Below are 72,089 nucleotides of genomic sequence, written 5' to 3' on the forward strand. Positions count from 1 at the left end.
ACTATAAAGAAAGCTGAGTGCCGAAGAATTGATGGTTTTGAACTGTGGTACTGGAGAAGACTCTTGAGAGTCCCTTGGACAGCAAGGAGTTCCAACCAGTCCATACTAAAGGAAATCAGTCCTGAATATTCACTGGAAGGACTGATGCTGAAGCTGAAACTCCAATACTTTGACCACCTGATGCGAAAAACTGACTCATTGTACAAGACCCCAATGCTGGGAAAGATTGAAGGTGGGAGAAGAAGGGGACAACAGAGGATGAGATGGTTGGATGGCATCACCGACTCCATGGACATGAGTTTGAGCAAGCTCTGGGAGTTGGTGATGGACAGGGAAGCCTGGCATGCTGCAGTCCATGGGGTTGCAAAGAGTCGGACACGACTGAGCAACTGAACTGAACTGAACTGAAGAGATGGATTATATAGCAAATATTACACCTGACTTATAGAAAAGGTTTAATGAAATAAGTCAAGGTTTGTTTTTTTCCAAATTCTCTAATGGCAGGGGTGGATTTTGTCTTTTGAAAATTTGCCCTCTCTTTAGTCAGCATTCTGGACCCTCTTGAGTGCTATATAACATTCGTAAGAGAGAAGATGGCTTTTCAATCTTTTTAATTTTTTTTTTTTTTTTGGTGGCTTATTTGGTATTTTTTCTCTAGAATAGGGCCCATGTTCAAAGAGATTCTCTTTGGTTACTTATTTAAGAAATATTGCTATGGAACAGCTGTCTGATGTATCAGGAACTGTGCTAGACTATGAGGACTGAACACTGAATAAGACTGACGGGATCCCTGCCGTTGAGGACTTTGGATGTTGGAGAGGAGCTATAGGGAAAACCAGGGGTGGACAGTAAAGTGTCATGCAGTTAGGGATGGGGCAAGAATGAGAGTAGACAGCCCGGGATCAGGTTTGGCCAGAAGAGCCGGAAGGACTTTGTTGAGGAGCTCAGAACAATGATAGGAGTTAATCAAGTAAAAGGGAGTGAAATGAGCATTCCAGGAAGAAGGAAAAAAAACATATGCAAATACTTGGTGGGAAGGCTGAACACAGAAGGTTTGAGGAATTGGGAGAAGTTCAGTGTCATTTGAGTGGAGGACGTAGGAGGTGGGAGGTGAGTATAAAAGTGTGGTGCTGAAGAGAAAGGCAGGCTCTAGAGAGAGACAGGGAGAAGGCAGTGGCACCCCCACTCCAGCACTCTTGCCTGGAAAATCCCGTGGATGGAGGAGCCTCGTGGGCTGCAGTTCATGGGGTCGCTAGGAGTTGGACACGACTGAGCGACTTCACTTTCACTTTTCACTTTGATGCATTGGAGAAGGAAATGGCCACCCACTCCAGCGTTCTTGCCTGGAGAATCCCAGGGACGGGGGAGCCTGGTGGGCTGCTGTCTCTAGGGTCACACAGAGTCAGACACGACTGAAGCAAATTAGCAGCAGCAGCAGCAGCAGAGAAAGACAGAGCTGGTTTGGAAAGCTTGGGTTTTAGGTAGGCTGGGCTCATAGCAGCTGGTGCATGGATGTTGCAAAGTGAGTGTTCACAAGCTAGGGCTTGGATCCCAACTCTGCCACCCTGGCCTGTGTGATGTTGACCACACCGCTGTGTCTCGGAGTCTCAGTGTCACTGTTGCCTGCAGTGTGGGGGTAATAATGCCTCCCTCCTAGGGCCGATTTGAGGATTGAATGAGTGAGTGCATGACAAGTGTATAACATATAAGAGCTTGATAAGTGATCATTATTGCTGTCAGTTCCAAGAACAATGGAAAGCTGTTCTGTCTGGAGGTGTAATTTGTGAAGAGTGAGACAAGGAGGTGAGTTAGGAGGGGAAGGGAATAGTGCACATGAGCTGGAACCAGAGGACCCACAGATATTGGACAGATATTGATTGGATGGGAGGTAGGAAACAAGGGTCATGGGAGTCTTGGGTAGTCCTTGGAACTTGGACATGGGGATGGTGACAAGTGTGGGATGTGTATCATGAGGTCGGTGGTATACATGTTGAGTTTGTATCCATCAGGGATCAGTTGCAGGGAGCAGACTTCAGTCCAGCTTGTCTAGCAGGAAGGCATTTATCTCAGTGTATTAAATTGCTTGGGCTTCCCAGGTGGTGCTAGGGGTAAAGAACCTGCCTGTCAGTGCAGGAGACTTAAGAGATGTGGGTTCAATCCCTGGATCGGGAAGATCCCCTGGAGGAGGTCATGGCAACCCACTCCAGTATTCTTGCCTGGTGAATCCCATGGACAGAGGAGCCTGGTGGGCTACAGTCCATTTGGTCGCAAAGAGTTGGACATGACTGAAGCAACTTAGCGTTCATGCATTAAATGGCTTATGGATTGTCAAGGGCTGAGGAAGCAGAATCCAGGTTGAGCTCTCAGGAGCAACCTCTAAGGCTGCTCCTAGGAACTGAGCCTCTGTGGTCCCTGCTGTCTCTTCAACAGTCTTGCAGTCATGAAGTTGCCCCCTCTACAGCCACAACATCACCATTTCAAACAGGAAACCACCCCCAGTAAGGAAGCTGCCGGTACTGCCAGCTCTAGAACCACGCGAATCTGCAACAGACCATGTCAGCAGAATGCATGCTCCTCTCCTTACAGCCAGGCTCGCCACACCTGCAAAGCTGGACACTGGAACCCCGGCAGACCCCTGCAGCTACAAGATAACCACAGCCCTCCACAGCTGTGCGTGCTGAGTGAGTGGATGAACATTCCAAAACCTAAGACCAAACCATTCTAAAGCCTGAGCTGCAAGGGAATAAGGAAAGTCTGTTTTTAACTTTCCCACCTGTGGGGCAGGGAAAAGCAAGCTTGAAGAGTTGTGGAATGTGACTCACGAGAACATTATAAAATCAATTCAGGTGATCACAACAAGATTATTTCCTTAGTCACAAATAAGGGTAAGTTTACTTAATGAAATGTTTGTCTTTGGGTGTGTGTGTGTGTGTTGTTTATATGTACACACACACATGCAGTTGTTTGCAAAGGAAGGTTTTTTTTTTTTTTTTCCCCCCTGGGTCATGGTAAAAAAGTGAAACAAAGCTTGAGAGCCACTGCGCTAGTCATTGAGTTCAGCCTTCCACTGCAAGGTCTCAGAGAGAACTAGAGCGCAATAGCTACTGTACAGGACTGGATTTTCAGAAAAGAACCAAACTGAATGTAGAGATGATGCAGTCATTGGCAAGAAAATGTCATTTGAAGGCAAGGGGGTTGGTTCAGTCACCCAGAGAGACAGTGTGGAGTGTGAAGAGAAAAGGGACTTGAGCCCAAGGAACATGGACGTTTGGTCTCGGGAGAAATTTCCTTCTGGTGTTGTGCTTACCCTTCTTGCAGACTGGATTTTTCATTCATTCTCCAGAAAGAAAACCAGGTCCAGGGGAGCCCTGGAGTGCTTTGGCAAGACGTTCCAAGCACACGCTAACTAGAGCTGATTTTGCAGTATCCTGGCAGAGCTGTGGCACACAGGCTGGCACCTGGCCTGGGGCCTGACACCACACTGGCACTCTGGACTTTGTGTGGGATGGTAGTACAAAGCAGAGAGGTTCTTAGGAAATGCAGAAATGGCTCTTTAGATATCAAGGCTCCAGCTTGTGAGTTGTGACCACAGAGGAGTCTAAACCCTCACTGGTGAAGGCGAACTTAGTAGCTTCAGGGTACTGTTTCTAATTTTTAAAGAGAACTCTTTTGCTATATTGAAAAATGGCAACAAGGGATGGGAACTAGGCAGGAAGATCCTTACTGCAGCAAGATCAGAAGGCAAGCTACATCCTTATCCATAGGAGAATGAGCATACTCTGATGTATTCAAACAATGAAATAGTATAATAGCACTTAGATGAATGAGCTATTAATAGAGCTCTGTGTGTTAGCTTAGATAAATCTCAGAACCTTAATGTTATATGAAAATTTCAAGTCACAAAATGCCATATAAAGTAGGATATCATTTATTGAAAATTTAAAAAACACACAGACTTGTACTATATATTTCTATGGGAAAACAAATATAAAACTATATAAGTGAAAGTATTAGTCACTCATTTCAGTCACGTCCAACTCTTTGTGACCCCATGGACTATAGCCCCCCCAAGCTCCTCTGTCCATGGAATTCTGCAGGCAAGAATACTGGAGTGGGTAGCCATTCCCTTCTCCAGGGAATCTTCCTGACCCAGGAATCGAACCCAGGTCTCCTGCAGAATAGCAGGTGGATTCTTTACCATCTGAGCCACCAAGTGAAGGGGACATGACTCCCAGGCTGTAGGGGAGGGCACAGGGTTGTGAACAGAGCGGGGAGGCTTCAGCTCTAACTATATTTTTTATTGTTTAAAAGAAGCAGAAGCAAATATAGTAAAATATTAATAGTTATTAAATATTGGTGAGTCATGGGAGAAATACTACTCTGTTCTTTTCATAATTAAAAATAAATACAAGAATATATAAATTTTGCAGTGCCCAGAGCAATAATCAGGCTTCTTCCCCTGACCCCAGGTTAAGCAGGTGTCCTGTAAAACAATTATTAGGGGAAAGTGTATACACACACACATACACATATGCATATATAGAGTATACATATATGTACATGCATACAAACATACCTACTCACACACACATATATATACACTCATCTATCTATGTAACCTCAAATAAAACAAAAAACTTTAAATTTTTTTACTGCAAAATATTATTCGTATCATATATTTCTTCATTTTCTGAGAGATTAAACATTTACATCATGGGACCCTAAACTTTTTCCATGATTTGACCATGTACAAAAGTCTACAGACCACCCGTCTCACAGTAGAATGATGACCCTGGATTGTTTTGAGAGAGTCAGGGAGAAACACAGGAATCCCTGAGGACTGAAGCCTGCTGCAGGGCAGAGCTCCTTTGTGCTCTCAACGGCCTTGTCCCCCAGTGCCAGGAGAGTCAGCGGTGTTCCAGGGATTCCGGAAGCCTCCTCCGTTCAGTGAATCCTGCCCAGTTTTTCCTGCACTCCTTTCTTTAGTGCCTGATCCTATCAGCAGCCCCCTGGACGTGCAGGGCCCTTCTCCCAGCCAAGAATTGTGTGATGCGGGGATTCTGAGAAGGAATTGGATGAGGAAGTCACAGAGGCATCCATGTGTGATGGAGAAATGGGGCGAGGAAGAAGTCACCAAATGTGGAGAAAGACAGTCCTGTGAATTCTCCCAAGGGCAGGAATACATTTACACTCACTTGTTATTATTCATCAACTTGTCCGTCACCCTCCTCTGCAAGTTCTACAAGTATAGTTTGTGTGTGTGTGTGTGTGTGTGTGTGTGTGTGTGTGTGTTGGGGATGGGAGAGGGCAGAATGAGGGAGCACCAGAGGAGTTTTTACCAAAGAGGCATATGTTTAGGCAGCCTGGACTCCCAGTTTGAAAAATGACTTATTTTACTTGCGTAGATGGTGTCATTTGCACACAACATTTCCAGGGGGTTGGTAACCCTCAAGGAGCCGCAGAATTCCATTTTAAACTTTCTAGGCCATCTACTCCCTACGGGTAGCCGTTCCCTTCTCCGGGGGGTCTTCCCAACCCAAGGACTGAATCCAGGTCTCCTGCATTGCAGGCAGATTCTGTACCATCTGAGCCACCAGGGATTCTGTATTATCCTTACGTTGGGTTATTAATGATTATTCTCTTATAATTGTTTGTCTTGCTACTGGATTCCTTTAAATCCTGTGTCTTCAGATGCTGGCTTTCAGGCCATTGCTCGACAGAGACTGAGATTAGGAACCCCTCAGGAGGTAAATATCAGGTACCACTGCTCTGGAGTGTTGGTTAAAAATGAAAATGGAAACTTTCTCAAGTTAATTTATGAGACAGTAGAAAATTTACGTAGCTTCCACGCCCTTAGGTTGCAGATACTTTTTCCAGAACACATGAGCTGGTTTAAGCAGGATACGTTTGTCCTACAGAGTTAGGGTGTAAATGCCACGTGCCCCCTTATTCTGTGGCTTCAGGTCCTCAAAACCTATGTTTTTTTTATCACAGACCACTTGACTTGCTGAATTCAACATCTCTTCCAATGCCCACTCCTCCCAAAGAATCTACTCCAGAAAGTGTTGAAGAGAAATGTAGACTTTACTGAACATTTCTCAGTGGAGACCTAGAAAGCAGTCAATGTAACACCTGGCTCAGCACATTACTTTAATCTTTCCCTTAGCCATTTTTATTCTCCAAAATCCCTCTCTGCTGTTCTTTTATTTCCCTTCTTTTAAATCATTTCTAGCCCTTCTCTGACAAACTTTCCCGAGTTCCTACTCCTTTCTCTTCTTTCCTCCTAATTGAGAAAAATGCAAATTTTACTCCCTTCCTTTACATAGCAGTTAAGGCATTCCTTTTCCCCCTGAGGCATAACTTCATGAGGGTATATTTCAAGTCAGTGGTCCTTCTCTCAAACAAACAAGGTGCTCCCTCGCAGACAGACAAATGTAAACGTAGGTTGAAATGTCCTGACCGTCCAGATCAGGAGAGGAGGCGGCCATTCGTCAGAAGTCCTCACCATTTTCAGAGTCATCATCGTCTGTCAACAACACAGTGAGGCCTTAAAAACCCTCCACAGAATGGTTTCCTGTGAGCTGTTTGAAGTGGGGAAAGAGTTCATGTGGGAGACAGCAGCCGCTCTTACCAAACGGCTGATCACCTTGACGGCTGCGCGCTGAGTGCTTGCCGAACTCGCGGCACTTTCCTGACGGGAAACAAAAGCTGTCTGTTGCCTTATTGTCAGTCTCAGTTCTGGCAGAGTCAAGCCTGGCCGGGTGGTTTTCCAAATACCCACAAGGTATTAGATTCAGGATGGTCAGTTTTGCACACTTTAGATCCTACTGTTCACTCCATTTGCCAAGCAAGGTGCCCTGAACCTCGTCCCCAAATCCTGACTCTGCTGAGGTGACACGGCAGCCAGTAAGTACCATCAGTTTTATGCCAATGTGGGGGCCTTTCCTCTGGCTGGGGGCTTCGGGAACAGCGCCTGGAACCTTAGTTCTCAGGTATGTGATGAGAGAGGCTTGGCTTTTCTGACATGAAATCCAAGTTCCAGGGAAGGGAGAGGACTAGTTCCAGGTCACACAGTGAGTTAGTGATTGGGCTGGGCCTAAATCCATCCCTTCTGGTTCCCGTGTGTGGCTCTGTCCGCCAGGCCACATTGAGTCCCCATCTTCTATCTGGAAGATACTTCACTCAGAAGTCTCTTTTTAACCCTGAGTTGGATCTTCCCAGGGGATGGAAGAGTACTATTTAATTCCCTTTGTGTTTTTCAGTCTTAGCCTAAAGTTTTCTTTTTTTTCCCCAAGTGTCTGGAAGGATAAGTGCTATGTGGTAGGGAGTTGCTTTCTTCCCAAAGGCCAGGAGGGGTGGTTCAGTCTGAACTACTATATAAGAAGATGGACAACACATTCTCAAGGGGAAAGGTGTTTGTATCCACATACTGGAATTTATCCACCTTCACTGATATGGTGGTGTTGACCTGGAGGTGTTCCAACAAGAACTGGGAGAGGTTCTGGTATATGTTTTTGGCTTGTGCTCCAGACTCACACACTGTCACCAGGGTCTGCTTTTTAACGTCTTTGTTGATGAGGAGCTCCAGCTTCAGGTCGACAGAATGCTCTGGGCATTTCACAAGAAACTGCAGTTGGCAGATGATGAAGTACCAACCTGGGAACTGGATCACCAGGTTCTCATCCTGATATCTGACTCCATGGATGATGCCATCTTTGTTCCAAGACAACTTAGTTTTGTTTATATGCTTTGACACTGGAAGGAGAAAGACAAAAGGACCTCAGAGTCATTAGGCAAATTTCGGATGCAGATTGGAAAATTTGAAATCTTTATTCAAGGTTCCCCATTCAAGCCCCGTGTTTTCTGTAATATTTTCTGCTGGTTCAGCCATCTGGAATATCTTCCAGATATTATGTCACTGCTAGGCACTGCTGAGTGTTTAAGGTACAGGTACAAAACCATCCCTCTGCTTTTGTAAAGCATAAAGCTGGAGGGTCAGAAAACACAGTCCTAGACCTTTACCCCCTGCAGAGGTAACTGTTTTCCACTTAATCATTTTATCATTCTGTTATTATTATTATAAGTTCTACTTTTCCCTTTTCAGACTATAAGTTCCTGGGCTGTATTCCTTATAAGTTTTGGGCTATCATGGACATATATTCAACCAATCAATGAACATTTGATCAACAGGGGACTGCTACTGGGTAAGCACTGCACAAAGTATCAGAGAAAAAGCACTCAGTTTGGTTCAGTTAGTAACCAATTCAGGCATCAAGAAGTCTAGGAGAACCTCAGTCTGTTCTTTCACATTCAGATGTGCCCCTTAACTATTCATTTTCTGAAGTTTTAAATGTCTTCCTCTCTTTAAAAGGGCAGCCAGACATCATTGTGTAGAATAAGTTCACATTAAGGGATTCCTCCCAGCTGGGATTTATAGAGGAGCAGAGAATTAGCAGGCCCTCTAAGCGGATATGTTGGTGTCAGAAGCCAAGTCTCTGAGTCTTTTCACTGACAAGTTAAAATCAGCCCTGATGGGTCCAGGTGTCTTTCAGAATTGGGAAGCTGGTGTGTTCATTTTAATTGCTTCCCTTTAAACCTTGTTGCAATTCAACTGAAGAATGAGAACTAATCTAACTGCAAAATTGAATTTTGAAAATGAGCAGGATGGCTATTGCAGAGAATCTTGGCCATCTCCTCTGTACCTCGTCTATCCTAGCATAAATGCCTCTTATTATTTCATCTCTAAGGGACCTCTTACCTGAAGCATGCTGCAATATGCAAGTGGGGCCTGTGCCAACATGGTCATTAAGCTATCAATCTGGACACCAGGAAGTTTTGTGACTCTCTTGTGAATGACTTGATAGAGGCAGAGATTAAGAGCCTGCTTCCCACGTACGAGGGAAAGGACAGTACCCTTGGCCTGCAGCCAGTAGGTGAATGAAGAGGGGTGGGGGTGGAGCACCGATTCCCCCACAGGCCAGGAAGGCAAACTTAAAGGAGTGGATAAGGCTTAGGAAGCAGGAATCTGGCCGCTTTTGAGAGTAATGCTCTCCCCTCTCCCCCAAGCCATTTAAATTCAAATTATAAAAATTATCACACAGGTTAAACAAAATACACATGCAGGTCACATTTGCCTGTGAGCCTCTACTTGTGACCTCTGGCCACAGGAGTGACCCTCATATGGTTGGGGTTCCTGGTGTTGGTTACTGACCTTGGAGGTAGGCCCATGATTTCTTGAATGGAGCTCTTTTCAGGATACATGAGATGTCCTCTGAGCAATTCCCTAAAAGTAAGACCACATGTTAAATGCCTCTCTCTGCTCTGGTAACTGGAGACACCAGATCTTTTCCCATGACCCTTTGATGGAGACAGTTACTATTCTGTTTCCATTTGGGGGATAAAAGGAAAACCTGTTTATTTCTCATTTTGCCATCAAGTACCTTAGGAGTTTTTTTTCTTTAAACTTGATTGCTTCCACATGGACTTTTACAAAAGATTGTGGAAGTTGGAGGAAGGAAACCAACAGGGCCTGAGTTCCTGTTTGTACCTGGTGCCATTCTTGTCGCTTCATATACTCCACCTCACTGGATCTCTGCAACAGCTCTGTGAGAGAGGGCTGACTAAGTCCCTTTGAGAGATGGAAAGAAGCATGGGCACTAGACAAATTCAGTGCGTTGTCCTATGTCACTCAGCCAGGCAGTGGTGGATAGAACGCTGAGGCTGCTAGGAATTATTGCCATCCTTCCTTTAAGGGTGCACTTCTGTGTATTCCAGCTGACTGAATGCTCAGAATAGCTCTTCAAGGCTCACCCTGATGTCCAGACATGATCAGCAATACAAGGTCATTGCAAGTTGGAGGAAACTCTGATATCCACTCCCATGTCTGTCTGATTTCAGAGACCAGGCTTCCTCCTCAAGGCCATTTTGCCAGACAGGAGGTAAACACATCCTAGTGTTCAATTTTAAAAGGATATAAGATCACAGAGACCTAAGCAGGGAGCCTGCCATATGGAGCTTCCTTGGTCGGGAGAAAAAAGGTTTATGTCATTGTGGAATTTAAGAAATCAGAATATTTTAAATGCATTCACTGGTTATGGCAGCTTCATTTCTTAGTATAGTCATTATTTTGTATGCACAGAACCAAACCATACATTTCCTGCAACGACTCATGAATTCAGCTTATTCTGGGCATTTTTTTTCTTCTCATTGAGTCTTGGTTTCCCTAATCTACAGAACTGGCAGATCTAGGATCTGACATTGACATCTTTTTGATGGTGTCACCAGAGATGACAAAGACGACCGATGATTCCATCTGTCAGAGACTAGGCAGCCATTCAGTCGAGGTGACCACATCCTAGCCGGCTTGCTCACGGGGATTTTAGAGTAGCATCTGTTGGACTCACAGTCTTCCCCATCGCCCTCTGTCCTGGCCTGGGAAAATCCCTCCTGGCATTCCTTACAGTGGGGGCTTGCAGTGGTAGAAAGTTAAGTGAAGAGTTCCCCCTGCTGTCTGAACATGCTCACTGCTAGAGGCACCCCCCGCAGAAGCAGGGCTCTCTCTTCATTCTTATCTCCCCTGGAGGCATGAAGAGGCTCTGGTCCACAGGTCTCTCGGGTGAGGAGGGCTGGAGGGCCAGCTGCCCTTGTTCTTCCGTTCTTTTGATTTCATCTCTCACTCATCCTCCAGCTAGGGAATCTTGTCCTGCCTGCAGACCACACTCTTGGGGTGTGTACAGTCATAGCAAGGAGGCAATGAGGACTGCTCTTTTTTTTTTTTTTTTTTTTGAGCCATACCCCACAGGGCTTGTGGAATTTCAGTTTCCTGACAAGGGATTGAACCTGGGCCAAGGCAGTGAAAGCCCAAATTCTAACCACTAGACCACCAGGGAACAGAGGGGTTCATTCTTAAATGTGCTGTGGCTATGAGTAGAAGGCCCAGCCTTCTCTCTTTGGGGCGTGGAACATCAGGTCCAGAGAATCGCAGAGAGACATGTCTGGCTGTGTCTCTTTGCTCGGAACCGCTTTCTGACCCACTGTGACTTCGGGATCGGGGCCAAGCTCCTCCCCATGGCATTTGTGTTCCGTTGTGTTCTAACCCCTAATGAACTCTGCAGTCTCCCCGCTCGCCTTCCCTCTTCCCGCTGTTGCCTCTTGTACTTGTTCCAGCAGTAGCAGTGGTGGTGCTGGGAATAATAATGCTAGCTAGTACGTAGTGACTAATGGCTATTTTCTTTTTACTCGGCTAAGCCTGTTACATGCATTATTTTATTTCAGTCTCACCATCATCCCACAAGAAAGGTGCTCTAGAAACTTCCCTCTTGTATATAAGGAAATTGAGTCTTTAAAAAGTTACGTGGCTTGTCACATTTTCAAAGCTAGTCAGTGGTAGAGGGGCAATTCAAGCTGAGGCTGTCTGACTCTAATGCCTGAGTGGATTTTTGACCATTCTACTGGAGGTTGGGCCCTTGGGATGCCCCTAGTTACACCATGCTGGTTTTCCATTTCATCTGGAATCCCCCTCTTCACTGGCAAGTTGTGCCTTGTTTAAAGCACTGCCTGGCAGCTATCTCCTCTGGGAACCCTTCTCTGACCTCTCTTTCCATTTATTTGCCTTCTCCATTGGACCATGAATCCTCAGGGTAATGACTGGGCAGATATGTTTCCATATCCCCACTGCCAGCCCAGAAGATACTCTGTAAATGTTTGTCGAGCTGAATCATGTAGTCTGTCTCTGCCCCTTCCCTCTGTGGATGTCAGCTCAGCTCTCAGGGCTTGAGGAAGGGAATGCGGATGCTTGGCCTGGTCTCCCCTTCCGGGCTGGATGACACCTGGCCTCATTCTGTCCTTGGTTCTGCAGGTCAGGTTAGATTCCATGGGAGGTTAAGGTTCAAGCCCTTGGCTCAGGCCAGCACATCACACCATGAACAGCTCTCCTCCTCGGCCAAGGACCCCTTCACACCTGTCACTCGTGGCAACTGTCAGATGAGCTTTTCTTAACAGGGGGATGTAGAAGTACAAGCCTGGACTCGCCTCTCACACATGTAGGTTCTTTTTTTTTTTTTCTTTCCCCTTTGGTCTTTGTATGTTTGTTAGGTTGACCTCAGCTGTAATTCTGAGAAACCCAAGGATGGAAAAAAAAAAAAAACTTATTTTGAAGCTTTTGCATTTCCTGAAGTCAAATGCCATGCTGTATTTCAGTTTTTCTTAAAGAATCTGTTAGATGTTTCGAAAAGAAATGAAAACAGAGGCAACTCTCTTGAAGAATGACATCACTGAGTTGGCTGAGGGAAGGGACTGGGGAAGCAGGGCTCCAGAGGAGCTCTCGGTGGAATGAAACTGCTGAACGTGGAGAGGAGCCTGGAGAAGGCATGCTGCTGGTGCCTAGCGACTTTCAAGGCTGTTAGGAGGGCCAGGGCTGATGGGGGCTGGCTCTGTGGGCACAAACAGCATAGCTCCTGGAAGTTTAAGGAGATGATGCGCTCAGCTGACGGCGAATACCGCTCTTGTCCCCATTTCCCGGATGACGCAGTGGGAAGACTTTCATTAAGGACATACAACACACATTGCAAGTCCTAGTTCTGGCAGCTCAAATATTGGACCAGTTAGTGCTGTTCAGAGATGTGTTGGGCTGGTGTGAGAGTCATGTGGCTCTTGTCAAGACCTAGATGAATATTCCATGGGTCATCAGCCATGTGGCTTTGAGTCTCCTTATCACCCTGTGAGCCCATGATGTAATCATTTTTGGTTATGAGACAGGAATCCTATAGTATTCCTGGAAGTTTGAATTTGGGGAGCATTGGGAGCAAAACACACCTCTGTTTCATTTATTTCCCAACCAAATTAGCTACACCGAGGGGTTTAATTTGAAGAACTAAAGACTAGGGAGGGGAGGGGAGGGGAGAACAGTCCACACATCATGGCAAGTAGATCGCCTGGAGTTAAAATCTAGGACTTTTTTTCGGGTGGTTGTGTCTCAAGCTAGAGGAAGAGCAGGGTGGACCAGATGATCCAGAAGGGCCCTTCTAGCTGATTTTAGATGGCTGGGTAGACTCAGCTGTACACTGCCAGGCCTGCTGCAGGGACACGACGAAGTCAGTCCCAGCTCCAACTATCTATCTTTTGAGCATGTTGCTCTACCCCAGCTAGGAGTCTGTCTACACGCATTAAAATTTCCGGACACCTGCAGCAGAACAGAGTGTTTTAGGCCTGGGACTAACCTAAGTTATGAACAACCTGGTTCTGTAAGGGTTTTCATGGTTCATAGAACTGGAAGTTCTCTGAGAAATCATTTGGCCCAGCCTTGGTAACTACATAACACATGTGCTCCCCAATGTTACCCCCACAGCAGGCTTGTCTGAGCTCACCCCACGAATCAGTGGTGGGGCCAGGCCACAGTCTGGGACCCCTTGCTTCTGTCAGGCATTCCATCTTTCAGACAACTCAGGTTCTCTGTGAGTACTCCTGAGAACCAAGGCCTTCAGCTGGGCAAGATTTGTAAGCCATCCTCTCAAGCTTTGGTCTCCTCTAGAAGGATCATTAAATTTTCTTGGGCTTTGTTAGGAAGCCTGGAGAGAAATATTTGCCAACAAAACCCTCCTGGTCAGGTGCATAGAAGACAGAGATAGGGAGAGAGATGTTGCTTTAGGTGGTTGGAAGGGTCATGTTCTAGATAGAAGTCAGAATAATGCAACATGAAGATGGGAACCCTCCTTGAGATCTCAAAATATTAGACCCCAAAGGACCACTGGATGCCAAGTTAACTGTGACCCTAGATTTAGGAGTGGAGAGGCTGAATCCAGAGGGACTAAGGGTCTGGCTCAAGACCCGATAGTAGGTTAAGTGGCAGAGCTGGGTTCAGAAAACAGAGTTCCTGACTCCTAGTCCTGGGCTCTGCCCTGGTTTTTAGTCTTCCCATGGAGCAGAGAAGCTTTAAATGTAGGAATAAGTGGATTTGCAGCCACCATACACACTGGCCTGAAAACTGACTAGACAGCTATGGGTGCCTGGAAAACAAGCACTGATGAACCATCTGGACTTCCTCTTCCCAGGGGAATGCCAGCAGGTGACTTCAGGTTCATGGGCTGAACCTTGCCAAGTAATAAGTCAGGGGCTCTCAGGCTTCCATTAAGATGCAACAATGCCCAATGGGGCAAAACAAGCCACACCTACCGTTCCAGCCAGAAAGTATGTGGTCTGAGTGCCAGGTACCTTCCAGGTTAATATCGGAGCAAAACAGACACAGTGCATCTCAAAGAAAGCACCTGGGTTTTGGTCAAGGCTTCTAACGTCAGACTTGTCACTCCCCGTTACTGACCCTCAATTACTGCATCTGTTAAGTGGGGATAGTAACAGGCAACCCCAGCGTGTGCATGTTGCGAAGATGCAGTGAGGTTATGGATGTCAAATGACCTGTACAGCACACGGCTTGGAGGAGATAACCTGGCACGCGGTAGCCCCCTCTTCCCCGACTCTTTCCTTGGTTCTTAAGTAGCACAGATTAGCAGCACTCTTAGCAGACTCATCTGGCCAATGAGATGCTCATTAAGCCAGAGCTTGGTGGACTGAAGTTTCTTAATTATGTATCTAAGTGTTTGAGGCCATTGGATGCTCTCAGGAAAGTGTGAATAGCCCTCGTCATCTGTCGAAAATATTTTAATCCTTCCAACAAGGAGAGGAATTATCCTCATGACTCTGCGTCTACCATGTCCTGGCTTCTGAGTTCCACCCTTTTGGCACGATATCCAGGAGAGTCGCAATAGCGACATCTAGGGAAGAGCCTCGCCATTGTCAGTGGAATTCGGAATCACAGTGAATCCCTAATTTAAGGGTCATTTCAGCTGACTTCAGTGTAACGGTTTCCTTGGCTAACTCGCCATGGAGAAACTCCAGACTAGGCCCTTCGTTAAACAAAGGACTAGGTAGCCTTGGGTTTACAGATGGCATTTGAGGAATAGCTATTCTGGCATGCTCAGTGTTAAACACATCGAAAGTCATCAGTAAATACAAGTTGAGATCAAGTGAAAATTCATTTGAATCCCTTGAAGGTTCCTTGGGATTTTGAGGGTGTGTTTTTTTTTTTTTTGGCCACATGGCACAACTTGTGGGATCTTAGTTCCTGACCAGGTATTGAACAGGGCCCACAGCTGTGACGGCACAGAGGCCTATTCACTGGACCGCCAGGGAATTCCCTTGGGGTCTCTTCAATCCTGACCTGTTGCAGTATGTAAGATAAAGCTATCTGACTTGATGTGTAATTCCTTGAAATTCACTTATACTAAGTGCAGATTGAATTGATATTATTGGAGGGTATTTAAGAAGCACCTTTAAAGTCTAACTGAAAAGGCAAAGAGAGATCTGCTCATGTCTAGCTCCCATTTCCTGGTCCGGGGCTTGTAGAAATTTAAGACAACACGTGTGGCATCCAGAGAGCTTGGGTGAAACATGTAGTGAAGCCAGTTTGAGAAACAAACTTGCTTTCCTTCCCTCCTTCCCTTCTTCCTTCTGTCCTTCCCTCCTTTCCCCGCCTCTGTTTCTTTTTTTCTCCTCTTCCCCAAAGTGAAAGACGGGGATTTTTCTCCTGGATTTGAAGACTTGTGACATGTGTATGTGCAAAATTCAAGTATAAATGTTAATATGCGCCTCGATGATGGAATTCTTTTCCTTTTTCTTCCCCTTCTCCTGTCCCCCACCCCCCACATCGCCCCCTCCCTCTCCTCTCCTCTGGGTGACAAGGGGCAGGGATTAGACACAGATGGCTTTAGCACTCTGATGGCCTCTCCAGGACTCTGTCTCACCTTATTCTGTGTGGCCCATTTTCTAGTTTATTTCTGTTAGAGAGAGTCCTGATCCTGGTTAGCTCTGCCTTAAGAAAAAGACACTTTCAGAGTGAGCTTTGAGTGAATAGGTTTAAAGTAAACATAGAGGCAAATAAGTTCTTTGAGGCCTGTGACTATGTGAAAAGCAGTGACCGCTGAGCAGTTATATCTCCACTTAGTGTGGGGGGGGGAAAAAAAAACTACGACAACCAGCGGACCGGGCAGTAGATCCAGCTCTGTCCACCTGACAGATGTGAGGTCTCTGCTGTTTTCAGCCCTTCTAGAGGAGGATGCTGCTGCACCTCCACCTGCCTCTGTGCAGCCTGCATCCCAGCTACACGACACCAGGCACAGCGGGCGATCGGTGAGCAACCAGCTCCTTCGTTTAGTTTCACTGCCTTCCATGGGCAGCTTGTATTGTTTCTTTGGGGGTGGGCTCACTAGCTGCAATTAGCCAAGCTTATTTGATCTCTTTTAAATGCCCACGTTTTCTTTTTAGCAGAGGGAGTGGGGAAAGAGGGTAGCTTGCAAGCCAGGCAAACATGGGACATTGTTGGAATGGTATTAATAAAGTGGTGAGAGAATCCTAAGATTTTTGTTTGCGAGATGGGGAACACACAAGAGGGGTTCAGGACTCCTCCAGGTGGTCTATCCTCTATTTCCACCTCCTCAGGGCCCCCAGGAACCTCTGGATATTAGGGGGCCCGTGACACTCACAGGAAAGGCAGACTATCTTAACTGGCCCGCAGTGAGGGTGGGGTGAGGATCCTCCCGGTTCTCAGGATCCTCCACTGCGAAGCTGGGGCCTGAATTTGGCCTCCAGATCCCCTGCCGTGGGCTGTTCACGCTCCCCACAGCCCTGCCTCTTGTGCAGAGCCATGTGCGGAGGTGCCCTAGTGGCCCTCTCTGGCCCGGAGCTCAACACCAGAGAGCAGGCTCCAGTGACAGCAGGACAGACAGCCACAGGAGCAGGTGTGGGGGAAGGGACAGAGAGCCCTGGGGGGATTCCTGGCCTTGGCGCCCTGGGGGGGGACACTAAGGAAGCACGGTTATGTTGCACTCAGCATCTTGACCATGACATCCTGGGTAAGCCAAAGAGCTCCCAGGCACATCAACTTGGATTTTGAGGTCAGGCCCCACTCCTTGCTAATTGTGCAATCTTAAGCAAGTCGGTAAATCTCTCTGTTTCCCTACTTACAATTATCAAGGGGCCAATAATTATCCTGGGGTTTGCTGTGAGATTGCACGAGTGAATCACGAAGCCCTCAGCCCAAAGCAAAGGCCCCATCAGTGTTTGTTATCTTCATCCCATCACATCCCCACACCTGCCTAGCTGGGGAATAAAAGAAAAACTGATTTACAAGTCATCTGTGGAATTCCTCCAGTGCAGGTAAGAACTGATATTTGGTTGTTGGGATGTTGGAAATGCCTGGGGCTGAGGTGATCAAAATTATTTTGCAGTGAAGTCAGGAGTTTAAATTTCTGCCGAGTTTCTGAGGGGAAACGATGGGTGGTGAAATTGGGAAGAAGGACATGGAAGCGGGTGGGGGTGAGGGGTGGGTCAGTACGTGTGCTAGAGGGCTGAACCCAAGGGAGAAGTGCTGTCTCCTAGAGCGCAGAGGCTTCGGGATCACGTAGGATCTGAAACTCCATTCTGCTTCCATATTGGAAGGCACCACCCCACCAGCCTCTCCACATTCCCTAAATCCTGCTGTCAGCTTTGCTGCACACAAACGTGGGTGCTTCTGGAATCTGGGGAGATCAGGCATGGGGGCTTGTTCTGGGGTTGGGACAAATACGGCACGTACATGAGAACGCATGGGATTCAGAGTGTGGGAGAGGCAGGAGACAGGAACGAGGATGTCGAGAGGCAGCACAGCTGCCCTCTCCTGGCCCGCCCGGCCCCCGTGCCCAGCCGCGTGGCGGGCGAGGCTTGTATTTGTGGTCCCATCCCGCCCTCGGAGCAGCTCCGTGAGGGAGCGCTTAGTGACTCCGTTTGCTAGAGGAAGGGAGAAGGTCCTCCTCCTGGGGCCCTGCCTGGCTGCCCGCAGTCCCAGCTGAGCCGCCGCCAGGCCACTGGGTCCTAAGCACGAGGGAGTGGTGGCTAGCTGGCAGTCTGCCGGTGACAAGTCTCCTGGCCAGGAGTGGGAGGTGAGTGCTGGGACTCAGACATCCTCTCCTTACAGAAAAGACTTGGCGTTCTGTGGTCTCCCTGCAGCTAAGTGTCGTCCTGTGTTAACGTTACTTGGGTGTGTGTGCCTGGCCCTCTTTGCCAAGCTCTGGGCTGCTTCTGGCTTCCTGGTGGACAGTTTCCACTGGCCTGTGGCACAGGGCTCCCTGGTAAGAGTCCAGCTTCCGCTCTCATCCATCCGGGGGGCAAACCACAGGCTGCCCCCTAGAGCCTCCCCTCTGGGGCCTCTGGGAGACAGCGCCCCTCTGCCTGGAGTGTCTTGCCATGGCTTTTCCAAGGGGAGTTCACTGCCTCCGCCTGCTCACAGGGGGTTTGTTGGGGAGGAGGCTATGCCTCCTGCAGGAAGCCTGCAGACTTCCTCAAGATTATTAGGAATCATCTTTTTAGACTTTTTTTTTTTCTGTATTTACATATATACAGGAAAGGTTAGAATATCATAAAGCATCGCAGCTGGAAGGACCCTTCCAGTTCATTCAGTGCACCGTCCTTTTATGTTACAGACTTGCCCTGAGAAACGCAGCCTGCTAGTGTGGAGGTCAACTCTGGAGCCCAGGTCTTGCTCCAAGGTGCTATTCTTTCCACCTCATCTGACCACTGTGTCTGTAGGTGGGCCAAGTTAAGACAGGTGGAGACTTTCATTAAAAAGCAAGAGAAAGTCAAGGACCACACACAGTAGGTCACTGACATTTTATGGCCAAAACACATCATGAAACTGTGTACAAGCCCCTGTGTCCTTGTCTTAAAATGCTGACTCAAGAGTCAGTGATTGGGAAATGTGAAGATGTAGAAGCAAGGCATAGCTGTTGGGCCAAGAAACTGGTAACAATCTATAGACTATAATTCAGCCACATGACAGAATCACTAAACTCCCAATTTCCTGAAAGATACAGATAAAGGCCTGACACACATTCCTAAGCTGCTTTTACAGGAAGCAGACCCCTTTCCAGATGAAAACTGCTGACCACAAGAACAGAGACCCTAGACTGCTTGAAACCAGAAGGTTGATGATGCTTGAAATTTCACCTTGTTGCCAACCAATCCAAAAATGAGCTGATCACGCCCTGCTCTTTGAACACAACTCCTCACTACCGCCTCCAGGGTGGGTCACATAGTCTTCAGGGCATGGACCCACTGTGGCCCGCTTTGCCCGGCAAAGCAGTAAAAGCTTTTCTGTTTTCTACTTCACCCAAAACTCTGTCCTCGTGTTTCTATTCAGCACCAGTGAACAGAGGCTGAGTTTCGGCAACAATCATGTGGGGCTAGAGGGGAGCCCTGGGTCCTGACTCCTGCTCTGCCGTCGGTTCCCTAGACAACCTTCCAAAAGTCACCTTGATTCCCTGGGCCTCAGCTCACCACCTGCCAAACAGGACTATTAATCCCCAAGTTGTTTGCTTATAGGGTGGAGGCTAAGATAAATCCACGGTAAGTGTGGGAAGGTCTTTAACAAGAGTTTCACGGCCCTAGGGAGAATTATTAGCATTTTTTAATCTGGTTGCAAAGACATTGAATTGGGAACTGTGGTTGGTTTTGAATTAGTTTGTGTTCTGATATCCACAGTGACGGCCCATTTAAGAAGGGATCTGATAAGTGTTCTAGTCCATGGCTGCCAAAATTTTAAATTTCTATGGACCAAAATAATTACTTCAAAACCAAAATTAAGGACTCCAAAATGTAAATTCAGTGACCAGTACAGAATGGGCAGCTTCTTATTTTGCCTGTTGTTGTTCAAACAAACAGACAAAATAACTCTGAGTAAAAAGCAAACCAACCTGATTCCCATCTGTATCAACCTTGTGTTGTAAAAGAAAGGACATTTTCACACAAAAGTAACATAGAAAAGGACATGCTCTCAGAGGAACGTATAGTTGACTGCAGGAAAAGGGGATCACTTGTGAGACCACCTGTAGTTGACAATCTACAATGATGGAAGTGCAGAAACCAAGACCCAGAATGACTGAGATCACGTTGCCTGGTCAAAACTGTCCTTGTCATTGAGGTCATGCTTTCCTTAAAGAGCCACCCCTAACCTTGAAAAGTGAAGCTCTTGTCAAAGCTTGGAGAATCTGGATGGATGTGGAACAACGGGGCAGGGGAAGGGAAAATGACATTTACACAGCGTGTTTGGTTTGTGCAAGGCTCCGTATTCTGATTCCAGAGCTGGTATTGTCTCCATGAAGGTGGGCGGCAAACCCTGACCTGTGGATGAGATCCTGGCCACCACCTCACTTTGAGAATGAAGTTTGGTGGGACCGCAAATGTGCCTGTTCATTTGCACAGAGTCTGTGGCCTCTTCTGCTCTACACCAGTGGACTCGTTGTAACAGGGACCTCGTGGCCTGCAAAGCCTAGAATGTTTACTGTCTAGTCGTTTACAGAAGCAGCTTGCTAGCTTCTGCATTATGCCATGCTCCCTTCACCTTGATGTGACTGTCTACAAAGGCTTGGTGGAAATCATGGTCACATGCTAAGTAATTCCAGCCAAAGTTCAGCTATTGTTGACAAAGCTGTAATTATCAGTCTGCCTTGAAATACGCAGAGTGCTGCTCCATTTAGGGCATTCTGCCCTTGCTTTCCAAGTTTCTGGGTGACAAACAGAAGGAGAAGCAGAGCTCAGGGTGTCCTGAAGGAACTCCAGTGTGCTTGCTCTTGGTGTGAGGAACTGTATCCACACACGTGTGTCCTCTGGTCCCAAGTATGCCCTGGTGTGTCTGTCCAGGTGCCTATGATGACTCACTCTTTCTCTCTTAGTTTTTTCCTCCGAGCTGGCTGGTCACCCAACTGTGCTTGCTATCTAAGTTCTAAAGGTGACAGGACTGAAGGTTAGTGTTCTGAAATGAGGACATCTGGGTTCTAAGTTTGACTCCATAATACCCTGAACAAGATCCTCTTCACTTGGTCTTACTTTTCCTTTTCTGTGCAATGCAAACATACATCAGATGGTCTCAAAGTTTTTCACTTTTTCATGTTAACCTAACTCTGCATCTCACCAATCTGGGGCTAGTAGAGACAACCCATTGATTAGTGACTTTAGTGATAGAAAAATATGGGGTGTGGGAAGGTCTATTTGACAAATCCTGAACTTCATTGTGCATTTTCTTCTATGTTTGATTCAGTTATTTAATGATTACTACATGTTGGTCACCATGCAAAGCAGTTTCCAGAAGAGATCTAATAGTTTCTCCAATACCTTCGTGAGGTCGTTATTATTACTCTCACTTCATAGATAAGGAACTGAGTTTCTCAGGTGGGATGTAGAGCCAAGATTCAGCTCCACACCATCTGACTCTAGATTTTAAGCTCCTAACACAATACCGCTTTGTGTTCCCCTCTGGGTCCGTGGGCCAGCCTGTCCAGAGCCAGACTTTTCACTAGTGGGAGAGCTGAGGGCTGGTGGGAGAACCTGGGGACGTGAGCACAGCTCAGAAGCCGCTCAAAGCAACGCAGATGCACCAGCTTGGCCTGACAGCCCACCTCCGCCCCCACCCCCTCTGTTGGACACTCATGATGTTTCTGGTGGTTAATCATCTGTGATGTGATATGGACTATCCCCTCCTGCACAGTTACTCCTAATTCCAAAGTCTTACCTCCTTTAAGGGGGAATTGGCCTGGCGGGTTGGGAATGGAGTCCTGAAAGAGAAGAAAGAGAAAAGTTAAAAAAAAAAAAAAAGGATGAGGATGTCATCAGATTGAAACAGCTAGTCTTTTTCTTTTCCACTTTGGTTGCCCTCAAAGTATTGTGTAATTTAGAATTTCTGTTCCATCTGACTCTAAGATTTAAAAAAAACAACAAATTCACTAACTTAGTTTACATGAGCTTTACAACCTGTTTATCAGAAATAATATTGGAGGATTACTCTGCACATTTCACAGGTGAGGAATTGGAAGCTGAGAGGTAGAAAGCTTATGGCCATCGGGGCGGGAATCTGCAACTCCTAACTTTCAGGCAGTGCCTTTTTCTTTTCACCACCTATTTTTTCTTACTTTGGTTAGCATAAGGCAAACAACTGTAGTGTATAAATATATGTGGGCTCTTTTCTTCTATGTTTGATTCAGCAAACAGTGAGAGTGTGTTGTAAGTATACCTGGGAAGGTACTATTTCTCCTGTGGTTGGAAATTCTGAATTGATAGAATGACTATGTGCCAAGCATTGTGAAGATACCATAAATGATTAAATTGAGTCCCTGTCCTTGCGGATTTATTGCAGATTTACATTTGACTCTAATATCTAAATACTTATATAACATAAATAAGCATAAATGTATATTATTTATGTTAACATTCAATATGTTTTATTTACTCGAGAATAAGCATAACTGTATATATAAATAATCACACAGTTAAGTAAGAGCTTGCTGGCAGACAATCTGAGAGCAGAGTGGCTCCTGAAGCAGGACCTGTGGGTTGGAGAACGGAGGGGAGGAAAGGAGGTCTTGTTCACATGTTCTGGGCAAGTGAGCAACAGAAGCAGACGGGCAGGTTTTCACCCCAATACATTTTTCAGAAGCTTTTCTCTATGTCTGCGTCTCTATGTCTTCCCTGTAAATAGGTTTATCAGTGCTATTTTTCTAGATTCCATATATATGCCTGAATATGTGATATTTGCTTTTCTTTTTCTGACTTACCTCCCTCTGTATAACAGGCCCTATATTCATCCCCTTTGCTGCAACTGGCTCAAATGGGGGAAGGAGAGGGTAGGGCAAATTGAGAAAGTAGCACGGACATATATATACACACACAGAGACTCTCATGTGTAAAACATATGGCGAGCAGGGGGCTCTGCGTAATAGAGGGAGCCCAGCCTGGCACACTGTGATTGACCTAGAGGGGTATGATAGGGAGCAGGGGAAGAAGGCTCAAGAAGGAGTGGGGGTATATATATATATATATATATATATACACATATACACACATACATGCATGCTAAGTTACTTTAGTTGTGTCTGACTCTTTGTGACCCTATGGACTGTTGTAGCACACCAGGCTCCTCTGTCCATGAGATTCTCCAGGCAAGAACACTGGAGTAGGTTGCCATGCCCTTTTCCAGGGGATCTTCCTGGCCCAGGGATCGAACCTGCATCTCTTATGTCTCCTGCATTGGCAGTTGGGTTCTTCACCACTAACACCACTTGGGAAGCCTATATATATATATATATGTATATATATAACTGATTCTCATTGATATACGGCAGAGACCACCGCAACATTGTAAAGCAATTATCCTCCAATTAAAAAAATAAAAATAAATGAAATTTAAAAAATTCTTCAGCGACTAGTTTTCCCACCTTGGGCTCTCTCCCCCTTTCCCCCACCTCAACCTTGGAGACACCCCTCATTGTCCTGCCAATAAGGAATGAAGTGTCTCATTTGTCTTTTGACCTACCCAGATTGAGGTCTCCTGTATTGTATTGGATTGAGATATTAATAAAGCCCTAAAGAAATGTAAGCATTTTCATGGATGAAAACAACTTCCCAGCATCTAATGGAGCAAGCAATTAGTTGCTGCCTGCATCATATTTTCTCAGTGCTGTGTCAGAACACCTAGGACCACCTAGAGTTCTCTTTTTATCCTGCCACTGGTCTAGGGACTCTGTCCTTTTCCTTCCACTGACAGCTCTTCCGATCAGTGACTCTCCTCTCCAGCCCAAGTGGATGGTCCTGAGTCGAGGAGGTCTCCTGAGGCACAGCCCTGCAGAGCACTGATCTGGAGGAGGAAGTCAGTATAAACTCGGGGGGTTCAGCTTATCAGGGGAAAAGAAATGAACTTGGCTTGGAAGGTCCTTTCCTATTTGCTCCCATAGTCTATGATTTTATTGCCTTGGCTGAAAGCTCTTAACCTAATAAACAGTGCTGTACCTCTGTGATCTCTCAAGTACACACACAGTTCAAAGGAAAATCTAATGTCATAGAGTCCCTCCTGGTTGCCTCCTGAGAAAACAAACAGCCTTTCATAAGTTAATAAACATCTGGCTTACTGCCAAGCACGTCCATCGATTAGTACAATGTGCACATACATGAAGAAAAACATCTACATTTAAGTGTGGTGCTAAGATGGTGGACTTCATTTGCTGCCCTGGAACATATCCAGGGACAAGGAGAGAATGCCAGAGCAACAACCCCTGAGGAGCCGTTGCGGTGGCTCCTGGCAATTGGGAAATACCAGAGAATTGTACATTCAGCACGTGTCAAATGGGCACACGGTGTGTGCCGAGCTCTAAGTCACCGGAAGACATCCTGCGGGTTTATGGCTCAATTGTAAAGCAGTTGTTCAGAACATATAGATAAATATAGACTAGAATTACAAGGCAAGAGCTATGGGGGAGAGGGGCAGCATGTTTCCAGATAGCACTTGAACATGTATACGAATCACTTGGGGAGCTGTTAAAATGAAAATTCTGATTCAGCAGGTGTGGGTGGAGCCTGAGAGTCTATTTCTGATAAGCTCCCAAGTGACAGCAGAGCTCCTGGCCCACAGAACACAATTTGAGTAGCAAGGTTGTAAGAAATACTATCTGAGAAGAGATCTAATTTACATGGGGTGTCTGGGTTGGTGAGGTGGGGGTGTGGTCATTTGAAGGCTTTCTGGTTTTCTAGCTTCAGACAGAGGATGTCAAAAACAAAGCATCATAGTACAGGGAAGAATCCTGTTGCTTAAACCTTAGCCCAGGACCCATGGCGTCCAAGACAGAAGTGTGACTATTGCTGCCTTGAAGAGCTCCTGGCATGAGGGCATGAGAACAGGTCTCCATAGCTTTCCTTAGCTACCCCCAGTAGATAGGATCAAAGGATCAGGGCCAGAGGGGAGCCAAGGCATCCTTTAGTCCATCAAGCCAATTTTCACAGACAAGGAGACTGAGATACTCGTGAGTTGGTGGCAGATCCTAGAATGAAATTCTCCAGTGCTCTTTCTATGCCCCAAGAGAGATGCTGTCTTCACAAGCCAAGGATAGACCTGCTCCTTCTCCTCCCCTGCCACCCCATGCGCCCTACTGTTGGCAGTCTTTGCATTTGGAGGTGGAGAAGTAGGGTATAAAGAGATGACAAATTGAATTTTGTTGAGGACCCTCTATACCCTTGACGCTATGCTGAGTGCTGTCCATTTATCTACTCCTCTTTAGTAAGGTACCTCCCAGTCTAAGAATTCTTTCCCAAACCCAGCCTGGGGATCTGGGTCTTGGCTGGAGAAATGTGAACCACCATGCTTAGCAACTTGGCTTTGAGGTAAACAGTAAACAGGCTAGACACAGACAGAAGCAAATGGGCCCTCCCAGGTTTTCATTCTCAGCTCCATTGAGTAGCTCCCTCATAAGCTCAGTTGGTAAAGAATCCGCCTGCAATGCAGGAGACCCTGATTCCATTCCTGGGTTGGGAAGATCTGCTGGAGAAGGGACAGGCTACCCACTCCAGTATTCTTGGGCTTCCTTTGTGGTTCAGCTGGTAAAGAATCCTCTGGCAATGTGGGAGACCTGGGTTCGATCCCTGGGTTCGATCCCTGGGTTGGGAAGATCCCCTGGAGAAGGGAAAGGGTACCCACTCCAGTATTCTGGCCTGGAGAATTCCAAGGACTATACAGTCCATGGGGTCGCAGAGTCAGCGCGACTAAGCTACTTTCACTTTCACTTGAGTAGCTCAGGAAACTTGGTTTCCATGGATACCAACCAGCTACACTTCCTTAAGTGTGCTTCTCTCTCTGTCTCTTTTGTTTTTCAGACTCTGAGTATCTCATGGGTATCCTCAACAATGTTTCTGTGTATGGAGGGAGGAACCCTCCCTACATTTAACCTTTTTGTTCCCAGGTGAAATGAGCTGTTCCAGTCATCTTCTCTGCCTAGGACTCTTTGTTTTCCCATTTCCTTTAATCACTGTGATTGCAAGGCTAATAATCCCTCCCTCTGCTGGATTATTGACATAATAAGATATTATATATAAAGTTATGGACATTGTAAGATATTATGCATTAAGTGTTAGCAAGTGGTTGGAAATGGTGGCTATTTTGGTTACCCTCTTAATCCTAATGAAGTATGTAATTTGTCTCAATACCTTGAAAGGTTTATTTCTTTTCACAGAGCAATCCTGTGCAGGGAAATCAGCTTCTAAATCTACTTTGACAAAAGATGCCCTCTCTTATTGAAAATGGCCAAAGACAACCGATGTTTGGACTATGCCAGGTGGTCTCACATCTCGTAAGGTGAGCCATGGAGATCTTTACCAGGAAAGCCTCTCTTATTTTTGAATGTGATTAAGCACTTAATGAGGGCACTTCAGAGGGGTCGACAGAGGATGAGACGGTTGGGTGGTATCACTGACTCAATGGCTATGAGTTTGAGCAAGCTCCAGGAGTTAATGATGGACAGGGAAGCCTGGCGTGCTGCAGTCCATGGGGTTGCAAAGAGTCAGACAAGACTGAGCAACTGAACTGACTGACTGAGAGTACTGAATTATCAGGGGCTAAATGCTTTACATGCATTATCTTATTTTATCTTTACCCCAAGAATTAGTGATTGACTGAGACTTAGAGAAATAGCTTAGTGACTATAGAAAGTCCCTTAGATGGTGAATAGGAGGGAAAGGATTCAACTGGGGCATACTGACTTCAAAGGCAATGCTCTTCAATCCCAAGCCATGTCGCCCCTCTAGGATAGGGCAGGATGCAGCTGGGGCAGGAAATTCTCCTGAGACTCCATGAGAAAGTGGATTGCAGTCCTAGAAAATTTTCCTCGGTAGTCTTGGTTTTGCTAATGTTAGTGAAAGTGGTCACTGGAATACAGGGGCTTAAAGCAGTGCTTCTCTCATTAGGGGTCTTGTTAAAATGCTAATTATGATTCTGTAGGTTTTACATTTATAATGAAATGATGAAATCATCTTCCAGATGATGCCAATGTTTTGGGACCAGGGAGCACACTCTGAATAACAAGGGCTTAAAGACAAGTGAACTCCAGGAGTTGGTGATGGACAGGGAGGCCTAGCGTGCTGCAGTTCATGGGGTTGCAAAGAGTTGGACACGACTGAGCGACTGAAATGAACTGAACTGAACTGAACTGAAAGACATTACTCTACAGACAGTCAGAACGCTGAGGTCTCCCTGTCCACAGGAATGGGGGAAATGGCTACTGGAGGCTAGTGTGGAGCTGAGCTTATGGATGGGTTCGGAAAACCTTCCTAGTCTGTTGATGGGGTGGCTTCCTGTCATCTTCTATCTGTGCTTCTTGCCACCTGGCTCCAAGTCCTGCCACTCCCTGGTGCAGTCTGGACTGATCTCTGTTTTGCGCCTCGCCTTACTCCGGCCCCACCTAGAATGCCTGGCACCATCTCCTCTTGCTCCCATCCTTTCAATAGAGAGCTCTTCTCCACTGACGCATGCCAGCTAGCAAATACAGAAGAAGTGAAAGAATCACTGGGTCAGGAATATCTCCTGGAGAAGGAAATGGCAACCCACTCCAGTACTCTTGCCTAGAAAAATCCCATGGATGGAGGAGCCTGGTAGGCTAGAGTCCATGGGGTTGCAAAGAGACACGACTGAGTGACTTCACTTTCACTTTCACTATGAAGGCAGACAGTGGTCATGCTTTGAATCAACTGACTAAATGTTATTGCCAATAATGGAGCAACCTGACATATGCTTCTAGCTCTGCTGTGAAAAGGAAGGATATAGCATTGCTTATGTCCTTTCCTTGCCCAAAATGTTTCATCTGAATATTATTGTGAGTAGACACTGACAGTTCCAAAACGTGACCATAGAACTGTCCTGGATCCTTTTAAAAAGTCAGTGTCATGAAAAGCAACAGAGAGCAGAGGAGATTGTTAGATCATTGCTTCTCAAACTTTAATGAGCATATAGATCACCAAAAAAAAAGTGAAGTTGCTCAATCGTGTCTGACTCTTTGTGACCCCATGAACTGTAGCCTGCCCAGCTCCTCCATCCATGGGATTTTCCAGGCAAGAGTACTGGAGTGGGTTGCCATTTCCTTCTCCAATAAACTTATTAAAATGCAGATTTCGATTCATTATGTCTAAGGTGGGGACCGAGAGTCTGCATTTCTAATAAGCTCCCAGAGCCACCTTTTAAATAGTAACATTCCAAGTTAAAACAGGTGAAACCAACTCCGTATGTGACCTAAGAGTAGATTCTGGATTGAGAAACAAAAGGCACAACATCTATAAAAACATTTTAGAACAAGTGGAGGATATTAAAATATGGACTATATATTATTATAAACTGATGTTGCCAAGATAACATTAACTTTCTTGGCCATGATAATGGCACACAGTAAGTAGGAGATGGGTGCTGAAATACATGTGGGTGAAAGGTCACCCTGACCGAAACTTACTTTCATATATATAGAAAGAAGTAGAAATATGGCAAGATATTAACACTTATTGAATTTAGGTGAAAGATTATATGGGTATTTGCCATTCTATTTTTCAGTAGGTTTAAATTTTTTCAAAACAAAACTTCGGGAATCAGACACGATCCTTTTCATTCTTGGAGGAAGTTCAGCTTCCCTTCTAACCTCTCTTGCAAACCCCTCCCTCACCCCGAGCGGCAACTGTCTTCCTCTCTTCTAGTCTATGGCACTGAGTACAGCGCATGCATGCTAAGTCACTTCAGTCATGTCTGACTCTTTGTGACCTTATGGACTGTAGCCCACCAGGCTCCTCTGTCCCTGGGGATTCTCCAGGCAAAAATACTGGAGTGGGTTGCCATGCTCTCTTCCAGGGGATCTTCCCACCCAGGGATCAAACCTGCATCTCTTGCATCTGCTGCATTGGCAGGTGGGTTCTTTACCGCTAGAGCCACCTGGGAAGCCCACATTTAGTGCCATTCTGCCCCAAATTCAAGCACTTGAGGGTTTGGGCCTCACCTCTTCAACTTAGAGACTCCCAGAAAACAGGGCTCCCACCTTGTCCACTTGGGTTCTGCCCTTACAGCTTAGCCTAGGGCTTTCCCTGGAGAAGCTGCTCAGTGGACTTCTTTGGATAAATAACTGACTGTATTGGAGAGAGTAAGCTGGGTAGAGAGAAGTATCACTGGGCATTTCAGTTCACCGTATATTTTATCTGGAGTGAAAACAAACCTAAAACCTTACCACCATCACCGCCAATCACTGCCCCTAAATTCAACTCTTGGTGGGGAAGTTGAGTGGTATTGGAAGGGTAATTTTTTTTGTTTTTAATAAAAGGAGTTTTCTTTATTGATAATGGGAAAGAAGGCAGTTGCTTTCTCTTCTTTCTAGAATACATGAGCCCTTCTTTACTCTAACATTGTGAAATGTAAATAGATATCTCCAGGGGCTAAACAAGACCAGGCTTCTGGTTTATAACAGAAACATTTCTTAAGATTGAAGGCCTCCAAGCCACCTGAACTGTGAACACCTCTAGTGTCAAACTTATTGCTGTTGTTTAGTTGCTGAGTTCTGTCTAACTCTTTTATGACCCCATAGACTGTAGCTCACTAGGCTTCTCTGTCCATGGGATTTCACAGGTAATAATACTGGAGTGGGTTGCCATTTCCAGGGGATCGTCCTAATCCAGGGATCAAACCCTCATCTCCCACTTGGTGGGTGGATTCTTTATCACTGAACCATGTGGGAAGCCTGTCCACCTTATAGCCCATGTGCTCAGTCGGTCAGTCGTATCTGACTCTTTGCAACCCCATGGATTGTAGCCCTCCAGGCTCCTCTGTTCATGGGACTTTCCAGGCAAGAATACGGGAGTGGGTTGCCATTTCCTTCTCTTCCTTATTATAGCCTATATATGACCTATTTATAACCCTTTGTCTCTGGAGGAGATATGAGAAAATTTTTTCTCTTTGCTTTGCTGTATAAGTTGTGTGGCATTTCACTGTGACACAAACGCATATACTCTGTTGTAATTAGTTCATAAGAAATCAATTTTCTTTCTTTTCCATGGAGATCTGTCTCTTTGTTGGTAGGACTTCTACTTCTTCAAGAGTACTGAGTACAATCTCTTAAAAAATACACGTTGTATTCCCACTTCTAGGGATTTATCCCACGGATAGACTTGCAGATGTGCACAGTGAGCAAGACTTCTAGAGAAAAACTCGTGTCCTTCACGAGACACAGATGGAATATAAAGTACAATAAAATGCTATGTGACTCTTCAAAAGAATGAGAGAGACTTCCATGTATTGACATGGAAGGATTTCCAAGATATATCAAGTCAATAAAGCAAGCTGCAAATTTATGGGTTTGCTATAATGACATCTGTGTACTATATATTTATAGAGCATAGATTTTTGGAAGGACATGAAAGAATCTGTCAATTGTGCTTATCTCAGGAAAGAGGGATTGGTGGTTGGGTGGAGAGGGTGTGAGAGATTTCTACTTTTTTCTTTGCCCTTGTTTACTATTTACTTTTCTTAAACCACGTGAATATAATATTTTAAATGAATATAATGGTTTAAAGGTAAGTAAAATACAGCCACTGCAGAGACTTAAGACATCAGTAGGCAATAAGTTCCATAAGTAACATGAAAACAGAGATATTTTTGGCTTTGATCAAGGTTCTATATCCATTACTTAGAACATTACTGTCCTGCACACAGTAGATGCTCAATAAATCTTTAAGGTTGAAACCTAAGTTCTTTGCCTCTCCCAAGGAATTTGACTTTGGAGTTACTTGGTTTTCAAACCAAAGCTCAAGGCGATCTTTGTTGATTTTCCTACATGTCCTACACTTTTCACTTTTCTCATTCTGATCCATTGGCCAGGAATACTCTCTCCTCTGATCTCAGGAGACCTGTTTGAAATTGTGCACATTTCTCAAGCCAAACTGAGACTCCAATCTCCAGTGAAGTTTTTCTCAGATCTGCCTGTGGTTTCATGGTAGCCCTATGTGCCTACATTCCATCACTTATTCCATATTATAAGTTAATTTTGGTTTACATTTTGCTTGTACATGTGTCTTTTTATTTAGAACTGTGACTTCTGGGGGCTTCCCACATGGCTGAGTGGTTAAGAATCCACCTGTCAATGCAAGAGATTCAGGAGACCTGTGTTCAATCCCTGGGCCAGGAAGATTCCCCTGAAGGGGGAAATGGCAACTCACTCCAGTATTCTTGCCTGGAAAATTTCATGGACAGAGGAGCCTGGAGGGCTACTGTCTACGGGGATGCAAAGAGTCAGACACGACCGAGCACACACACAGTAATGGTGGGGACTTCTTAGGCCAGTAGAACCAGCTCATGGTTCTCAGCCTTGCCCCCATCCACCCTCACAAGACTGCTGGGTGGCCATCAATCCATTTCACTTTTAATAACTGGGCTATGAGTTTAAGGTCCTTAGGTATCTCCCATTGATTCCTTTATCGGGGGTCCTGTTAAGAGTCGATTCATTTGTCTAACTTGTACCTGTACTAAAGCCTCTTCCCGCAGGAACCTGATAACTCAAGTTCAAGGAGATAACTCTCCTTAGCTTTTCTGACAGTTAATATCTGAATGAATTATTGGAAATGATATGTATAAAACACTTTACTTGTATATCACGATACTTTTAAGCAAGTTACTGATATTTCTCAGGCTAAGAAATCATAGTACATCAAACCCTAGAGTCAGACTGTGAAGTGAATCTTTTCATTTCCCAGAGTGAGGGGAAGTCAAGGAACTGGACGCCAGGAAGGGCACACTCCCAGGAGAAGAGGAGGAAGGGAGATTTTTTAGTGCGGCTGTGGCTGTCTGTGTCCTCAAAGGGAACAGTGGCCTCATTAAATAGCCAAGCAGTCTTGACTCCCACTTTCTCAGGACAACTTAGGTCAAGCCCTGTCCCCTTTCTGTTTCTCGTTTTCCACATTTACAAAAATGAGGCAGAAAGATCCACTCCAGTTCCTTCATGGAAAGAATCAATTCAACCAAATGTGGGACTTGGATTAGGAGAATTCTGGAGCTCTTCCTCGCTTCCTATGTCATCACCACACCATGTACCACGACCATATCTTTCTCTCTCTCTTTTCCCCTCTTTCCTTCTTTCTTTCTCTCTCTCTCTCATACCAGTTCTAGCTACAATCTAACTGAAGACATTTTTGAAGGCCACTTTAATTTCCTTTCTTTGGCTCTTGCTGTAGAATGATACACCTCTGGTTTACTTCAGATTAGAATTACAGAAGTTATAGAGTCTGTACAGAATAAAAAGGGTCCTAGAATATTCTCAAGTGTGTTATTCCCAGTAGGTGTAGATGAGCCCAATAAATGATGAGTTTCATAAACTTTACAGTCTAAGTCTCAAAGGCTAGCAATTCTGTTATCTTTCACTTTTATGGAGGTATGAGTTTCAAAGCTTCATTTAAATGTCAGTTCTTGAGGACACTTGAGAAGCAGATAACCAAGCCTTTTAAAGCCTGGTTCTTTTCAGCAATCAATAAGGTAAAGAGCATTCAACCTAAGACAACTGAAGGAAGCCAGAACAAATTCTGCAGGATTGCAATACTCTGAAAAATGAGAGCTTTGAAGGAATAAATAGAAATATATGTACTTTGAAGGGGTAGTAGTATTGGGGGTACAGTTCTTTTTTTTGGGGGGCTACAGTTCTTAAACTATCAAAATTACTTCATTAAAAAATTCATGAGCAATATATACTATTAGTACAGTATTTTCTCTAAAATACATCCTGGTGGATTTGCTGTAAACACCAATTTCCTAAAATATGAATAAGCTTTCTCCTTCACCTCCTCTGTTTTCATAGTAATTCTTACCATTTACTTAAAAAAAAAAAGGTAAATTTCCTGAGACCGCTCAACTTCACAGTGTGTACCCATAATTGCTTATAGTTTTAGGGTTCTGAGCAGTCTCAGAGGGAACAGGTGTGAAAAACATTTCTACCTTCTGCTTCTATGTGTTATGTTTTTGTGACACACCAAGCTCTTCAAAGCAGTGGCTCAGGAGGAAGCTTTGAACTTGTCTTGTGAGCTTTAACACTGACATGCCCAAGCTCTAAAGAGCCCTGGTCTTCTCTCTGGCCTCCTTTCCTTGCTCCCTTTCCTTGTTTTGGCCTCTGGAACTTAACTCCTGGCTAAAAAAAGTGCTTAGCACTGGCTGAGGCCTCTGAAATCTCAGGAACATCTGGACTGAGAGTACAGAATCCTGCAATCTGGTCTGAAGTCATCAAAGACAAGACACTGGCTGTACAAATGTGTTATTAAGTCTCCTTGTCTCTTCCATCTTTAATAGAAGTCTTTAGATCAGCAACAGTTATTATTTTTTTATTGCAGTATAATTTCTTTAAAGTGTTGCGTTCATTTCTGCTGTACAACGAAGTGAATCAGCTATACGTGTATATATATCCCCTTCCTCTAGGAAAATTTCTCAAGGCTAATAGCTCCTCTCCCTTCTTTGGCTCAGGTGTATATAGAAAGTTTGGAGGTGATGGCTCAAGAAAATTTTCCCTCAAAGAGCCAAATTATTTGAGAGGACTGAGTTTCCAGTTTCTTTGCTCCCTCTCTCTGTTGATGTCGGTTCTCTGCTTCGTTTATCCCCAAGTCTCTGTGGAGAAAACTGAACATAAATCAGAAAGGAAAGGCAAAGAAGAGAAGTCCACTCACCGTCTTCTGAACTACCAGCACCATAATGGTCGCCACAGCAAAGACGAGACACAGCGCCAGCGAGGCCGTGGTGAAGCAGAAGTACCCGCGGCCCGTGGTTCCCCAGTGGCTGGTGACGGAGCCTGCGGGCACATGCATGGCTGTGTCTTGAGACGGGGCCAGTGGGTTGAGTGCTCGCTGCAGCCCTGGGTCCATTCTTATATAGGCTTCCCCACATCACACCTTATCTCTTCTCATCTGATTCGGTTCTGGGCCCATCTCTGTTCCAAGAAGGATTCTTCCCCTGCATCCTGGATCATGTGACTTGGAAAAAAACCTTCACCGGCTGCCTCACGAAGAAACTCTTCTCTGGGGGCGTGAGGCGAAAGGCAGCGGGACGGGTGGGGGACAGGCTCATTTTTCATCGCCAGGGATCAGTTTGAGTGAAGAGAAACTGTAGCTGTAGAGAAGAAGGCGGCTGATGTCAGAGGGCGAGTAGGAAAATGACGGTTTCCCTAGCTGCTGTGTGTGTGTGTGTGTGTGTGTGTGTGTGTGTGTGTGCGCGCGCTCGCGCGAGCGTACACACAAAGCAACTGCTGTTTCAGTCAGACTCAGCCACAAAACGCCTTCCGGCTTGAGAAGCTGCACATTCTCCTCAGCGAGGGCCTGTGGCTCAAAAGTCCTCATCAGAAGATATCTCTTTGCTGGGGCATGGCAACCCCTACTCCAGTATTCTTGCCTGGAGAATCCCATGGACAGAGGAGCCTGGCGGACTAGCGTCCGCAGGGTCACACAGAGTCAGACACGACTGAAGCGACTTAGCGCACACAGGGAGGCTGGATCCCCTGGACCCTGGTAGAATGACTCAGAGGGGTTGATGATATTGGCTTCTCTTAAGAACTGGAAATGCTACCAGATCTCTGGCAAGGAAGGGCCCACAAACGTGGAAGTTTCTCCACAGGGAGACAAGCTTAATGGCAGGATGAAATTGGGGGACAGGTTCAAAGGTACTGTCCGGGGGCAGCAAACTGACAGCACCGATCTCCTGAACAAAAACATCCTCCAGAGTATATTGGGATCTGTTAAATTTGCATACAAAGTTGGGCCTGCCCGTGAAACTCAGAAAAAGGGGAAGCAGCTGGCAGTGAGGGTGGGGGCAGGGAAGTGGTATGGTGAAGAGCATAGGGGCGTGTGTGTCCTGGGTGGTGTGTGCATGTGGGTGGTGGGTGTGTGGTATGTGTGTGCCGTGCATGTGCGGTGTATCTGCATGCTGTGTGTGGCGAGTTGTATATTGTATGTGCTGTGTGTGTGTGTGTGTGTGTGTGCGCGCGTGCGTGTGACTACTACAGTTGAGCCTCTTCTGTCTCAGATTGACACAGTGCCTCACTTCATCCTCACCTCTGGCCTCTGAGGCAGCTAAGATTTTATTTTTTTACAGATATGGGAAAATTGAGAATCAGAGAGGGTAGACACTGTCTCAATCAAAGTTGCAAATGTTGATCAATGGAATCACTTGGGTAAATAGTTAAACCCTGCTGGCCCCGGAATCCCTGCTACTGTCATTGTACATGAAGGTTGAAAACCTGAGGTCCTCTCTCAGCCCTCCCCCCCTCCCTTATGGTCTTTGGTTCTTGTACAAACCCTTATGCCCCTCTCTTTTTTTCCCTGTCTGCGCTGACAGCCACCATACTGATCAAATGAGAGTGTGATATAAGAGTACTTCTTGAATGGGAATAGACTTGGCAGAGGGTATTGGACTATTCTAGTTAAATGTTCCAAATAGCCTGGAATTTAGACAGAGTGGATAGATTCTCAAGGCAGGCAGAGCTGGCCACATCTGTGGCTACTAATCATCTCCATTTCAAAAGACCATTTAAAAAGTGAATTGCTGCATAACCGGTGCCTCCGGGTGTAGCTCTTTGAAAAGTTCATTTGGAAGTACCCAGTCTTTGCAGCACCTCTCCCCTTTCTGCTCGCTTTTCAGCTGCTGGGTATCTGCGAGCCCACAGAAATCCCAGAGCTCCCCAAGGAACTGTTCTGTGTCCAGAGCCGAGCTTGGATTACTGCGACTTTGGCCTTTGCAGAGACCCCACTACTGAGCATCACCTGACTTGGGTCACTGTTAAGAACTGGATATTCCTTCCCAGTGAATCCATAAAATCATAGGGATCCTGGAGATGGAAGAGCCAAAAAGAGGTAAATTCGGAGGGGGGCGGGGGTGCTACGTAGAGTGGTATAAAATGTACCATCAGTTCAGGTCAGTCACTCAGTTGGGTCCAACTCTTTGCGACCCATGGACTGCAGCATGCTTGGCTTCCCTATCCATCACCAACTCCTGGAGCTTATTCAAACTTATGTCCATCGAGTCGGTGATGCCATCCGACCACTTCATCTTCTGTCATCCCCCTTTCCTCCCGCCTTCAAGTGCACCATAGACAAGGAAGATGAGGTCCCCTTGATCCCAAGTGGGACTTGGTTTGGGAAGAAGCGGGTGCGCACATCCATTGGATCTGTCACTGAGGTGGGAATAAAGCAAGCCAGTGTCTTCGGGGGTACGCACCTGGCTGATTCAGGGAGAAGACTGTGTCCTGTGGTGGGCCCGGGGCAGTGAGTGGGAAGCAGAGGGCTCTGTCGTCCGCCCAGAGCCGCTGAGAACCGGCTGCTCCCTCGGCCTTTCTCTGCAGTCTCTTTGATGAAAGTGGAAAACTTCTGATTGTTGAATGGAAGCTGTGGGTGTTGAAAAATAAAAAGACTTTGCTTGAAGTGCAGGTCTTCCTGAAGGCCTGCGGGGCTCAGAAGGGCAGTGGAAAAAAATGTTTGTCTTACAGTCACACGTTTTGCATACAGTATAATGTCCTGGGAGGGAAGGCTGACAAGGGGGAAAAAAAATCTTTGTTTTTTATTCAAAGATTTTTATTTTGTTTTTATTCAAAACCCTTTGTTTTTATTCAAAACCTTCTGAGCAGTTGAGATTTTCACATCAGTTCGGTTCCCTGTCAGATTGTGGACCCAGTTTCGCTCCTCTCCGTACGGCGCTCCTCTCCGTATGGCTCTCCTCTACTGTTGAACCATCCGTGGTTCTCTGTTCTCAGCCCCGCTGGTCTAAGCTCCCCTCTGCTGTCAAGCTGTGCCTGGAGCTAGCCCGGCCCACCTGGTGGTCCCATCTCTTGGGCTAACTGGCTTTTTTCTCCTCTCTATTCAGCCACCTAGTGCACAAATGGAAAGATTTTTTTACAGAGCTTCGTGTTGAGTGATTTTCAAATCCTTTCTAGAAGCACCAGCTGTACAGTGAGTGTAAAAACTCATGAAAATGGAGTTCTCCGGCTAGAGCAGAGTCAGGAGAAGAAGGGCTGACTGCAGACTGCTCATTCATCATTTAATAGCCAGAAGTCTCTCCAAGGTGGAACAACATTGGGAAACTTGTGATTTAGCTCAAAACCCTCAATCCTTAAACCAGGAAACTGAGCTAAAGGAATGGAAGTGACCGAGATGGAGTGGGGTGGGGGAGTTTCCCTGGGGAGGGGTAGACAGCTTAGAAGTCTCTGTGCTCGGTCTCATCCGCTTCCTTCTGATGTTCCAGGCACACTCGGGCTTCTTGTCACATTCTCCTCGTCCTTCCACAGCTTCATATGCTTCCTGTCCCTGGAGGCCCCTGCCAGCCTGTCTCCATCCTCTGGGAAAGTCTATCCAGACCTCTCGGGTCCAGCATCCTCACTCCAGAGCCCACTGTCTTCATGCCACGTGACACTGCATCTCATTATCTGCTTGTCTTGACCCCTGTCAAGTATGTGAACATGTGTGAATTTTGCCTCCCCCGTAAGACTGAGAGTTCCTGGGACCAGTCTGCACCGTTCTAGGCTTCTGAGTCCTCGCATCCCACCCTGTATTACTTGATGCAGGGGTTACCTATGGTCAATCTGCACTCAGTGATTGAGTTGATTTTATGTTTATAGAAAGAGAAAGTTCTAGAAGTTTGGCTTATGCAAAAGAACTGTGTGATGGCATAGGTATCCCTGACTTTTCAGTGGTCCCGCCTTTCCCTGTCCTGCTCCAGATGGCTCACCCATTGGCTTTTACGTTCTACCACAGCTGCATGAAAGTCACCACCAGCCTCCTTTCAGCCTGTAGTTGCTGAGGAGTGGCTGCAGCACCTGAGACTCAGTGAGCAAACAGACCTAATCTCTCATCCCTTCAAGAAGGAATCCCATTTAAAAACACAAATAGGAGCCAGCTGTAGGATCCCCCTATGCTTCATTGTTTCCCCATGAGAGAGACTGAGATTGTTATCATGTAGACACCTAGTTGTTCCCAAAGGGTGGTCCCTGAACCAGTGATAGCAGAACTTAGTGGCTGGCACTGCAAATTTTGGGGTTCCACTCTACACCTACTGAGTTAGAAACTCAGGCTAGGGTATGGTAATCTGTGTTTTAACAAGCACCCAAGGGAATTCTGACTTCTGAAACCATTTGGAAATCACTGGTTTAGGGAAATAACTTCTCCAGCTTCTAGAAAGAACCTAGAAGAGATCATCTTGTCCAGACTCTGGCCTTTAGGCAGGTGAAATCCTGCCCCTATTTTGTAGATGAGAAAACTGAAGCTCATAAAGAGAAGAAGAATGTTGCCATGAAGACTCATTTTTTAAATCCCTTGATTGAACCCTCTTTCTAACCTCAAATATGGCTATACACTACAGAAATACTATTCCTTATGCAGATAGAGATATATTTGTAGTACTTATCTAAACTTCTCTTGTGATGATCACTATATGTAGTAGAAACAGATCTTTAAAAAAAAAGAAAAACCCAAAACTCCTGGTGTAAAAATACCCCCAGGGTATTTTAAAGCAATAGAACTGGCAGTGAAACTACCTACTGAGGATAGTGGGTCCTGTCCTGTTAACCGGAGTGGCCTTTATCTTGCTGAAGGGAAATAACTTGAATACATCAGACATTGGTGTTGGCCAGAGTGATTGTTCCCTAAGAGGATCCAGTGATGACAGAAATAGTCAGGGTAGGTTTAGGGCAGGGTCAGCAAACTGTGGTCACTGGCCAGTTTCAACCCACCACCTATTTTAACAAATGCAGTTTTATTAAAACAGTCATGCATGTTTGTTTATGCACCATCTGTGGCTCTGTTTGCATTGTAATGGCAGAATTAAGTAGCTGTAACAGAGATCTCAGGGCCCATAAAGTCTAAATTATGGCTATCTAGCGCTTCACTGGAAAAGTTTAGTGATCCCTGGTTTAGTGTATTAAGCTCAGGGCAGAATAACCAAAGAAGGGATCTGGAGAAAGGAATAGAAATGTGTTTCCCAAGACTCCTCTATAAAATCTTCACTTATGTTCACGTTATTAAGTCATGCTTGCGTAAGAACGGAGCGTGAGGTGTGGCAGAAAACATCTAAGAAATACATAGATATACTTTCAGTATTGGATATGTCCACATGTGTGTGTTTATAAACACTAGATAATATACATGTGTACAAGAATACACACATGTTACTTCTGCCTACTTTAAAAAGGGTTTGAGGCAACTTGAAATAAATGCACAAATATGTAAGAACTGAAGCCATTACAACAAGGCAAACAGTAGGAGCCAAGATGTGAAGGTAGAGTGTAAAGCGAATGGATTAAGGAATCCTGGCTGATGACATTGTCACTGAGCACAACACACATACGCCTGAGCTTCCTGGTAACCAGGGCAAAGAAGAAAGAAAGCACATTGGGTTGCAGAACTCTTTGATTGTAAAAAGCAGATGAGTTCAATCGGAGACGTGGACCCTTTGCTGCTTGTATAGGTGCTTTGAAATATACACTCTCTGACTTAGGATAATTCAACTGACAATTTTTTGACTTGACGATGATGTGAAAGTAATTTGAATTTAGTAGAACCCTCCCTTTGAGTTTTGGATTTTGATCTTTTCTCGGGCTAGCAACACAGTCCTGATGCTGGGCAGTGGCGGCAGCTCCCAGTCGGCCACAAGATCACCAGGGGAAACGACAATTCTGTCTGTACTTTCAGGGTAGTTTTCAATAAATTACCTGAGATACTCAGCACTTATTATAAAATAGGCTCTGTGTCAGGTGATTTTGTCCAACTATAGGCTAATGTAAGAGTTCAAGCACGTTTAAGGTAGGCTTGTCTAAGCTATGATTCTTGGCAGGTTAGGTGTATTAAATACATTTTCGATTTTCAAATTATAAAAATTACTTTCAATTTACGATGGGTTTATCAGAGCATAATTCTACTCTAGTTCAGCAAATGATTGTAACCTATGAATTGAAAGTATGACATGGCAGTGACTTAGGATAAAAGCATTTTAACAAGTGGAAAATACTGAAATATTTAAAAAGACATGTTGTTTTATGATTTTCAGTGACACAGAACTAATGATAGGTAAATACTAGGGAAGCAAGAGATTCAAGGGAAAAAAGAAGGAGAAGTAAATGGCAACCCACTTCAGCATTCTTGCCTAGAGAATTCTCTGGACAAAGGAGCCTTGCTGGCTACAGTCCATGGGATTGCAAAGGATCGGACACAACTGAATGACTAACGCTTTCACTTTTACTTTCCTAACCTCTAGGGTCTTCCAGTAGAGTTGAAGGACTAGAAAGCTCTTTAATTTACATGGTGCTTAAGGACTCAATTATGGGCTGATGTGCTGGAGTCCAAGGGGTCGAAAAGAGATGGGACTGGGCAACTGAACAACAACAATAAGGACTCAGTTGTCATTCAAAGAAGAGAGGTGGGTCTGTACATTTTTGCAAAGCTGAGGAAAGGTCTTTCCATTATCAATAAAAAAGACACGAGAAGATAAAAAATGATGTGGTCCACATCATCCATTGGGTGTACGGGAGCTTACTATGCTGCCCTCAGGAAGCTTATAGTTGGGTGAGATGGCAATTAAATAAGTGATTAAAATATAACATGGCTGATGTTAATAACAGATGATTCAGGGCGTTACACGTGCACAGTGGGAACACTCGAACTCACCTGTCCCTCTCTAGGACTTCCTTGAGGTGACCTCTTTGATGTCTGCATTAGTTTAATGAGCAAAAATCCACCCAAACTCTACTAGGTTGTCTTATTGCCTTTCTTTTCCAGTTTAAAATATTTTAGCATCCCTCCTGGCCTGTGGAACCTTGGTTGTGTTTCCTTTGCAAGGCTTCCCTGGCCTTCCCCTAAGTTTCATTTTCAACCTCTGATCCCACATAAACCTTCCCGCCACTCCAGGTGCAATTTATGCTGATCCCCTGACCTGCTAATCTCTCTCCTGAATCCATTTCTCTGCAGGCAGCATCCTCACTTCAACATCAAATTCCCTGTCTTATATCTCTTGCTCCAACAATTCAACAGGTTTTTTTTTTTTTTTAAGTTGCTGTTCAAATGTTATCTCTTCTCTGAGCTTCCACTCCCAACTTCTAGTAAGAAATATTAATATATCCCTCTTTTCTCTGTAGGACTTCATAGCACACTTATATCTCCAAGCAATAATGATGAGAGTAATAATTATTTTATGATTACAACTACCATTTACACTTAATGAGTTCATATTGTATGCCGCACACATTACATTGATAATGTCATATGTTAGTTTTTACAACTATCCCATAAATGGTGTTATTCCCATTTGGCAGATAAGGAAGCTTAGACTTGGAGCTGGCATTCTGACACAGGTCTGCCTGATGGCAGAGCAAGTTGCTGTAAGCACTGTGTGATTATATTGCCTGTACTCTAGGAAGCTAGGCTTCCCTGATGGCTCAGAGGCTTCCCTGATGGCTCAGTGGGTAAATAATGTGCCTCCAGTGCAGGAGACTCAAGGAGATGTGAGTTAGATCCCTGGGTCAGGAAGATCCCTGGAGGAGGAAATGGCAACCAGCTCCAGTATTCTTGCCTGAAAAATTCTGTGGACATAGTAGACTGGCAGGCTACAGTCCAAAACGGTCACAAAGAGTTGGACACGACTGAGCATCTGAGCACTCTGGGTAGCTACCGAGGGCTTCGTTCCCCTAGATGGACTGTAATCACCTTGAGAACACAGCGTGTCCCTGCAGGAAATGACTTACACGTGTCCGCAACTAGCAGGCACCCAATAAATGCTTAATCTATAATCTACCTACCCAACCCATTTAAAATACATAATATTGCTGAAAAACACCATTTAAAAAGTTTTTCGTAAATGAGTTTCTAAACATGAGCCTGTCTCAGAGAAGAGATCCCAGGCCTGGTCCCCTCCCCAGTTCTTGTTGCCTTCCGTCTTCCAAATTCCTGTCTCTCTCCCTACCTAGTCCTTGCTTCTAAGCATATGTGTCTAGAAATGGAAGCAGAGAGAAACTCTGACATAGAGATGTCAAAGGACATTAGGGAGTTCTTGGAATGTACTCGGTGAATGAAGAATCAGATGAACAGATGTTATTTGGAGGAAAGGAGAAAGAGAAAGTGTGGAGAGGGAGCAGCAGAAGTCTGGAAACTTTTCAGAAGGTCAGGATCTGTTCTTTTGAAGAGAAGAATGCCTTGTTTCTGAGATATTCAAACGTTTTTCATGTAAAGTCCAGCCCCTATTCTGATTGTGTTAGATTTTCGGACTTCACTGAGGGTGGAGATTGACACTGAAAGATGTCCCAAAGTGTTGTTTCCTGATGTTAACAAAACCAGGAAATGACCTTTTCTTTTCTCTTTAAAGTGAGCTAACTTTATTTTTTTTCTATTTCTACGAAATCTGCAGCTCAATTGGTCTTTGTTTTGAAGTAAAAATCGATTTATCCCTGGAATAAACAATTCAAATTAAATAGGCGCTTTAACCGGTGCAGTGCTGCATACTTTTAGTTGTAAAGGGCCAAGCAAAGGAGAAAAGATGTGGACCACAGCAGAATGCACCAATGCATTTTTTGTGGCTGTTATTTTTAGTAGAAAGGAGAGCAAAGAAGTCCGAACCTAATCTAACTTCTCAACACCAACTTTTCAGTTGTGCAAAGAAAGAGGGTATTGGCAGATGAAAAATGCCAAAATGTGAGTGCTTGCACAGGGCATAATCCAGGAAGTGGGGCGATAAGGGTGTGAAAAAACAGAAAAGTGGGTAGTGGAGCACTCTCCAGGAAAGGCATTGATGGTGAAGCTACAGAGGAGCGCAGATGTTTGGAGAGGGCTTAGAGAAGCGTCCTGAAAATACAGGCCTGACTTCCCATCCCTTCCCCTTCCTTCTACTCAAAAATGAACATCTGTTGAGCACTTGCAGTAAGATGCTTGTGATTTTTGAGAGGGAGCCTACTTAGTCACCCCAAGTCTCAGCTGTTTTTGTTGGTAATATGACAACAATCATTGTCACTTTTAGGGTAGTTAAAAGATAGATCTTGGAACACCTCCTGGTACACAGCGGGTACTTGGTTTACATTTGTTGGAAAGATCTGAACTTTTCTTCTGTTGACTTGAAGTGTTAGATGCTAATTTAGTGAAATACACCACTGGGTGCATAGGCAGGCAACAGAACTCTTCCTCCATCGTCCCCCGTCCCTCACCAAAGATGTCTATTCTCTTTCCTTTCTTCCGCTTTCTCTCCTCCCAAACTCTTTCCCTTTCTTTTCTCATCTGTCCTTGTGCCCTTCTTGGTTTAACTTCCCAGCTGCAATTTAACCAAGCATATTTATCTCTTTTATTTTCATGTTGCGTGTCTTTTTGTTGGTCCCTAATTGTTTATAATGAATATGTATTGCTTTTTGTAAAGAAGATACTGGAAACAACCTATAATCCACATCCATAGGGAGATCACTAGCAGTACTTGGGATTGTATTAAATATATATTATACTGTTGTTTGCTTTTTAAATGTGTGTAGTTTCCCATAGGTCATAGGAAATATGTTATTTTCTTGTCTGAATATCATACTGTCTTTCACTACCTCTTTCCAGGGAATGTGGAATATATAAAAAATAAAATTAAGTTTCTCCCTCTGAAACCAGCCTACAAGATGGTTAGCATCTGCTCTGTGCCCTTTCCTTCCTGACTTGTAAAGTTGCTTTCTGGGATATCCCATTCTGTCCTTCAGGTCAAGAAATGTAGGCAGTAACTGACAAATAGCTGGACAAGCTGAAAATCTTCTATAGGAACTGAGAAAGCACAGTGCATCAGTATAAGGGGGCTTCCCAGGTGGCACTAGTGGTAAAGAATCTGCCTGCCAATGCAGGAGGCGTAAGGGACTCTGGTTCAGTCCCTGGGACAGAAAAATCCCTTGGAGGAGGGCATGGCAACCTACTCCAGTATTCTTGCCTGGAGAATTCCATGGACAGAGGAGCCTGGCAAGCTACAGACCATAGGGTCACAAAGAACCAGGCATGACTAAAGTGACTTCGCACACACACACACGTAGGTACAAGGGACTCATCTGCCAGTTCGGCAAAACTTTAGAATATGCCCTACACTTAAAGGACTGATACCCAGGTGTGGCTTGGTAAGGTGTACTTAATGGTAAGCTCCTCCCATGAGGTCCTGCCTTTGATTTCCCTGTGAATGCCCGTTGGAGCATCCAGACTGAGCAAAATCAGCCCAGCTCTCCTGGACTTTCATGGGACCAGAGAGACCTGTACCCCAGAGGCCATATGGCTTTGCCTTTCTTTCCTCTTTTTCTTCTTTGAAGTGATGGAACTTGATAAGCACTTTTGGGGGGAGAAAATAAAGCTCCGAATTGGATACATTTAAAACACTGTGGAAGCTGTAGTCCCTGTTGCATTGGGCAAAGAGTTACTTGATTAATTAGGTGAAAATAAAAGGACCTCATCATTCTTATAGGGTTATCTGGAAAACATCATAATGTTGTGATTAAAGAATTACAAATAAAAAGTGGAAACAGCAAGGGGAGAATATGCACGGATATTGACTTGATCTGGGAATGTATAAGAGCTTCTTAGAAGCGGCAGCAATTGGTTATGACCGTGCTACGTGACCACTGGTTCTAGTCTGGGCTCATCTGTACTACTGCTTCTCAAACTTTAATTATGCATAGGAATTGCCCGAGGATTTGTTAAAATGCTGATTCTAATTCAGGAGATCTGGACTGGGGCTGACTCTTAACGAGTTCTGGGTAATGTTGATGCTATCTCTCCAAGGGCCATGCTTTGAATAGCAAGGATAAATAACCGGATCTACACAACCACAGAGACATGCCTCACCTAGAATATAGCAGAGGAAATATAGCAGGCTGAGAGGCTGCACCATATGTCTCTTCACTAAGCCTTCATGGCAGCTCCCCAGCAATACCAGTGTTGGCCCTGTAATGACTGCACAGTTGGGTATAGGGGCCACTCTGGTTTAAAAGCCCAAAGCTCCACCGGAACCAGTGTTTGTACGCACAGCTTCCACGTCCCACATGGTGAGAAGCCTAAATCTATGGCTTTCCACCCAGCATTCATAGCTCGTTCACAGTTGCCCCAGTCTAGAGGCAGTTTATCATTTAAAGATCATTTTCCCATTCACAGTGTCATTCCGCCTTCATCAGGGAATAGTGCTTTGAAGTTAATGTGTAGTCACTTTCCTGTGGAGAAAACAAAGGCATTTTGTTAAACGTTTGCTCATGCTCCCCAAATTGTTTTTGTTTCTGAAGATTGTCATGAAGTCTATGACAGTCTGTTGCCCTTACAGAGAGAGTGGAGCCGTGTGGCTAGTTTGAAGCGATGAAATATGATGAGGAGGTACGAGTTGGCATATTTCTCTGAGCTCCTTCTTAGCTACTGGGGTGGGGACAGAGGATACAGCAAAGGACCCCAGGGAAGATGTTGGGGGTGGGGTGGAAGATGGTGGAGTCTCAAGGTGAAAGGAGAATAAAAGATTGAACAGAGAGATGTCTGGTAAGTGTTGCTTTATATTGTGTGAGATATAACCAGCTTACCCTGCAATGTATTGTTTAAACCAGGAAGCCTAAGAGGAAAAGGGGGTTCTTCTAATATTAATTTCACTGAAATACACTGGGACAATAGATCTAAAGGAGCACTGTCCTAGCTAAACCTCAATACATATGGTCTGTCTAGATATAATCCATTTTGTGATCAGCCAACAGATTTGTCGATAAAGCAGTATGGTTAAGCATTGCTTTTGGAGCTGTGTGTATGTGTGGGAGTGAGGAATTTAATGAAATGCTGAGTTCAGCTTCCAGGTAATATGCAACGTCAAGGACCGTCCATGGTAATCTGTTCATGTTTGAGAAAATGCAGAGCTAAACAGGTGAATTTCCCGTGTCATCTCATAAGCTAAGGGAGGAGCTGGGCCTCAAACTCTTGTTGCCTTCATTTCTTTTCCTGTTGTTCTACTCTGCCTCTCTGTATTAGCAGGATACTACTCGGATATGCAGCAGGAACAAGTTAGCCCCAGACTGTCAGGAACTTAACAAAATCAGAATTTCTCACTTATGTGAAGTCTTATGAGTGACAGATGGCCCTCGCAGCCTCCAAGCGCTGGAAGATTGCACACGGGATATTGATGGGTCAGGCCAGGGAGTGGCTTATGCCACTGCTGCCTGCAATTCTGTCGGTCAGAACTCAGTCATAGGACCACAATCTAAATACAGGGGGGGCTGAAAAATGTAGCCTTTCTGTGTGTACAGGAAGTAGAGTGGCGAACAAAAAGCCTTTTCTCCACACACTCTCTCAGAACTATGCTTTAACAGTTGGTGTTAACAATTGCACAGGAAACTATATAAATGAGACTGAAGGCCTCATGAGTATAGCCTGGTATCCCCCATTTCCACTCCTGCTCACCATAGAAGACTGTATTAGTCTGCTCCGGCTGCTAAAACAAAACACCACAGACTACAAGGCTTAAACACCAGGCATCTATTTCTTACATCTCTGGAGACTGGGAAGTCCAAAATCAGGGTGCCACCAAGGTTGGGTCTGATGAGAGCACCCTTCCTGTACTGCAGATGACTGCTTTTTTGCTGTGCCTCACACGGCAGAGAGAAAGAGAAAACGCTCTGTTCTCGTCTTAAAAGATCACTAATCCCGTCATAAGGAACCTGCCCACATAATCTCACCTCCATCTAATTATCTCCAAAGTTCCCATCTCCTAATAGTATCACACTTAGGGTTAGGACTTCAACATATGAATTTTGGGAGGACATAAACATTCAGTCCAGGGCTTCCCAGGTGGCTCAGTGGTGAAGAATCCACCTGCCAATGCAGGAGACACAGGTTCGATCCCTAGTCCAGGAAGATACCCTGGAGAAGGAAATGGCAATCCACTCCAGTATTACTGCCTGGAAAATCCCATGGACAGAGGAGCCTGGCAGGCTAAGGTTCATGGGGTAGCAAAAGAGCTGGACACAGACTTAATCACTAAACAGCAACACAACAAGCATTCAGTCCATAACAGAGACCTTCTGCCAAGACCCAGGATATACAGTTGGAAATAGAGATATGTGGGTTCTGGCCCACTTGTGACTCTGGGAACTGGGATCTCTGGTCATGTGGCTTCTCAATGCATCAACTTCCTCAAATTCTTACTTTCAGAGCTCTGGAAATAATGAACGTGAAAAAGTGTAAGGAAAGGAGTGGTGATTACTGTGCCACAGAGGAGGTGAGGTTGTCTGTTCATCTTTTCCTTTAACATGTCTTTTGACCACTAAGTGTGAAACAGTTTGCCTAGAAACTAGGAATGCAATGGTGTTTAACAACAAATTCGCTTGCTGCTCAAATCCTCACAGAATTTTTTTTGCCTATTTAGAGCACATGCATTGTTTTGTGATGACAGTTGACCCTTGAAAAACTCAGCTTTGAACTGCATGGTCCACTTACATGCAGAGTTTTAAATGCTACAGTGCTACATGGTTTCTGGTTGGGTGACTCTGAGGATGCAGAACAGCAGATATGGAGGAACTGGATTCTAGAGGGTGCACCACAAGCTGTACTTGGATTTTCAACTGCACATTGGATTGGCGCCTCTATCCCTTCGTGTTGTCCAAGGGTTAATGATATTCGGATCATACAGATTGTAGTTAGTGCAGTGAGAGAAAGTTACCCAGTTACATGAATGGGCGTGCTTGGGTCACTTGATCTTGTTTAGGGGACATAAAATCTTCCTGGAGCAAGTGATATATGATTAGAGATCTGAAGGATAATTTGGAAGTAATCACTAATGATGATGATAATACTTCTTGAGCTTTTACTGTGTGTCAGGAGCTATTGTACGTGCCTTACATGTATGATATCAGTTATCTTACTGCCTTGATTCTTCCTCCAACCAATTTAAGATTCAGGTGTTAACTTTAGCCTGTTTTTTACAGAACAAGTTGGAGAAAAGAGGGGTGCATCTTCCAGTAAAATGGGCCCCAAACACAAGAATCTTGTGGTTGCAGAGAATAGGCACATGAGTCATCTGAGGAGCTGAGAGAAAGATGAAGTGTTTGGGATCATATTGTGTAAAATGCTGTCAGGAAAAAGACCTCTCCTCTTCTCATCAAAGTGTGAATGTGTTGGGGGATAGGGGAAAGAAGCAAATGTGAACATTTGTGTTTTGGTATCAGATTCAACTATCAATAAAATACACTTACCAGGTAATATGTAGAACTCCATTTAAAAGCTTTGTCTGTGTTCTTCAGAATGGGACTGTAAGAGCTCAGAGAAATTGAGGCTTTTGGAAGATGCAGAAAACCCTTAGGCCAGGAGGAGGGAATTTAGAGTTTTCTACCACTTACCTTCTTTTGAAGCTATTAAGCTGGATATGGGAGCTACTGAGTTTTATCGAGAAGAAAGGGTGGCAGGGAGGAATTCTTCCACTTGACCTTATTTCAATCTGCAATGTGGATTGGGGGTGATAACAATTTTGAATAATACAGCGATAGCTTATCTAGTCTGGCTCAGCTTGTTTTCACAGCAAGTTAATAGGAAGGACATTTTTTCTTCTCTTCTTAGAAAATGATCAGCTCTTTTTGAAGTTAGAGTGATTTTTCTATGCTAGGCAGCATTTTGTTTTCATCGAATTGACTTTGATGTGAAATTTCCTGGCATTTCTTAATTCTGTAAAGAAGGTTTCTCCCTTTGAAATTGAAATGTGTACGTGCGTAATTATATGTGCTACCGTGTCTCTGGCTGATGAATGCGTTCACACATTCACTAGCAAGTATTAATTCAGCACCTCCTATATGTTAGATTTTGAGAGTGCTGCAGTGGGCACAAGGGATTTCCGTGGCCATGGAGTTTACCATCTGAAAGTGCTTATAGACATTCAGCAAAAAGATATGAAAGTGAAAATTGTGTCAAACACTAAAAAGGAAAAGAATGTAGTTCTATGAGGCAGAATAAAATAGGAGGGTCTACCTGAGAATGGATGGCATGCTGGTTAGTTTCTGCTCATCTCTGCCATCTTTTTTCCCACCTTTCTTCATCCTTCTGGGGAGGCTAGCCTTCAGGGACTGCCTTAAAAGGCTCCTTTGCTCCCAGTGGGAGACTGGCAATTTGGATGGTGGGAGAAGAATGAAACTGGGGTATTTACTTCCTTAGTTGCTTTCTCTACAGACCCCCCCCCCCCCAGCCCTGCTTAGTTGTGGCTCTCTACAGAGGGCTACCAAAACTTTAAGGTAACCTTCTCTTACCTCCTCTCTCCAGGTTCTGGTACATCCTCCCTTCCTGCGTCAGGCCTGAGAGAGGTAATGGACCCCTCCTGTTGGTGTCCCTAAAGCCTGTCCAGACCTCTGGATTGTTGTTGTTCAGTTGCTCAGTTGTGTTTGACTCTTTGCAACTCCATGGAGTGCAGCATGCCAGGCTTCCCTGTCCTTCACCATCTCCTGGAGCTTGCTCAAACTCATGTCCATGGAGTCAGTGATGCCATCCAACCATCTCATCCTCTGTTGTCCCCTTCTCCTCCTGCCTTCAATCTTTCCCAGCGTCAGGGTCTTTTCCAATAAGTTGACTCTTCGCATCAGGTAGCCAAAGTATTGGAGCTTCAACTTCACCATCAGTTCTTCTAATGAATATTCAGGATTGATTTCCTTTAGGATTGACTGGTTTGATCTCCTTGCAGGCCAAGGGACTCTGTATAGAGCCCCTCTATCACCTTTTTAGCTGCCTTAACATGTGACACCTGCTTCCTGCCAGGGTCCAGACTGATAGGTATCCAAGAGGGTTTTTCTGAGGATGTGGCTTTTAAGTTGAAACCTGAAGTGCCAAAAATTGTGGACTAGGAAATTAATGGGAGGAAGTGGGTTTTAGAAGAGGGAAGAGTGTGTGTGAAAGCCCTGAAGCCAGACAGAGTTTTATATGCTCAAGGGACTTATCAGGGAGAGACACACATATAAGGCAAAGGGAAGGAAGCACGAAATGAGTCTGGAGAAGTGAACAGGGACCATCACTCCTGGCTTTATAGCTGCTATTAGGGAGTTTGGGTTTAATCTGAGTGCAGTGGAAGTCATTGATGGAGTTTAGTCAGGGATCAGATATGTCAGGATCAGATATGGTATACCTGTCTGTTAGTTTGTTTGAGGCCATTAGTTGACACTAACACTAACTGTATGCCAGGACCTGTGCAGAGGGTGGGGGTGAGAGAGGCAGGTGTAGAGGCATAAAGACATAGCCCTTCCCTCAGGCAGGAAGAGGACTGGGAACACTGGCAGAGTTAGAATATGTACATGTTCGTGAGTGTATGCTGAGTCGCTTCAGTTGTGTCTGACTCTTTAAAACCCCATGGGCTGGAGCCAGCCAGGCTCCTCTGTCCATGGGATTCTCCAAGAAAGAATATTGGAGTGGGTTGCCGTTTCCTCTTCCAGGGGTTCTTCTCAGCCCAGGAATTGAACCTGCGTCTCCTGTGGCTCCTGCCTTGCAGACGGACTCTTTACCGCTGGGCCACTGAGGAAACCCAGAATATGTACATACAGAGTGATAATAAGAAGACATGATTTAAGTAGTGTAAGAGGGCGCACCAGAGACAATGGAGATGAATAGAGAAGAATTCCTGGGGATGGTAGCGTTTGAATGGGGCTTTAAAGAATAGATAAATCTTAGATATTGATGATGGGGAGGCATTCCAGGGAAAGAGAACTGTATTGGCAATACTGTTCAAAGTAGCTAGTATGTGTACCAGGGACAGAGAAACTTCTGTCTGAATGTAAACCAATCCTTTGCTTCTTTCATAGAGAGAGTTTTGCAATGGACTGCATGAATCACAAGTTGGAATCAAGATTGCCAGGAGAAATATCAATAACCTCAGATATGCAGATGACACCACTCTATATAATGGTTGAAAGTAAAAAGGAACTGAAGAGCCTCTTGATGAGGGTAAAAGAGGAGAGTGAAAATGCTGGCTTGAAATTCAACATCAAAAAGACAAAGATCATGTCATCCAGTCCCATCACTTCATGGCAAATAGAAGGAGAAAAAGTGGAAGCTGTGACAGATTTTATTTCCTTGGACTCCAAAATCTCTGCAGATGATGACTGCTGTCATGAAATTAAAAGATGCTCCTCAGAAGAACAAGCTATGACAAAGCTAGACAGTGTATTAAAAAACAGAAACATCACTTTGCTGAAAAAGTCCCTATAGTCAAAGCTATGATTTTTCCAGTTGTCATGTACAGATATGAGAGTTGGGCCATAAAGAAGACCGAAGACTGAAGAACTGATGTTTTTGAATTGTGGTGCTGGAGAAGACTCTTGAGAGTCCCTTGGACAGCAAGGAGATCAAAGTGGTCAATCCTAAAGAAAATCAACCCTGAATATGCATTGGAAGGACTGATGCTGAAGCTAAAGCTCCAATACTTTGGCAACCTGATGTGAAGAGTCATTAGATAGCATCGCAGACTCAATGGACGTGAATTTAAGCAAACTGAGAGATAGTGGAGGACAGAGTGGCCTGGTGTACTACAGTCCATGGGGTCACAAAGAGTCAGACACCACTTAGCGACTGAACGGCAACAACACCTCTGGCATTCGGAAGTAAAGGAGTTTGGTAAAGTGGGCTGTAGCCAGATCACAGAAAGACGCAAACAGCAGGGTAAAGAGTTGGGATTCTAGGCTGTGGACAGTGATGGGATGGACACTGGGCATTTTTGAGAAGAATGGCAAGTTTAGAGCTGTGTTTAGAAATGTAGTGAAGCAGAACAAGGCAGGATAGCTCCAAGGGGAAAAGTGTGAGGCAGTGATTAGAGATCCAGTTCTCTCTTATGTGGTCTTATTAATTTTTTAATAGTTGATTTGCAAAATTCTGTGTTAGTTTCTGCTGTACAGCAAATTGATTCTGTTATTTCAGAAATCACAGCAAATTGATTCATATAAATACATTCTTTTCTATGTTCTTTTCCATTATGGTTTACGCCAGGATGTTGAATGTAGTTCCCTGCGCTGTACAGTTCAGTTCAGTTCAGTCACTCAGTCGTGTTCAACTCTTTGCGACCCCATGAATCACAGCACGCCAGGCCTCCCTGTTCATCACCAACTCCCGGAGTTCATTCAGACTCATGTCCATCGAGTCAGTGATGCCATCCAGCCATCTCATCCTCGGTCATCCTCTTCTCCTCCTGCCCCCAATCCCTCCCAGCATCAAAGTCTTTTCCAATGAGTCAACTCTTCACATGAGGTGGCCAAAGTACTGGAGTTTCAGCTTTAGCATCATTCCTTCCAAAGAAATCCCAGGGCTGATCTCCTTCAGAATGGACTGGTTGGATCTCCTTGTGGTCCAAGGCACTCTGAAGAGTCTTCTCCAATATCATAGTTCAAAAGCATCAATTCTTTGGCGCTCTGCCTTCTTCACAGTCCAACTCTCACATCCATACATGACCACAGGAAAAACCATAGCCTTGACTAGACAGACCTTAGTCAGCAAAGTAATGACTCTGCTTTTGAATATGCTGTCTAGGTTGATCATAACTTTTCTTCCAAGGAGTAAGCGTCTTTTAATTTCACAGCTGCAATCACCATCTGCAGTGATTTTGGAGCCCAAGAAAATAAAGTCTGACACCGTTTCCACTGTTTCCCCATCTATTTCCCATGAAATGATGGGACCAGATGCCATTCGTTTTCTGAATGTTGAGCTTTAGGTCAACTTTTTCACTCTCCACTTTCACTTTCATCAAGTGGCTTTTTAATTCCTCTTCACTTTCTGCCATAAGGGTGGTGTCATCTGCATATCTGAGGTTATTGATATTTCTCCCGGCAATCTTGATTCCAGATTGTGTTTCTTCCAGTCCAGCATTTCTTGTGATGTACTCTGCATAGAAGTTAAATAAGCAGGGTGACAATATACAGCCTTGACATACTCCTTTTCCTATTTGGAACCAGTCTGTTGTTCCGTGTCCAGTTCTAACTGCTGCTTCCTGACCCGCTGTACAGTAGCGCCTTGCTTTCCATCCGTTCTATTGTGCATAACAGTTTGCGTTCGCTAACCCCCAAACTCCCAGTCTGCTCCTCTCCCAACCTCCTCCCTGCTGGCAACCACTCTGTTAGTCTGTTTCTCCTTTGTAGACCTGTTCATCTGTGTCGTATTTTAGGTTCCATATATACATGATTTCATACGGTATTTGTCTTTATCTGGCTTGTGTGATAATCCCTAGTTGCATGCATGTTGCTGCAGGTGGCATTATTCAGCTCTTCTTCGTGGCTGAGCATAATTCCATTATACACATAGGCACCGCCTCTTCTTTATCCACCCACCTGTCGATGGACTTTAGTTTTTCTCCACATCTTGGCTACTGTGAATAGTGCTGCCAGAAACATAGGTGGGAACGTATCTTTTCAAATTATAGTTTCGTCTGGGTATATGCCTAGGAGTGGGATTGCTGGGTCATATGGTAATTCTATTTTTTGTCTTCTGAGGAACCTCCACACTATTTTACACAGTGGCGAGACAAAATTAAATTCTTATCAATAGTGTCAGAGGGTTCCCTCTTCTCCACATCCTCTCCAGAGTGTGTTATTAATAGGCATTTTAATGATGGCCATTCTGACTGGTGTGAGGTGATACCTAACTGTAGTTTTGATTTATATTTATCTAATGATTATTGATGTTGACCATCTTTTCATGTACCTCTTGGCCATATGTATGTCTTCTTTGGAGAAATGTCTATTTAGGTATTCTGCCCATTTTTTGATTGAGTTGTTTGGGTTTTTTGGTAGTTGTGGAGTTGTATGAGCTGTCTGTATATTTTGGAAGTTAAACCTTGGTCAGTCGCGTCATTTGCAAATAATTTCTCTCATTCTGCAGGTTGTCTTTTCTTTGTTTATGGCTTCCTTTTCTGTACAGAAGTTTGTAAGTTTGATTATTTCCCACTTGTTAATTTTTGCTGTGATTTCTATTGCCTTTGGAGACTGACCTAAGAAAACATTGGTACAGCTTATGTCAGAGAATGTTTTGCCTATCATCTCTTCTAAGAATTTTAACATGTGATATATTTTGGTCTTTAAGCCATTTCGAGTTTATTTTTGTATACAGTGTGAGGATGTGTTCTAACTTCATTGATTTACATGCAGCTGGCTGACTTTCCCAACACCATTTGCTGAAGAAACTATCTTGTTCCCATTTTATATTCTTTCCTCCTCCAAGATTAATTGCCCACAGGTGTGCAGATATGTTTCTGGGTTCTCTGCTCTATTCCACTGATCCATGTGTCTATTTTTGTGCCAATACTATAATGTTTTGATTACTGTTGTTGTTGTTTATTTTTTTGAATGATGTTAACATAATTTATTCATCTCATATTTTATGCAGCACAGTTTCTCACTAAGTCATGTCCAACTCTTTTGCGACCCCATGGACTATAGCCCACCAGGCTCCTCTGTCCATGGGATTTCACAGGGAAGGATACTTTAGATGCCCTTCTCCAGGGGATCTTCCTGACCCAGGGATCAAACTCGAGTTTCCTGCATTGGCAGGTGGATTCTTCACTGATGAACCATTCGGGAAGTTCCTTTGATTACTATAGCTTCGTAGTATAATCTGAGGTCTGGGAAGGTTATGCCTCCTGCCTTATTCTTTTCCTCAGGATTGCCTTGACAATTTTGTGTTTTTTATGGTTCCATATAAATTTTAGGATTATCTGTTCTAGTTCTGTGAAAAATGTCATGAGTGATTTAATAGGGATCATGTTAAATCTGTAGATTACTTTGGTATTATGGCCATTTTAACAATATTATTTCTTCCTATCCAAGATCATGGCATATCTTTCCATGTCTGAATCATCTTCAGTTTCCTCCATCAATGTTTTATAGTTCTCAGCACATATGTCTTTCATCTCTTTGTTCAGATTTATTCCTAAGTAATTTTTAAAGAAATTTTTTCTTTATTTTTTATTAACATTCCCTTTCTAATATATCATTGTTAGTGTAAAAAATGCAACTGATTTCTGTATCCTGCTACCTTGCTGAATTAATTTATCAAGTTTTATTCATTTAACAACAGTTGTTTCTATCTTTGAAATGATGGCTGTGGCCTAAAATGTGGTGTTATTTTCTCAGTCCTTTTTCCATGCTAATTTTTGATATTCTGGAACAAAGTGAGATATCCTCAATGAAATAAAACAATATTCTTGATGGCAAAAGTGAATTGTAGTTGCTAATTTTTGGCTTGTTAATTTGGTGGCAAGAAGGAGGGTATAGTGCTCTATTCTGTAACCTTTGTGAACTTTGGCACTTTACAGAATTTTACTAGAACCCATCACTTCCTAAGCAATGTCAAAGAATCATGCAGAGAAACTTGGTGGATTAACAGCACTGTGCTTATTTGTAGATAAAAGGGAGCAGTCATTTTCATTAACAAAGGTCCAGAATAGGATTTATAGAAGAGAAGGAAGAGAGGGGGAGGGAAACAGAAGCAAGCAAAACTGCAGGCAATCTAGGAAAGAGAACTCAGGGGCACATTTTCTGGGCAAACTGATTGGCTGGCATCAAGCAGATAGTCAGTGTGAAATGTATCCTTGAGAAGACTGGGTAGGGATGACCAAAAAATAACCCCAAAAACCAAACCAAAAAACCCTTCCAGTTGTTGACAGATTCTCTGGAAAACCTAAAGAGTTTAGCTGTGGAACATACATGACAGACTGGGTGCCTGTGCATTTGGAGTGATTCAGAGTGCTTCTGAGCAGAGGCAATAGCATTTAGGAAAGCACTGAGGCTGGGATGAACCTGGCATGATTGAGGATCTGAAAGATGGCTCTTGTGGCTGGAATACAGGGAGAGGAGGGAGGCTATGGCTTCAGCCTGGAGGCCCCTCTGTGGGTCCTGGAATCAACTGGCTGCCAACATTATCATTACTATGGTCCACATCATCACGGCTGCCGTTTTTGGAGCTCTCAGTATATCAGGCTCAGTGGTAGTACTTTCCATACATTATCCTATATGAACTTCCCTCAGACCCACGGAGACTGCCATTGTCATCCCCATTTTGCCAGTGAAGATACTGAGGTTCACAGAAGATACTGAGATTCGCTCACTTGCCCAGGTTCCACAATTAGTAAGTGGCAGAAAGGAACCAATTCCAACTTAATGTACAACCTCAGACTTGATACGCATTGCTTATTGCCATGGTCCTCTATTCCTCCTTGACTCCAGCTCAGCAAAGTGTAAATCCATGTTTATTCAGCTGATTATTGCTCTGATTATCATTTTGCTCAGCAGATGCCAGTTTTAGGTCAGTGCTTTCCCCAAAAGTGGCACCCAAATAAGACACCCTGCTTCCTTAAATAGGAATCTATATTCTAGACAATGAAATAGAACTGAGGTAAGCTATTGAATGAATGATGGATCCAAATGAATTGCTCACAGATGACTATTCAAGAACAGGGAGAACTGCTTCCTTTTTTTAACTTTTTATTTTGTATTGGGATGTAGATAATTAACAATATTGTGAGAGTTTCCAGTGAACGTGTAGAGACTGGGCCATACATATACATGTATCCCTTCTTCCCTCAAACTCCCCTCCTGTCCAGGTTGCCACATAGCATTGACCAGGCTGCCGCATAGCTTTGAGCAGAGCTCGCGAGAATAGGATGAACCACTTCTGAAGTCTAGCAGCTTCCTTTGCAGCTCATCACTTTGGCCACTGGCTGTCCCAGTGAGTCCCGCAGACCCTGAGATATGGCTTATGCATCTAAATGCTTTGAAACAAATTTGCCAATGTCCTTACTTACTAACAAACACTTTCTTATGTGGAATAGGCTTTAAACATACCTTCTGCTTGCTTGATTGGTAATATTAAGACAAACCTCTCATGTGAAAACACTAGCATTTGAATAAATAAATATATTTTGCTTTTTAAATTTTAATTAAGCTAGCAGTTCTCAAAGTATGGTCCAGGACTACTGAGGTCAGTAAGGTGCCCGTGAAGACAGAGCTACTCTCATGACCATACCAAGATGACTTTGGCCTTTTCCCAGCTCTTTTTCTCATCAGTGTAAGTGGAGCGTTCCAGAGACCACATGATGCATTATATTCACATCCCAATGAAGAAACAGATGTGAGAATCCAACTGAAATCTATTAATCCAGACACGAGAGAGATTTGCAAAAATGTAAAACCAATTTGACTCTTCTCAGTACTTTTTTTTTTACATATAGTTTTTTTTTAATAAAAAATATCATTTATATTTGTATGGAGTGGGATTTACTGTTGGCATTTTTAAAGAAATTAATAAGATTCTTAAAGTTCCTCAGGTTTTACTTCTAAGAATGTTTATAAATAAACACATACAAACACACAGTTTGGGGGCTTTGGTTTTTGAAAACCTGAGGAGTTTTGAGATAAAGTGACTGAGAACCACAGACTAAATTAATGTTTCAGTTCAGTTCAGCCACTCAGTCATGTCCAACTCCTTGTGATCCTATGAATTGCAGCATGTCAGGCCTCCCTGTCCATCACCAACTCCTGGAGTTCACTCAGACTCATGTCCATCCAGTCAGTGATGCCATCCACTATCTCATCCTCTGCTGTCCCCTTCTCCTCCTGCCCCCAATCCCTCCCAGCATCAGAGTCTTTTCCAATGAGTCAACTCTTCACAAGAGGTGGCCAAAGTACTGGACGTTCACCTTCAGCATCATTCCTTCCAAAGGACACCCAGGACTGATCTCCTTCAGAATGGACTGGTTGGATCTCCTTGCAGGCCAAGGGACTCTCAAGAGTCTTCTCCAACACCACAGTTCAAAAGCATCAATTCTTCAGTGCTCAGCTTTCTTCACAGTTCAACTCTCACATCCATACATGACCACTGGAAAAACCATAGCCTTGACTAGATGGACCTTTCTTGGCAACGGAATGTCTCTGCTTTTCAATATGCTATCTAGGTTGGTCATAACTTTCCTTCCAAGGAGTAAGCGTCTTTTAATTTCATGGCTGCAGTCACCATCTGCAGTGATTTTGGAGCCCAAAAAAATAAAGTCTGACACTGTTTCCACTGTTTCCCCATTTATTTCCCATGAAGTGATGGGACCAGATGCCATGATCTTCATTTTCTGCATGTTGAGCTTTAAGCCAACTTTTCCACTCTCCTCTTTCACTTTCATCAAGAGGCTCTTTAGCTCCTCTTCACTTTCTGCCATAAGGGTGGTGTCATCTGCATATCTGAGGTGATTGATATTTCTCCCGGCAATCTTGATTCCAGCTTGTGTTTCTTCCAGTCCAGCGTTTCTCATGATGTACTCTGCATAGAAGTTAAATAAGCAGGGTGACAATATACAGCCTTGACGTACTTCTTTTCCTATTTGGAACCAGTCTGTGGTTCCACGTCCAGTTCTAACTGTTGCTTCCTGACCTGCATACAAATTTCTCAAGAGGCAGGTCAGGTGGTCTGGTATTCCCATCTCTTGAAGAATTTTCCACAGTTTATTGTGGTCCACACAGTCAAAGGCTTTGGCATAGTCAATAAAGCAGAAATAGATGTTTTTCTGGAACTCTCTTGCTTTTTCCATGATCCAGCGGATGTTGGCAAATTGATCTCTGGTTCCTCTGCCTTTTCTAAAACCAGCTTGAACATCAGGGAGTTCATGGTTCAGGTATTGCTGAAGCCTGGCTTGGAGAATTTTGAGCATTACTTTACTAGCATGTGAGATAAGTGCGATTGTGCGGTAGTTTGAGCATTCTTTGGCATTGCCTTTCTTTTGGACTGGAATGAAAACTGACCTTTTCCAGTCCTGTGGCCACTGCTGAGTTTTCCAAATTTGCTGGCATATTGAGTGCAGAACTTTCACAGCATCATCTTTCAGGATTTGAAATAGCTCAACTGGAATTCCATCACCTCCACAGCTTTGTTCCTAGTGATGCTTTCTAAGGCCCACTTGACTTCACATTCCATGGTGTCTGGCTCTAGGTGAGTGATCACACCATCGTGATTATCTGGGTCATGAAGCTCTTTTTTGTACCATTCTTCTGTGTATTCTTGTCACCTCTTCTTAATATCTTCTGCTTCTGTTAAGTCCATATCATTTCTGTCCTTTATCGAGCCTATCTTTGCATGAAATATTCCCTTGGCATCTGTAATTTTCTTGAAGAGATCTCTAGTCTTTCCCATTCTGTTGTTTTCCTCTATTTCTTTGCATTGATCGCTGAGGAAGGCTTTCTTATCTCTCCTTGCTATTCTTTGGAACTCTGCATTCAGATGCTTATATCTTTCCTTATCTCTTTTGCTTTTTGCTTCTCTTCTTTTCACAGCTATTTGTAAGGCCTCCTTAGACAGCCATTATGCTTTTTAGCATTTCTTTTCCATGGGGATGGTCTTGATCCCTGTCTCCTGTACAATGTCACGAACCGCTGTCCATAGTTCATCAGGCACTCTATTTATCAGATCTAGTTCCTTAAATCTATTTCTCACTTCCACTGTATAATCATAAGGGATTTGATTTAGGTCATACCTGAATGGTCTAGTGGTTTTCCCTACACTCCCAGCTGTGACGGATCGTGCAGAAGCCTGGCCGAGAGGAGCTACAGCCCACCCAAAGCCAGGGGCAGTAGCCGGGAGGAGCTACCCCATGCCTGAGGTCAGGGGTGGCAACCGAGAGAAGCAACCCCATATCCAAGGAGCGGTGGCTGCGCAGGCACAGGAGGGCCGAGAGGAGCTACTCCACGTTCAAGGTCAGGAGGGGTGGCTGTGAGGAGATACCCCTCGTCCAAGGTAAGGAGCAGTGGCTGCGTTTTGGTGGAGCAGCTGTGAAGAGATACCCCATGTCCAAGGTAAGAGAAACCCAAGTAAGATGGTAGGTGTTGTGAGAGGGCATCAGAGGGCAGACACACTGAAACCATAATCACAGAAAAATAGTCAATCTAATCACACTAGGACCACAGCCTTGTCTAACTCAATGAAACTAAGCCGTGCCATGTGGGGCCACCCAAGATGGGTGGGTCATGGTGGAGAGGTCTGACAGAATGTGGTCCACTGGAGAAGGGAATGGCAAACCACTTCAGTATTCTTGCCTTGAGAACCCATGAACAGTATGAAAAGGCAAAATGATAGGATACTGAAAGAGGAACTCCCCAGGTCAGTAGGTGCCCAATATGCTACTGGAGATCAGTGGAGAAATAACTCCAGAAAGAATGAAGGGAAGGAGCCAAAGAAAAAACAATACCCAGCTGTGGATGTCACTGGTGATAGAAGCAAGGTCTGATGCTGTAAAGAGCAATATTTCATAGGAACCTGGAATGTCAGGTCCATGAATCAAGGCAAATTGGAAGTGGTCAAACAAGAGATGGCAAGAGTGAATGTCGACATTCTAGGAATCAGCAAACTAAGATGGACTGGAATGGGTGAATTTAACTCAGATGACCATTATATCTACTACTGTGGGCAGGAATCCCTCAGAATAAATGGAGTAGCCATCATGGTCAACAAAAGAGTCCAAAATGCAGTACTTGGATGCAATCTCAAAAATGACAGAATGGTTTCTGTTTGTTTCCAAGGCAAACCATTCAATATCACAGTAATCCAAGTCTATGCCCCAACCAGTAACGATGAAGAAGCTGAAGTTGAATACCTCTATGAAGACCTACAAGACCTTTTAGAACTAATACCCCCAAAAGATGTCCTTTTCATTATAGGGGACTGGAACGCAAAAGTAGGAAGTCAAGAAACACCTGGGGTAACAGGCAAATTTGGCCTTTGAATACGGAATGAAGCAGGGCAAAGGCTAATAGAGTTTTCCAAGAGAACGCACTGGTCATAGCAAACACCCTCTTCCAACAACACAAGAGAACACTCTACACATGGACATCACCAAATGGGCAACAGTGAAATCAGATTGATTCTATTCTTTGCAGCCTAAGATGGAGAAGCTCTATACAGCAAAAACAATACCGAGAGCTGACTGTGGCTCAGATCATGAACTCCTTATTGCCAAATTCAGACTTAAATTGAAGAAAGTAGGGCAAACCACTAGACCAACTTAATGTTTAGGACATATCATTAATTCAGTGCTGTACAATAAAAATAATTTGTGATTAATCTATAGTAATGACTTCAAGAAAATATGAGCAGCAATAATGTAGAGGCTTCCTGATGCTTCTTAGAAGGTGAGTTAATGCATGGAGAATAATTGCTATTAAACAAGAACATTTAAATCTGGGTCCATGTTAACAGAAGGGCATGAATTGCAGAATGTAATTAGAACATGTTTCCTTATTATTAATCATAATTTCTTTAATAAAATCCTCTATTAATAGAGGGTACAAAAAGGAAATTTCTCCTCTTAGAATTTCATAGTTCAGGCTCCTGCCCATAGATGTGTAGTAGCTGTGTTTGGGGTTTTTTTTAGAATTATTCCTATAAGGTCTTGGAGGAAGGACCTCACCAACCTAAAGTGGTGAAGTCTGCTTTGTGTTCTGGTTTTCTGTCATCAGCTTTTTGCCTGAGGTTGCGAAGATGCATCCAGGGTCCATTTTCCTCATGACAATATGGAGAAAGCATCTCTTGGGTCCTTCCTTGGAAATCCAAATCTGTTTCGTGACATTTGGGACAGAATGTTGAGAGGGTGGAGAATAGGGCACTTAAGAAGTCATTCACGTGATGGCAAACCCCAAGACTTTGGAATTTGATTAAAGAGAGATAAGTAGGAGCCAGAGAAGAGATTAGAGAAAACTTTGCATCCAGAATTCCTGGAGGGATTGAGGGAATGGAATAGGAAGATATAGGAGCAGGAGTTTAGTGCAGAAAGGCCGGTCACTTGCAAAGCCCACAGGGACGTAGGAAAGTCACCTTACTCCTTGTGGGTGAGTCTAACACATCATCTTGAAGGAAACAGATACAGTCTGGCTCCACTTTCTGACTGCCCAGTAGCTTCTTCTATCAGGTTGTGGATTTGAATCTGTTTTTTTTTATATAAAAATAATGAAAAGAAGAAATGTGCTCCAAGTGTTCGTCATGGTCTTGCAACACGTTCTTATGAATGAATTGATGGTATCATCAATCAGTGAGTCAACAATCTCTTTGCCAAACTTCATGGGGGCTTTATGATCTCCTTCTTGCTGTCTTGGTTAGTTGCTTCTAAACATTTTTGACCCTCAGCCAATCATGTCCACTTCAAGTCTTTTAAATCATCCTGCTTGATCTTACCCTGGGCCTTTGCTTATGCTGGTCCATTACCCGGGAGTCCCCTTTGCCTCAATTGGCTGGCTGGCTAGCTTGCAAGTTCTCAGTGTAAAGTGCAGCTTCTTAGAACCCACTTCTCTGAAGATGAATGTAAATGTATATAGTTTATCTTCTTTCATTATTCTTTTTCATGACATCTAGTTTTGGGGCTTTATAACACCTATTATCTTCTGTAATTTTTGAGATTGTGTGTTTTTGAAAGTTAACTGTCATTTTATTAAATAATATAACCTCAGATATGCAGATGACACCACCCTAATGGCAGAAAGAGAAGAGGAACTAAAGACCCTTTTGATGAATGTGAGAGAGGAGAGTGAAACAGCTGGCCTAAAACTCAACATTCAAAAAACTAAGATCATGGCATATGGCCCCATCAGTTCAGTTCAGTTCAGTTCAGTCACTCAGTCGTGTCCGACTCTTTGAGACCCCATGAATTGCAGCACGCCAGGCCTCCCTGTCCATCACCAACTCCCGGAGTTCACTCAGACTCACATCCATCGAGTAGGTGATGCCCTCCAACCATCTCATCCTTGGTCGTCCCCTTCTTCTCTTGCCCCCAGTCCCTCCCAGCATCAGAGTCTTTTCCAATGAGTCAACTCTTCACATGAGGTGGCCAAAGCACTGGACTTTCAGCTTCAGCATCATTCCTTCCAAAGGACACCCAGGACTGATCTCCTTCAGAATGGACTGGTTGGATCTCCTTGCAATCCAAGGGACTCTCAAGAGTCTTCTCCAACACCACAGTTCAAAAGCATCAATTCTTCAGTGCTCAGCTTTCTTCACAGTCCGACTCTCACATCCATACATGACCACTGGAAAAACCATAGCCTTGACTAGATGGACCTTTCTTGGCAACGGAATGTCTCTGCTTTTCAATATGCTATCTAGGTTGGTCTTAACTTTTCTTCCAAGGAGTAAGCGTCTTTTAATTTCATGGCTGCAGTCACTGTCTGCAGTGATTTTGGAGCCCAAAAAAATAAAGTCTAACACTGTTTCCACTGTTTCTCCATCTATTTCCCATGAAGTGATGGGACCAGATGCCATGATCTTCGTTTTCTGCATGTTGAGCTTTAAGCTAACTTTCTCACTCTCTTCTTTCATTTTCATTGAGAGGTTTTTTAGTTCTTCACTTTCTGCCATAAGGGTGGTGTCATCTGCATATCTGAGGTGATTGATATTTCTCCTGGCAATCTTGATTCCAGCTTGTGTTTCTTCCAGTCCAGCATTTCTCATGATGTATTCTGCATAGAAGTTAAATAAGCAGGATGACAATATACAGCCTTGACGTACTCCTTTTCCTATTTGGAATCAGTCTGTGGTTCCATGTCCAGTTCTAACTGTTGCTTCCTGACCTGCACACAAATTTCTCAAGAGGCAGGTCAGGTGGTCTGGTATTCCCATCTCTTGAAGAATTTTCCACAGTTTATTGTGGTCCACACAGTCAAAGGCTTTGGCATAGTCAATAAAGCAGAAATAGATGTTTTTCTGGAACTCTCTTGCTTTTTCCATGATCCAGCGGATGTTGGCAATTTGATCTCTGGTTCCTCTGCCTTTTCTAAAACCAGCTTGAACATCAGGGAGTTCATGGTTCAGGTATTGCTGAAGCCTGGCTTGGAGAATTTTGAGCATTACTTTACTAGTGTGTGAAATGAGTGCAATTGTGCGGTAGTTTGAGCATTCTTTGGCATTGCCTTTCTTTTGGACTGGAATGAAAACTGACCTTTTCCAGTCCTGTGGCCACTGCTGAGTTTGCCAAATTTGTTGGTATATTGAGTGCAGCACTTTCACAGCATCATCTTTCAGGATTTGAAATAGCTCAACTGGAATTCCATCACCTCCACTAGCTTTGATGATAGTGATGCTTTCTATGGCCCACTTGACTTCACATTCCAGGATGTCTGGCTTTAGGTGGCCCCAGTGTCTAGCCCCATCAGTTCATGGCAAATAGATGGGGAAAAATGGAAACAGTGACAGACTTTATTTTCTTGGACTCCAAAATCTCTATGGCCAATGATTGCAGCCATAAAACTAAAAGACGCTTGTTCTTTGGAGGAAAAACTATGACAAACCTAGACAGAGTATTAAAAAGCAGAGACATCACTTTGCCGACAAAGGTCAGTCTAGTCAAAGCTATGGTGTTTCCAGTAGATGTGAAAGCTGGACCACAAAGAAGGCTGAATGCCAAAGAATTGATGCTTTTAAACTGTGGTGCTGGAAGACTCTTGAGAGTCCCTTGGACAGCAAGGAAATCAAAATGGTCAATCAGGACATCAACCCTAAAGGAAATGTACTAAAGGAAATCAATCCTGAACATTCTTTGGAAGGACTGTTGCTGAAGCTGAAGCTCCAATACTTTGGCCACCTGATGCAAAGAGCTGACTCATTGGAAAAGACCCTGATGTTGGGAAAGACTGAGGGCAGGAAGAGAAGGAGGTGACAGAGGTTGAGATGGTTGGATGGCATCATCGACTCAATGGATAGGAGTTTGAGCAAACTTCGGGAGATAGTGAAGGACAGCGAAGCCTGGTGTGCTGCAGTCCATGGGGTCACAAAGACACGGACACAACTGAGCGACTGAACAACAACACACAGTTAAAAGCAGAAAACAATGTTGAAAGGTTTATAATGAAAATAGCGATGCCTGTTTCTAAACCCTTCCTTATGTTGTTCTGCTCACCAGACAAATCACTTTTTAACTCTTTTAGTTGTTCCTTATGACAGATAGTTCTAACATTTCTAGCAAATATACTTACATTGTTGTCTATTGATTTTTTTTTTTCCTTTTTAAATCCGGATTGGCAAACATCTTCTTAGTAAAGGAGTCAAGGCTATGGTTTTTCCTGTGGTCATGTATGGTTGTGAGAGTTGGACTGGGAAGAAGGCTGAGTGCCGAAGAATTGATGCTTTTGAACTGTGGTGTTGGAGAAGACTCTTGAGAGTCCCTTGGACTGCAAGGAGATCCAACCAGTCCATTCTGAAGGAAATCAACCCTGGGAGTTCTTTGGAAGCAATGATGCTGAAGCTGAAGATCCAGTACTTTGGCCACCTCATGCGAAGAGTTGACTCATTGGGAAAGACTCTGATGCTGGGAGGGATTGGGGGCAGGAGGAGAAGGGGACGACCGAGGATGAGATGGCTGGATGGCATCACTGACTCCATGGATGTGAGTCTGAGTGAACTCCGGGAGTTGGTGATGGACAGGGAGGCCTGGCGTGCTGTGATTCATGTGATCGCAAGCAGTCAGACACGACTGAGCAACTGAACTGAACTGAAGTGATATAGTCAAAATTTTACACTTTTCAGTCTAGACAATCTATGTTGCAATGGCTCAACCCAGCTGTTACAGAGGAAGAGGTCATGGGCAATATATAAATGAACGGGTAGGGCTGTGTGTCAATGTAACTTTATTTACAAAAGTAAGTGGCAGGCAAAATTTGGTCCATGATCTGGAGTTTGCAATGCCCTGCTCTAATTGGTAAATATATATTGGATTTTAGTGTATGCCATTTTCAATTTTCTTGCAGCCCTTGTCCTGAAGCCCTCCACCCTGTGCTGACTGTACAGCTTGTTTTCTTTATGTCTTGCTCTGCTGGTGTCCTGGAACTTCCCTTCCTTGCTTTCCTGTTTTGGACCCCTTATTTCTTGGGTCTCTACATCTTCCTCTTTTTTGGGTTATTCCTCTGCTGAGCAGGAGGATGTTCTCAAGTAACTTCCTAAAACAGAGGGTGTGTATGGGAGAAAATATTTCTGAGCCTTCATAAGCCTGAAAATGATATACATCCCCTGATGTTTGTTGATAAGGCAGCTAAGTGATGGATTCTAGATGAACAGTTTCCTTAGAAACCTGAAGGCTTTCTCCAGTTCTTTTCCACCTTCTAGCATTTCTGGTAGAAGCCTCGTTGCACGTGTGATTCCTGCTTGTTTGTATACGGTCATCTTCTCTCCCTACCAACCCTACCTGGAGCTTTTAGGATCATCTTGTTTTCCATGGACTTCTGGAGTGTCGCAGCACTGGGCCCTGGCACAGTCATCTTCAGACCCACGCATCTCTGTTCTGCTCTGTGCCTAATGCTCATGAGTCTGGATAGTCTTCAGGAAATTTCTCCAGACACTCACTCTTCTGTCTTCTGTCTAGAGGGTTGCTGTCAGGCTCTGCAGGGCAAAAGGGGAACCTAAGTGTTTAATCCTCTCTGTCTCCAGATGTGGAGCCTTATGACTCTGCAGAAGATAGGTCTGTGAGAGCCTCAACTTGCCAGTTACTCTAGAGAGTCCATGACTGATGACATTCAGAATATGCCTCTCCAGGTTGTGAAGGCTACAGTTGTTTTTTTTTTTTTTCCCACTCTGTTAACAATCATTGCTCATCTATCTATAACCTGTCTTCCAAAGTTTCATTATGATGTGTTGTTATACTCTAAACAGGTTTTTGTTATTCTTGTTGTTATTTACTTTATTGGAGGAAGAAAAATATAAATGCTGTGGTCAATTTGTCCTGCTTAACCAAGAGTTCACAATTTGTCATCAAGCATGTATTTACATGTATGAAGATTGTTCTACTACAGAGAGACAGTGTCTGTCTATTTACTCCCTGTATCTTCATGACCCAGATAGTCATGATGGTGTGATCACTCACCTAGAGCCAGACATCCTGGAATGTGAAGTCAAATGTCCCTTAGGAGGCATCACTACGAACAAGGCTAGTGGAGGTTATGGAATTCCAATTGAGCTGTTTCAAATCCTAAAAGATGATGCTGTGAAAGTGCTGCACTCAATATGCCAGCAAATTTGGAAAACTCAGCAGTGGCCACAGGACTGGAAAAGATCAGTTTTCATTCCAATCCCAAAGAAAGGCAATGCCAAAGAATGCTCAAACTACCACACAATTGAACTCATCTCACATGCTAGCAAAGTAATGCTCAAAATTCTCCAAGCCAGGCTTCAACAGTACATGAGCCATGGACTTCCAGATGTTCAAGCTGGAGTTAGGAAGGCAGGGGAACCAGAGATCAAATTCCCAACATCTGCTGGATCATTGAAAAAGCAAGAGTGTTCCAGGAAAAACATCTCTTTCTGCTTTATTGACTATACCAAAGCCTTTGACTGTGTGGATCACAAGTTGTGAAAAATTCTGAAAGAGATGGGAATACCAGACCACCTGACATGCCTCCTGCAATACCTGTATACAGATCAAGAAGCAACAGTTAGAACAGGACATGGAACAACAGACTGGTTCCAAATCGGGAAAGGAGCACGCCAAGGCTGTATATTGTCACCCTGCTTATTTAACTTATATGCAGAGTACATCATGAGAAATGCTTGGCTGGATGAAGCACAAGCTGGAATCAAGATTTCTGGGAGAAATAGCAATAATCTCAGATTCTAAGATGACACCACCCTTATGGCAGAAAGTGAAGAACTAAAGAGCCTGTTGATGAAAGTGAAAAAGGAGAGTGAAAAAGCTGACTTAAAACTCAGTATTCAAAAAGCTAAGATCATGGCACCTGGTCCCATCACTTCATGGCAAATAGATGGGGAAACAATGGAAACAATGACAGATTTTATTTTGGGGATCTCTAAAATCACTGCAGATGGTGACTGCAGCCTTGAAATTAAAAGATGCTTGCTCCTTGAAAGAAAAGATATGACCAACGTAGACAACAGATTAAGAAGCAGAGATATTACTTTGCCAACAAAGGTCCATATAGTCAAAGCTATGGCTTTTCCAGTAGTCATGCATGGATATGAGATTTGGCCTATAAAGGAAGCTGAGTGCCTAAGAATTGATGCTTTTGAACTGTGGTGTTGGAGAAGACTCTTGAGAGTCCCTTGGACTGTAAGGAGATCAAACCAATCAATCCTAAAGGAAATCAGTCCTGAATATTCATTGAAAGGACTGATGCTGAAGCTGAAACTCCATTACTTTGGCCACCTGATGCGAAGAACTGACTTATTTGAAAAGACCCTCATGCTGGGAAAGATAGAAGGCAGTAAGAGAAAGGCTTGATAGAGGATGAGATTGTTGGATGGTATCACTGGCTCGATATACATGAGTTTGAGCGACCTCCAGGAGTTGGTGATGGACAGGGTGCTGCAGTGCATGGGGTCGCAAAGAGTCAGACAAGACAACAAATGAACTGAACTGATCCCTAATACTTGGCCCAATGTGGGCATTCCACTAATATTTAGTGAATGGAATGTGTATGTGATGAGTGAAATATTTGATGGGAGAAGAGGCCTTAGGTGGGGAGCCCTGGGAGATGCTGGAAAAAATTGAGCCAAGATATGGAGACCCTTGAGTAGCAGGCTTAGGAGTATGTACTTTTCCAGTTGGAATTTTGTTGACGGCTTTTCAATGGTGGTGAGGGTGGTGATAGAAAGGTAGTTTTGTCAAGGTGATTTCAGATAAAAATTTTCTAGTTGTGGAATAAAGGCTGGTCTGAAAGTGAAACTGTGTAACTTAGATTGAGACTTGAATCCAGGTGCCAGGACTCAAACCTGGCCAAAATCCAGGTTGGGACTTGAACTTATGGCCATTTAATTGAGATCATACACCCGGTCTCAAGACTTAAAGAAACTCAGACTCTTGATGTCTTGTTGCAGAAAGAATTCAGTGAGAGACAAAGTCATAGGTAAGAAATGAATTTTTTTTTAACCGAGAAACACACTCCAAAGACAGAGTGTAGGCCGTCTCTGATGGTGAGAGACTCCAGAGTATAAGTTCAAAAGTTCAGTTGCTCAGTTGTGTCCAACTCTTTGCGACCCCATGAATTGCAGCACGCCAGGCTTCCCTGTTCATCACCAATTCCCAGAGTTCACTCAGACTCATGTACATCGAGTCTGTGATGCCATCCACCATCTCATCCTTGGTCGTCCCCTTCTCCTCCTGCCCCCAGTCCCTCCCAGCATCAGAGTTTTTTCCAATGAGTCAACTATTCTCATGAGGTGGCCAAAGTACTGGAGTTACAGCTTTAGCATCATTCCTTCCAAGGAAATCCCAGGGTTGATCTCCTTCAGAATGGACTGGTTGGATCTCCTTGCAGTCCAAGGGACTCTCAAGAGTCTTCTCCAACACCACAGTTCAAAAGCATCAATTCTTTGGCACTCTGCCTTCTTCACAGTCCAACTCTCACATCCATACATGACCACAGGAAAAACCATAGCCTTGACTAGACGGACGTTAGTTGGCAAAGTAATGTCTCTGCTTTTGAATATGCTATCTAGGTTGGTCATAACTTTCCTTCCAAGGAGTAAGCGTCTTTTAATTTCATGGCTGCAGTCACCATCTCCAGTGATTCTGGAGCCCCCAAAAATAAAGTCTGACACTGTTTCCACTGTTTCCCCATTTATTTCCCATGAAGTGATGGGACCGGATGCCATGATCTTCGTTTTCTGAATGTTGAGCTTTAAGCCAGCTTTTCTACTCTCCTCTTTCACTGTCATCAAGAGGCTTTTTAGCTCCTCTTCACTTTCTGCCATAAGGGTGGTGTCATCTGCATATCTGAGGTGATTGATATTTCTCCTGACCATCTTGATTCCAGCTTGTGTTTCTTCCATTCCAGCGTTTCTCATGATGTACTCTGCATAGAAGTTAAATAAGCAGGGTGACAATATACAGCCTTGACGTACTCCTTTTCTTATTTGGAACCAGTCTGTTGTTCCATGTCCAGTTCTAACTGTTGCTTCCTGACCTGCATACAGATTTCTCAAGAGACAGGTCAGGTGGTCTGGTATTCCCATCTCTTTCAGAATTTTCCACAGTTTATTGTGATCCACACAGTCAAAGGCTTTGGCATAGTCAATAAAGCAGAAATAGATGTTTTTCTGGAACTCTCTTGCTTTTTCCATGATCCAGAGGATGTTGGCAAATTGATCTCTGGTTCCTCTGCCTTTTCTAAAACCAGCTTGAACATCTGGAAGTTCATGGTTCAGGTATTGCTGAAGCCTGGCTTGGAGAATTTTGAGCATTACTTTACTAGCATGTGAAATGAGTGCAATTGTGCGGTAGTTTGAGCATTCTTTGGCATTACATTTCTTTGGGATTGGAATGAACACTGACCTTTTCCAGTCCTGTGGCCATTGCTGAGTTTTCCAAATTTGCTGGCATATTGAGTGTAGCACTTTCACAGCATCATCTTTCAGGATTTGAAATAGCTCAATTGGAATTCCATCACCTCCATTAGCTTTGTTCGTAGTGATGCTTTCTAAGGCCCACTTGACTTCACATTCCAGGATGTCTGGTTCTAGATTAGTGATCACATCATCATGATTATCTGGGTTGTGAAGATCTTTTTTGTACAGTTCTTCCGTGTATTCTTGCCACCTCTTCTTAATATCTTCTGCTTCTGTTAGGTCCATACCATTTCTGTCCTTTATCGAGCCCATCTTTGCATAAAATATTCCCTTGGTATGTCTAATCTTCTTGAAGAGATCTCTAGTCTTTCCAAATCTGTTGTTTTCCTCTATTTCTTTGCATTGATCGCTGAAGAAGACTTTCTTATCTCTTCTTGCTATTCTTTGGAACTCTGCATTTAGATACCTATATCTTTCCTTTTCTCCTTTGTTTTTCACCTCTCTTCTCTTCATAGCTATTTGTAAGGCCTCCCCAGACAGCCATTTTGCTTTTTTGCATTTCTTCTCCAAAATATAGCATGGTTAATTTTCATAGACTGTGTAATTTCATAGGCTAATGAGTGGGAGGATTATTCCAACTATTTCAGAGAAGGGGCAGGAATTTCTAAGAATTGAACCATGGTCCACTTTTTGGCCTTTTATTGTTAGCCTTAGAACTGTCATGGTACTGGGAGGTGTGTTATTTAGATAGTAATGTATTACAGCAGAGAAGGCAATGGCACCCCACTCCAATACTTTTGCCTGGAAAATCCCATGGATGGAGGAGCTTGGAAGGCTGCAGTCCATGGGGTCACTAAGAGTCAGACACGAGTGAGCGACTTCACTTTCACTTTTCACTTTTCTGCATTGGAGAAGGAAATGGCAACCCACTCCAGTGTTCTTCCCTGGAGAATCCCAGGGACGGGGGAGCCTGGTGGGCTGCTGTCTATGGGGTCGCACAGAATCAGACACGACTGACGTGACTTAGCATGTATTAGTGAGTGAGCAGATAATGAGGCTCAAGATCCACTGGAAGTCAAATGTTTTGCCATCTTGAACCTAGTTGGTTCTAAACAGTTTTGTCCTGTCCTATAGCTACATCATTCTTTTGAAGGTTGTGCCCTGCCGCTTTCCCTCCTATGTCAAAGGGAGTACACATATAGGGCAGTAACATGTCATAAACTGACCCAAACCTGTGAGGAAGGAAGAGTTGGGCTGAAGAAAACTATATGGAGCAAGAATCAAAAAGATTTATGTTCTAATTCAATATGGAAAGTTAAAAATGGATCTCAAGGACTGGTGGTTTCATTAGCAGAAAGAAAGAACAGTACAAAGGCTTTGGGGAGATGGGGAAGTATAAGAGAAGTTTTTAGTTCATCATATGTAAGGCAATCAAGAAATATCTAAGTAGAAGTGTTTAGAAGGCAGTTGGTTATATTAAATGTAGGGAATAAAAACATAGATTAGGGTGTTCTCACAGAGAAGTCAAAGGAGAGATTGACATGAAGAAAGATCTCTAGTTGCTTAAAAGCGCATAGATGTCAACAGACAGACCTAGAATTTGAAGTCAGATCTTCTTAAATCCACAGCCCATGTTCAACCACAATAGTATACTAACTTGCCAAGATGCAGCCCAGAAGAGTAGAGGTTTAGGATTGCTCTTGGAGAAGACTAACATTTAATGGGACATGTGACTTTTTAAGAATGAAGGTAAAATTTAATAGGAAGCTAATGAGGTGTGAGAGAAGAACACTGATGCTACAAACCCCCTCCTCCCCCGTCCCAAGACTGGATGGGGGCAGGCTTGACAGCCTTGCTTAGCTGGTCACCTTGGGCTTGGCCTTTACTAGAGCTGAGGTCGCCTGAAGACCCCACTAAGTTTGACTCCCCCAAGGACATCAGTTGCCCTGACATAAAAC

At 44.2% G+C, this 72,089-nt stretch overlaps 1 protein-coding gene and 1 long non-coding RNA gene across 2 annotated transcripts; one reads left to right on the forward strand and one right to left on the reverse strand.

Moving 5' to 3' along the window:
- On the reverse strand, window positions 6,157-34,045 carry TNFSF8 (tumor necrosis factor superfamily member 8). The gene is made up of 4 exons (XM_005684351.3): window positions 33,556-34,045; window positions 21,590-21,632; window positions 9,212-9,283; window positions 6,157-7,755 (listed from the first exon to the last, which is right to left on the reverse strand). The coding sequence occupies exons 1-4, from the start codon at window positions 33,748-33,750 to the stop codon at window positions 7,361-7,363; spliced, it is 705 nt and encodes a 234-aa protein (XP_005684408.1). The 5' UTR covers window positions 33,751-34,045; the 3' UTR covers window positions 6,157-7,360.
- On the forward strand, window positions 18,550-35,196 carry LOC102178728. The gene is made up of 3 exons (XR_310245.2): window positions 18,550-19,105; window positions 26,070-26,191; window positions 34,973-35,196. It is a non-coding gene; the product is annotated as an uncharacterized LOC102178728 (long non-coding RNA).

This window comes from Capra hircus, chromosome 8, assembly GCF_001704415.2.
Source record: "Capra hircus breed San Clemente chromosome 8, ASM170441v1, whole genome shotgun sequence".
Taxonomy (NCBI): domain Eukaryota; kingdom Metazoa; phylum Chordata; class Mammalia; order Artiodactyla; family Bovidae; genus Capra; species Capra hircus.

Bases quoted from the DNA above. Each gene is read 5' to 3' on its own strand.
- TNFSF8 (XM_005684351.3), bottom strand. From the start codon at position 33,750: ATGGACCCAGGGCTGCAGCGAGCACTCAACCCACTGGCCCCGTCTCAA. The intron at 21,633-33,555 runs GTGAGTGGACTT...CTTCTCTTTCAG, and splicing joins TGCTGGTAGTTCAGAAGACG to GACTCCATTCCCAACCCGCC. The intron at 7,756-9,211 runs GTCAGTAACCAA...TTCTCCTTCCAG, and splicing joins ATCATGGGCCTACCTCCAAG to TGTCAAAGCATATAAACAAA.